General features: G+C 36.6%; 2 protein-coding genes across 4 annotated transcripts; both read left to right on the top strand.

Moving 5' to 3' along the window:
- The first annotated feature begins 9,555 nt into the window (after positions 1-9,555).
- Positions 9,556-18,277, top strand: LOC140151354 (josephin-2-like). Of its 3 annotated transcripts, none has more exons than XM_072173664.1 (4): positions 9,556-9,672; positions 11,215-11,696; positions 16,502-16,627; positions 17,518-18,277. In XM_072173664.1, the coding sequence occupies exons 2-4, from the start codon at positions 11,581-11,583 to the stop codon at positions 17,867-17,869; spliced, it is 594 nt and encodes a 197-aa protein (XP_072029765.1). In that variant the 5' UTR covers positions 9,556-9,672; positions 11,215-11,580; the 3' UTR covers positions 17,870-18,277. The 3 variants fall into 3 exon arrangements, with proteins under 3 accessions (XP_072029765.1, XP_072029766.1, XP_072029768.1); XM_072173665.1 differs by having other exon boundaries at positions 9,572-9,725; XM_072173667.1 differs by having other exon boundaries at positions 9,574-9,606.
- A 6,734-nt stretch (positions 18,278-25,011) lies between these two features.
- Positions 25,012-66,563, top strand: LOC140151353 (4-aminobutyrate aminotransferase, mitochondrial-like). Its single transcript, XM_072173663.1, has 16 exons — positions 25,012-25,070; positions 31,345-31,441; positions 39,658-39,752; positions 43,263-43,295; positions 47,737-47,854; positions 51,747-51,796; positions 52,263-52,343; positions 52,820-52,912; positions 53,123-53,182; positions 54,636-54,699; positions 55,869-56,017; positions 56,392-56,529; positions 58,297-58,464; positions 59,870-60,016; positions 64,633-64,744; positions 66,166-66,563. The coding sequence occupies exons 2-16, from the start codon at positions 31,372-31,374 to the stop codon at positions 66,282-66,284; spliced, it is 1,497 nt and encodes a 498-aa protein (XP_072029764.1). The 5' UTR covers positions 25,012-25,070; positions 31,345-31,371; the 3' UTR covers positions 66,285-66,563.
- Positions 66,564-71,224: the final 4,661 nt, after the last annotated feature.

Here is a 71,224-nt window from a genome sequence, read left to right as displayed (position 1 = left end):
AAGTATGTAATTTTTCGCCATTTTCTGCTATTCCTTTTCTCCGATCGGCAACAGATAAATTGGCTTTCCTTTTACCCGCTATTTAACCTGTGTAAACCAATCAAGGATCGTAATTGACAGTGACATCAGACGCGATAAATTCTTTTTATCTTTGTCTTTCATTATAAGGTATTCAAGTCTGAGGGTCGCAGGGCTTGAGATGCTACCAGGAGCAACTTAAATCACATGAGTAGCAATCTCAAAACTTAATGCCCTAATGATCATTATTTGTCAGGTTTTGATACCTCTACAAACACAATTTCAAAATTTAGCATGAGGCAGCCATTCCACATTATGACTCTCTTGTACTCACATGATGATTTATTTTCTACTGCAGAATCTTGGCACTTTGTTTTAGTTAAACATGCTAAAAAAAAATCCATTAAAGTTAAAACAACTCTTTATGCAACTCTAATTTAATACTAATTTTGAACTCAAGAATAGTGACATGCCCAAGCTTTAGCAGTCGTATCTTTGACTATACATTGTTATATTTGGTCAGTATACAGCATGATATTTTAAGCGTTATGTTATCCTTGCAGAACTTTATTTCATTAATTTACCTATAGATATATATCACATTATACATGGTATTATACCATCTGTATTATTAATAGTTCTACTGTTTTTCAACTCGTATATTGGACAATCAAATCACCTCTTGTTACTCAACCGTATGTATTTCATCATGTGTGCAATGTATTTCTTAGTTCTGTCTTTTTGTATATAGTTATATATTATGTTAAGATACGTTTATATTATGGTCTATTCCAGTTGAATCCATTCACCTCCATGGAAGATATGACTGTAATTTCCCACACCAGGGGGTATAGATTTCAAATGGAGTCACCCATTCAGGTACGTAACTCCATTTGAAACTCACACCCTGTATGTGCGAGATTAAAGTCATGTCTTCCATAGGGGGTGTATCATGGATTTCAACTGTAATAGTCCCATGCTTGCAATATTTGATGGTGGCTACATATATCCTGCTCTGATATACTACTGGTGAATATATATACTATATATTGTATTATATCTGTCACTGAAAAGTGGATGCTTCTGTTAAATCGGTATATACATTGTATGCTTCTTTTTTGTGTGCTAATTTGGTGTATGTGATTGTAAATATCATTATGTATTCCTTATTATATTGTATTATTTCTGTCACTGAAAAGTGTATGTTATTTTTTTATATGTTAAACCAGTATATATGCTTCTTTTTGTGCTAATTTGGTGTTTTGTGCTTTAAAATATCCTCATCTTTCTGTATTCGTTTATTTATTTAGACTATGAGGGGATAGGGAGCTTTTTAAAAGATGTTTATTTCTTCTATTCTGTTTAGTAAATGCCCCAGCAAGTTTAGTAAATGGACAAGAGGCAGCCGAACTTATCATTTGTAAATTATTCGGACCAAGGGTACATTATTCATCCACCCAGAGAATTCTATGACCTTTATATTTCTAACGGGGGGAGGGGGTACAACATGCCTCGGGCACCACCCTTAGGGGACGCCAAATTGACCAACTTCAGCATCGATTCTTCGTGTGCATTTCAGCACAAAATCAATTGATAGAACATTTTCAGACCGATATTCAACTTCTAGTAACCAAAATTAATTAGTGGTAGGCCTTATTTGCCCAAAATTTCACGCACTATCCGGCTGGGGGTGCTGTTATGTATCCTTAGCCCTGGGTGCCCAACCCCTAGTTACGCCACTGCCTGCGTCCAAGATATTCTCAGGTGGGGGTGGGGGTAGGGGCGCCAATTTGTTTTTTGCCCCAGGCGCTACCAACCCTAGTTTTCACAGCGTAAGTGATGACACCTATCATAGAATTTTGAGCTAGTCCACTTAAAAACCACACCTGTCTTGAGGGAGGTTTTGGACTTCCAACCAATTACAACAGTTTGGCCCTTCAAGATCAATTGTCATTTAAACCTCAATGGAAAAGGTATGGCAATGTTTGGAATTCTCTCCCTCCTACTCTCTCCATTTTTCTCTATTTCTCTCTGGTTCTGTCTCTATAGTGTATTTACCCTCTTCATCCTCTTTAAATATGTTTTATATAATTATGCAGTGTTATTGTTTGTGTATATGCATGTGTCTTACTTTTCGATATCAAAATGTATATCAACTATGTCAGTTTATCCCAACAGGGTTTGTTGAAATGAATATTTGTTTCAATTTCTATGTTTTGCTTTGCTATGTAATACATCATATTGCTTTCTGATACCATATATAATTTATTTATCTCAATAGTGTTTGCTTTGTCATGTAAAGAATTTATTAATCTGAATTATTTTGTTCTTGTTATATATTATCAGCATTGTATAAAATAACTAAGCAGCTGATCTTGGTTGAGTCTATTGAACTAGAAACAAACTTGATGCTTTTTAGCAATATATCCACTACATTTCATAGGGACACAACTCAAGCAGAGAAGATATCTTACACTTCCCACAATGCATTTCTTCCATTTCAATTTTCTGTACTGATTCGCTATCCAGTGCAACATGGCTTTTTAGTGTCAAAAAGTACCTTAATAAACAGCACATCCAGATCTTGCAAAATATGTTTATTTTATGACTATCGTCCCATGTTTAGGCAGGCTATTTGCATCATGAATACAAAAGGAACCTGTACAAAGTAATAAGATTGTTTGTTGCTATAAAATGGGTGATGTATCATGTTGCAAAGGATTGTGGGAAGGGTAGACATTTACTTAAGTTCCTTCTGCATCAGCATGACTGAAAGTCAAATTTGATTTACAAATGAATGGTGGTGTTCTTGTATTCTACCTCATATTGAGACCCCATCTCCCAAACATTGTTATCCCTAGTTAATTTGCCAATTTGCCCTGTGAGCAATTTGGATTATAAAATAAAAATGTTTATCCCAGTGGCCCATAAAACAGTACATTCAATTTAATTTAAGATAAGAAAGCATCTTCTCTGATACCACGTATATGAAACATATTTCGGGCCTCAAATTACACCTGAGTTACAAGAAAAATATGATACCCAAATTGTGATGGCGTAAAGTAGGGGGATGAGGTTGTCATTTGGGTCACTTAAAAAATTAATGAATGTAGCTGTTTTTTTCCTTATTTCCTGCACATTTTAATTTTTCTGTTCCTTTATATTATATAGTCATTTATATGCTAGTATTATTCTGAAATTGGTCATTTCATTTGTTACTGATAAAATACACCAGGTTTATCTTGCATGATATTATTTCCGAGGCTGATTTTATCTGAATGATTTGTTATATAAAATTATATCCAGTAACACATGTTGCTTTATCTACTGGGTAATATCTGCAACAAAAATCTTTGACTTAATCTCAACTATATCTCTAACTCAAAATTTTGTCTTTTTATTTCTGTTCTCTATCTTGTTTGAAGTGTGAATAATTCAACATGTATGCACCACAATCTGATCCAATCTGACCAGAGTCGGCAATTATGGAATTGAGATATGTAACAATAAGGAGCAAAAAAAGAATTAAAAATTTAAAATGCACAAGAAAAGTTGCATAACTTTGCAACCAAGTATGCTGTGACATTGGGATTTACACGTCAGCATTCTTAATGTAATGATAATGTACCGAGTTAGTGATGATATTAAATAATACAATTTCCTACTTTGGTGTGAGTGGATCAGGTCATGCTACCATAGATTCTATGTGATGTCACATGCTCATTTGGATCATGTAACATATTGCTCTACTGTGGTTTAGAATATATCACATGCATTGCATCTTTTAAGGATGTCTTTACCATTAAAGGTGTATTTTTTTAGATCACTGTCATGATCATGAGTGGACATGTTACAGACCAAGATAATCCTTTAAATATACACCAATATCACTTTCCTTATTCTAATTGTAAGAGGTTTGAGAAAGATGATTGTTTTGTAACTTCTTTAAAAAAACTGATTAATATATTAAAACAATTCTTGCATTTCACAATATGATGCGCCGCCAACGGTTGCTCTTGGCAGTCCAATTTTTGACCTTCATAGTCGACATCGTCGTTCTAGCTGCCATTGGATGTGTGATAATAAAGATGTTGAAAACATCTCCACGAAGGATGCTGTGTCATCAACAGATAGTAAATGGATCTACTATAATTTTAAAATTGCTGTTTTAGTGTGTATTCGCATGTAACATCATAATAACATTTTAAACCAACAATGGCATATGTTCCTGTGTTGTATTTGCGAAATTACGAGCGAGTGCTTGGTGATATCTACTTCTGAGTCTGGCTTGTTGACCAATTTCCCACAATTCAACGCACTATGACGACTGTCGCAATTAAACCAAATGGGGGCGCTATGACGACTGTCGCATTTAAACCGAATGGGGGCACATAGATTGCGAAATGTGAGAATTAAAACAATTTCACTCCTCTGAATGTGGCAGATGTGAAAGAGTATTATGTTGTAGTATTAAGTCATTTTGCGTATTTGTAAATAAGAATTTTGTCATGGATCCAAAGTGAAATTGACTAGTTTAATTGTACATAATATAAAGATTATAATTATACATTCCAATTCATAAGATAGAAGTTTTTTAATACATTGTTATGCAAATGAGCTTGTAGAGAGCATAGATTATAGTTTTAGATATGAGAGTTACTTGGGGTATTAATGCACTAAAGTAATTATTTTTTTGTACAAAAACTTCAGCCGCACAGATAAACCTTTGAAATTACTGGTATTTGTGTAGAAGTGGCTTTAAGCCAGGCTTGGTAAAACTCTCTTATAAACTTTGCTATGGAAATGAGAAAACCACAAATGGCAGAATCATACTGCATTTTAAGGTGAATTTTGTGATCCACAGCTTCACCCCCACTTTTCTTTTAAAGAAAATGAGATTTTTATACCAATGGAAACTTCCTGCTATGTAATGTTTGTGTATAAAAAATACTTGTATGTCTTTCGTTTGGCAAAAATATTGTGTTGTATTTTCGTTCTCTTAACAGAACAAAATTACAACACACTGGCCAATGGAGCAATGCAATGCACAAAATCATGCATAACTCACAAACTCAACATCAGAATCAAATGAAAATTTTAGGAATAAGCTTTTTTCATGGATATCTACTGAAACATGCCATAACTAGACAATACTAGAATCACAAAATACTCCTTTAAATGGGTGGGCAGTTAAGTTTTCTAAAATGCAGCTACTTTTACTACTAGAGCATGTAAAAGCAAAAGTCTAAAATAGGTATTTATATGAGGTGTAATAATAGGTATTATTAATTGTATATTGAAATCAAGCACAGTCAGGTTTAACTCTAATGATGTGCTCAATTTGAGATAGCATAAATTGTATGCAAAACTTGTATGGGAGAATTAAATATAATAAGAGTTATTGTAAACATGTTTTAACTACTTTGTAACTAGAAGAAAATATCTGTTTGATTTTAAGAACAAAATCTTTGTTGAATAAAATGAATTTCAAAGTGTTTTCATAAATGTTTGCATCTAGAAGGAAGTTTTCTTTTGTGTGTGGTTGCATATCTTTGTAGTTTTTTTTTTATTCTTGGTAAGTGAACCCTTTGACCAAATGACTGAATATGATCATTTTGCTGTATAAATGATTTCCACACTTGGACTGCACCCTGTCTTCTCTCCCAACCCCACCCATAGCATAACCCTGTCAGGGATAGAACTCAGTTACAAGAATGTTTTTACAAGGACATTTGCCCCTTCATAATTTTCATAATTTTCAAACTGTGTGGGACGTTTTGCAATTGCCAGTTTGGTAGTAAAGGGAACAAACTTGTTAGAAAGCAGTCACCCCTCACTGGCCTAAAACAAAAAATGTGCAAATGTATAGCACTTTTGGTTTACCCCCACCCCTAGCAAACTAGTTACACACAGTGGAAACTCGTTATAACGAAGTTGTCAGGGACAGAGAATTTTATAACAGGTTTTTTCTTGTATCCGATTTCGTTATAATGAGGTTTTATAATGTTTATATGATTACATACTGATGTTGTCGATCTTTTGGTTCATTTCCTTGCTGTTACTTAGGAGGGGGAAGCACCCCCAATAATTTTGGTGCGGGCCCAAGTAACCCTGGCCTCCAATAATTTAAGGTAAGATTAATAATTTTAGGGTAAAATTAATAACTTTAGTGTAAAATTCATAATTTTAAGGGGAATTTCATAATTTCATGTAAAATGTATGCATTTTAAAATTGTGGCCCTCCCGTACCCACCCCCTCAGTATTTCGCACCTCGGAGAAGGCCTCACATTGACGTCCCCACATATTTTAATAAGATAATTATTCAAAAATAATTATCTTCAGTATAGAAATCCCTCATGTGTTGCTACGTGGTTTCTGTGCCCCCCCCCCCCACACTCAACACAAAAGTTGACAACCATGAGAATTACCAAAACTTTCAAAGGCCTCCTTTGCAATGATTTTTCATCAAATTTACCCCCCTTTTTCATGCAAAATCGAGGACAAAATTTGGCAAAAACAACCCTTTTTTTGTAGTTTTTAATGACCAGAAACACCCCTTTTCAATGATTAGAATTTCAAACAACCCTTATCAATGACACTAAATATTGACATAAAATTTCTGGATTTTCTCAAGTACCCCTTTTATCCAAATTTCGCGCACAGTGCAAAGTAAATACCCCTATTTTGCCGATTTCACTGAAATTTCACGGACAGTGCAAATTAAATACCCCCTATTTTGCCAATTTCGTGGTCCTTGCTACTGGTAAAAAAATAACCCCTTTTCTGCGCACTGGTAACTCTCATGGTTGTCAACTTTTGTATTGAGTTGGGGGCCGAGATATGCAAAATCGAGGACAAAATTTGGTAAAAACAACCCTTTTTTTGTAGTTTTTAATGACCAGAAACACCCCTTTTCAATGATTAGAATTTCAAACAACCCTTATCAATGACACTAAATATTGACATAAAATTTCTGGATTTTCTCAAGTACCCCTTTTATCCAAATTTCGCGCACAGTGCAAAGTAACTACCCCTATTTTTCCGATTTCACGGAAATTTCACGGACAGTGCAAATTAAATACCCCCTATTTTGCCAATTTCGTGGTCCTTGCTACTGGTAAAAAAATAACCCCTTTTCTGCGCACTGGTAACTCTCATGGTTGTCAACTTTTGTATTGAGTTGGGGGCCGAGATACAGTGTTCGTGGCATCTGAAAGGAAGTTTGGTTAGGCCTACTCCTTCATGTAATTATACACGAAGTTAGGGCTAGGGTTAGTTTAGGGTTAGGATTAGGGTTAGGGTTAGGATTAGCTTACACGAAATAGTTAATACATGATCGACCGGAAATTCACTAAAAGTGTCTCATAGAAGTAATTACTTGAACTTTTAATATTGCTCTAAGGGAGTGTTCAGAAATACCTTGGTGGGTGGAGGTGCTGGGAAAAATGAAGGTAAGGTCATAAAATTTATTTATGCAAATCTCATGCAAATCTCAGTGGATATCAGAACCAGTGAAGAGTCAATAGTTTTGATACCTCAGTAGATATAATATCAGAATCACTCACTCGTGCTATCTTCAGTAGATAGCAGCACCGATTTTTATTTTATGTTATCTTCAAAGGATAGTAGCTCATAAATTCATTACTTTCTTCAGTAAATGTTGCCGCCTTCATTTTATTCATAGAGTTGTTCCATTTGATTCCAAACAAACACGATTATGATTCATGGATTCTATATAGCAGAGTTTGATTCATCCATACAGGCGTTCAGTTTTTGAGCTTAGTAAATTCAATAGCTTCCAATCATACCGCCCATGCAGGGCCATGACACTCTATTCACGTGGTTTCTTTTCCAACGCTAAAAGATTACGAATTTTGGTGGTTTGTAAATGAAAAGTGTCCGCACTATCGATTGATTACGTAACTGTTATGAATAATTTATTAGTTTTTCAATGCAATCGCCTCGACCCATTAATACATATTATCTGTATTTATCAAAGTACTTGGAATAGCAATCTGGTGAGTTCACTGAACTACGCCCAAATACTGATGGAGTTTTAATGGCGCTAATCCTCTCCATACACAGATGAACAAATACAATAGGAGAAGGTCAACACATATGACCTGCTATATGACATGTTATATGAGATGTACAACAACCTGAATATCATAAAGATCAGTGTTCGTTTGTGCATATGAACTGCATATATTTACAATACTAAATATTACTCGTTATATATTATGTCAAATATTGGTATTATGACAACACGGTATATACATTGTATATAAAACGACTAATAGATCCTACTATCATGGCGTCAGGTCATTGGTTCATCATATCCCGTATGTTTCTTAAAATTCATTCATATTTGAGACAAATTTCTGTACCCATTTTATAGGCGTATAGGTGGATCCGGGTTTTTTTGTCATTTTCATTTCTTTTTGATGAAAGAATTAAGGTTTTCCACTGCACGGAGGCCACTATGTGATACTAATTTAATGCTATTTGTAAATGAATGCGGATTCCCGGTTGTTGTTTTTCCACAGTGTGACAACTGTCCACCCATCCAGACAACATCATCACATAATAAAACGTCTGTATTTGTACGATGAGTAAATATTAAACTGAACTTTGCCTTGGAACATTGTGTAAGACGGTGTAAGATTTTGTGGGCGCCCTCAACATTATTATCCTCTTTGTATCCGTAAATGACATGGCATAGACTGTGTGAATTCTATGAAGACTACTTATACATGGGGTCATATCCATGGACACAAGTAACGATAATTGACAACACGATACGCGACTGTATTTAGGGAGGCTAACCACTAATAATTAATAATGCCGGGTAGGGCCTACTCCTGGGCGACTCGTGTGGGCAAGGACGCTTAGGACGGTGACCAAATGAGTCTTAAATGTCACCGGGGAAGGGGGAGGGGCACTCGATCAAGTATGATAATGTAGGCCTATACGCATGTGTGGCCAACTTTTTTAAACACCCCCCTAAAACGAGTTTTACCCTACCAGAAAATGAGAAAACGGACATTTTGATGAGAAACGGCCAAAATGGTGAGAATTTAAATTTTCTCATTCTTTTGGATGAGAAACTTCCTGGTGTGTGTGTCAATCATTATTGTCTTATTAAAATCCGGGACTTTGGTTGACCTGTGCTAGACTCCAGCACATGTTAATGACGCAAAGACAGTTGTGGTAACACCATGGTCGCAGACCTGCAAAAAAGCTCAAAACAGATAGTAATGAAACCAGTTTTTATTTTCCTTGCTCTAGCGAGTTCACAGAGAAGGTGTTTCTAGTACAATGCAGCGTCGGACTCTAGCTGAGAGCGTAGCCTGAGTCCAAACGGACTCCAAGAAGGGCTCTCCATACACAAATGAACAAACACAAAGGAAAGTAGTCTCCTCCGTGACCAGCTTGATTTCGATGGAGCGAAACCAAATTGGCTGCAGAGGAGACGGGTAATTTTGCCATGCAAATGAGGTGAGTGCCCTCTCAAGAATAACTACTCTCTGCCGCCCATGCCTACAAAAATTGATTGACACGGCAAGACGGACGCGGATGTAAACAAGGTTGGATTTCGATGTTCGCGGTGTTTCCTTTTAACATTTTAACAGAGTTTATCGGGATATTTGTCGGTAATGTACCCATGCAAATATAAGATAACATTATTCTTTACATGATAAGTACGGTGGGTATGCTTTAAAGAGATGTCTTGTTTTGTAAAATTGAAGAATATGTAGTATGTTTTGCTGCCAAATTCGTCACCCATAATTACCAATTTTATACATGATTATTACATGACATCCAGTGCAGGGATTCTCATTAGTCATTCCTTTGACATTCCATTCATACTAAAGATGTTTTTAACATGTAAAATAAGATTTCAAGTCATATCTATATCTTACTTCTTATTAGTCTCGGTTCCAGCCGGCTTTCCTTTTCTCAAGCGCTCCTTCGAGGCTTCGTCACACTATATTTTTATAAAAACCGTGTCATGCCATGTCCGATTCACTCGGTCGGACATCCGGGAACATTGTCCCCTTCATCCCCTTTGCACAAGCGCGCGCATAGCAACCAGCTCGAGAAAGGGGAACTGCACATGCGCACACTGGTTTTACAAGGCTATTTCCCCTTTGTGATGTCAGCTCGACCAAGAGAATGCATGTCATTGCGTGCAAAAATTGGCATTTTTACACTATTTCATACCCAAATTAAAGGTGTTTACCAAATGTGCACATATTAAAACAGAACTAAGAACAAAGAATATATTTTCCTTTGAGTTGTGTGGGGGCCAAGAAAGAATAAAGGAAATAATAGGAAGCCAACTATTAAATCAGCAGGGACTAAATAATTTAATAGTCCCTGCTGATTTAATACCAAAAATCAAGGTATAATAATGAAGATTGCCTGTATTTTTACAGTTGGTCCTGCTTCATGAGTTGGGACCCCTTTCGGTACCTTAACACATGGAAATTTTTTTTGTTGCAATTTCGGGTACCCGGTTACCCGCCCGAAAAATGTGCCGGGTACCCGGGCACAAAATTACCCGAAAATCAGACCCCTAATCCCAACTCATGGCGCAGGACCAGTTAGCCTACTTGGACCAAAGAAATATTTGCCAGAGCATGGGGGACATTTGATATTGTGTACCCCATCCCAAAATGTGGAGGGGACATGTCCCCCCTGTCCCCCCGAGATTGACACCCATGATGCCAGAGAACCTACTGTGCAGCACATTGTCTGGATTTGTCAATCAACTGAAGCCCAGTAGTTGACTGACATCTGATTTTTACCAAGCAGGGCTGGGCAAGCAGAATAGCCAGTTTTACTTGTTTTTAAAAAGTTGTTTTAGCCTTGTTTTTTTTAACCCTAATTTCCTTCATTTATCGAAGCCCTGCCCTCCTTCAAATACATTAAACCTTGACTTCAAAGTGTTTGGCGATGTCTGTTTAACTTTTAAGTAATAATTTAGTCCCTATATAGCGAGGGTGGTCTAAAGGAAAAGATCTCCTGACAAGATAATCTGTCTGTATACAATTACTATAAACACGCTCTCTTGAGTACAAATGCTTTACGATGTTCATTGATGACTTTTTACCACATATAATTTCCAAACAAGAAATCAATTGCTGACTTATAATATCAATATTTGATTGATTGTTTGTATTTTCTTTCAGATTGATTTTAACTGAAAAGAAAACCGAGAACTACAAATTACGCTTCGGTGATGGTCTAAAATCTGCAAACCAATACCACCTGAATCAATATGTGTTGAAGGGACTATTGCTGACAAAAAACAGGCTCTGTAATTGAAGTATATATTGTGTATAAAGTTTGAACACAAAATGAGACAAATGTGGAAAGAATGAGTGGTAGCCACTGAATTCTCAATTTCTTCTCATTTTCAGTTGTGATGGTTATAGGTACCTGGTACAAAAAAAACCCTGAGCCTGTTTTAGTTTTGTTTTTACCCTCTTTGAGGTGTATGTAAATTGTGTTCATTGTTCAAACTGTACTTGTGAGCAGAAAAAAATCTGGTCATCATGCCAATTTACCATGAGAAACAGAAGTGGGAATTATGTGCTCTGCATGCCCTCAACAATGTATTTCAGGATTCACAAGCTTTCAGCAAACCTCAGCTAGATGAACTTTGTCAGAGGTTAGTAGTAATGATGTTATAAAGGTTTGTGGCCCAATTGCATCACACAATGTTTTCTACCTCGCATTGCAGCTCATCACTCAAACTTCTTATTCCAAGTTAAGAGTTAAACTGCTCTATCAATTTGGATTCTAGAAGCAAAAAACTTATCATATGTCACATAGAACAATGTACATGTATGACTTAGAGGGTGTTACTGTATACAGTAACCAGGGTTGTCACCAGTGTTTACTCTCTCTGGAAATTGGGTGCACCAAATGAAACATTTTCTTCCCAATTTGGCCCCATTTTGGCTCAGTAATTCCCCAAATTGACTAATTGTAATACAACATTATAAATTTGTGTGCGCCAAAAATAATTTTCACTGGGCCAAAATTGAGACATACGGCCTCTGAGTAAACACTGGTTGTCACTATGCCGGACGGCGCTGGACGGGCCCGTCCGGCACTCACAAAAATATTTTACATTTCCGGAAGTGGATGATGATACCGTAAAACCTTGTCTACAAGCATATAGAGTGCTTCTGATGAAAGCTAATTTAATCCAGGCGCCATTATGGAGTTTGAGCAAATAAATTACAGAATCAAGCACATACAAACTTGTAAGTCCAGTCTATTGTATTGGCATATTCACACTTGTTTCGTATTAACTTAGCTTTTATCAAAAACCCTATATATATGCTTGTAGACGAGGTTTTACGGTATTTCATCATAAAAAGAGCAAGAAATTTTTTTTAGGGGGGTGGTAGGCCTCAAAGCCTATTCCCTGATCCCTAGCGTTCCCTAAAAAGATAGTGTGAGGGCTTCGATCGCAAAGCTTCGCCTTCAATATTTTAACCAGTACTTTTTTGGTCCTGGTGACAACCCTGACAGTAACACCCTCTAAGTCATACATTGTTCTGTTGCCACCACACTTACCAAACAAAACATATTTCAGGCCAGAAATTGTTATGTTTATTTGATACCAACATTTTGATGGAGTAAAGTGTGAAATAAGCTGTCAATCAGATCAACCTTTAAATTGAAATACAATGCATAATAAGCATGTCCAGGGATGTGCCTCAACACTAGCCAGACAGCCAATGGCTGAATGGCTGACAACTTTGTTGTACATGTGAGGCTGGTCAATTTACAAAAGCAACAACTGAAGTGATTGCTAGGAATTGAGCCTGTATGGGCTATTCCAATTATAATCCATAAACCCCCTATGGAAGATGGGGTGTAAGAGTTCAAATGGAGTCACCCATTCAGGTAACTCCGTTGTAACTTCACACTCCCTGTGTGGAAGATCAAGATCATGTCTTCCATAGGGGGTGTATGGATTTCAACTGGAATAGCCTAATGATACTCATATGTATGTGATGCAGGTGACAGTTCATGTTAGGTTTGTACTTTTATTGTTTACTTGCCCATTCAATGCTGTTAAACAGATGAGATTATTAACACAGATGAGATTATTAACACTGTTACAGATCATGTGTAATCAATGGCTAGGGATTTCACTTCCACATGCAAATCATGTTTAAACCTGGGAACCAAGGGAGAAAGCCAGTGCATTGATTGGTCACCCCAGGTTAAATAAATAAATAAAATAAACAAACAAACAAACAAACAAACAAACAAACAAACAAACACACTAACCAACCAACCAACCAACCAAACAAACAAACAAAGTAACTGGTCCTTCTTTCTGATGGCAGCTGCTAAGCCAAATAACTGGTCCTTCTTTCTGATGACAGCTGCTGCTTCTTCTTCCTAAAGTTTAAGTGGGTGTAGTTAAAAGCTTGGTTGCGTGCTGTCTAGGTGAGGCTGCCCTTCAATGCCGCTTTGAAGGCATTGAGGGATGGCAGTTGTGCAGAGAATTCCAGTCTCTTGAAGTTCTTGGAAAGAAAGATGACAGGAAGACTTGTGAGCTGCAGTGATGCATCTGGAAGCGGCTACTATGACCTCGGGTGCGAAATGTAGACTGCACTAGGTAGTTTGCCCAGTTGATGTTGACGAGGCCGAAGCGGATCTGGAAGAGCATGGATAGTCTGGTCTGAGATCGTCTACTTTGCAAGGTTGGCCATTGAAGATCTTTTATCATGCTTGTAACGCTTGCTTTACGATGCTTCTTGTGTATACATATTGCTGCTGGACTGGCCTATATTTCTCAATCCCGATGCACCTTCCACATCTTTGCGCCATTGACCATCCTCGAAGGACCTGTCTGTCAACTCAGTATCAGCGAAACCAGGTGGACTGTACTGATAATGTTGAGGAAGGTTTTTGGTGCAGTTGAAGTTGCGGAGCTAATAATGATAGGCAGATGGTAGTCTTAACATACAACTCAATATTCTTTGTATCCGCTATCATTGGTTTTTGGAATATCTGCCAATGGGTGTAATAGTGATAACATACAGCTCAACGTTCTTGTATCCACTATCATTGGTTTATAGAATATCCACCAATGGGTGGATCAGATGCCAAACTCATTTCCTATTATGCGTCTTGCTCTGCACAGTCGGTAGTTGTAAATGGACATCTGCAAATGATCGTCACCTTTTAGATTGCAACCAGGAAATGGTCTCATCAGATACAATTTGAGAGGAAAGGCCTTGTCTCCAATGAAGACAGTGCATGTGACCACTGGGAAGTCCTTCAATTATGGATGGTGGTGGTAAATCTAAGGACCCTTTCTCAAGTGCTATTACCATATGGGAGTGCTGCAAGATGCCGGCATCCCTGTTTCTTCCTTGAGCCCCAATGTCTACCAATAGTTAGTGGTACTTTCCATCACTTGCAGCCATTAGAACTATATTGTGTTGGTGTATGTAGTTGAAATAAAACAAGCCCAATAAAATAGGTGCTTGGATGACAATATGTTTGCTGTCAATGGCTCCCAAACAGTGCAGAAAGTTCCTTCGAGTTGGAAATGATTAGCAATTGATAGCCAGTGCAGTTGTTCTGGCGGTAAGGTGTCCAATATGGCTTGGCAAATTTCCCTGATGATGAAGCTGAAAGTGTAGTGTCCAATTTGAAAGTTGGCCAGATGAATTTGCTCTGTCCCCATTGCTGGGAATCTGGTGATTGAAATATATACAAAACATGTTACAATATATACAATGTTTATTCATATGTACTGGTGAATAGATAAATAATTAAACAGGTTAACTTCAACATTACACTATTTTTCACTCACCTGGAACATTTTTGCTAGGCCGACAAGAGTCCTCAAATATGATCTATGCAGGTGGTAGTCTTAACATACAACTCAACATTCTTTGTATCCACTATTATTGGTATTTTGAATATTTCTATTATGCGTCTCGCTCTGCACAATCAGTAATTGTAAATGGACATCCATAAATTATCATCACGTTTCAGATTGCAAGCAGGAAATTGTCTCATCAGATACGATTTGAAAGGAAAAGCCTCGTCTCCAATGAAGACATAGGGCATGGAACCACAGGGAAGTCCTTCAATTATGGATGGTGGTGGTAAATCTAAGGACCCTTTCTCAAGTGCTATTACCATAGGGGAGTGCAGCAAAATGCTGGCATTGCTGTTTCTTCCTGGGCGCCAATGTCTACCACTTGATGTAAGCGGTACTTTCCATCGCACATAGCCATTAGCATGCTGTGTTGGTGTATGTACAAATGAAGTTAAAAATAAGATGAGCCTGATAAAATGGATGACAATATGTTTGCTGTCAGTGGCTTCCAAACATTGCGGAAAGTTCCTTTGAGTATGGAGAAGTTATTAACAATTGATAGCCAATGTCGTTTTCTGGCACCTTCAGAACCTCTGGCTCTAAGGTGTCCCATATGGCTTGGTAAGTTTCCCTGATGATGAAGCCAAAGGTGGAGTGTCCAATTCGAAAATCTTTGGCCAGATGAACTTGGTCTGTCCCCGTTGCTGGGAATCTGATAATTGAAATAAATACAAAACAAGTTACAATAATATATACAACTGGACATTCATTCATAGTAATAGTTATTTATAGAGTTTAACTTTAACACTACAAGTGCTACTCTTTACTCACCTGGAACATTTTTGCTAGGTTGACTAGCATCTTCATGACTTCGGCAGATGATGGTCCTGTGATGATATGATATAGTCCTTTTTGATGGTTTGGTGTGATGGGATTTATGGTCAAAAATTTGTTGTTCAGGTACCATGATCCAGTAGTTGCCAAGCTCCTGTCGCTTTGTAAGAAGGTTCCTTATGTACATTGAGTGCGACTTAAACGGTGTCTTCTTGTATGTCTGTGCAATCAAAAGAGTAAATATGATCACATTTTGTATCACCATGGCAATCAACCTCGCTCTGGGTGGGGCCATGATTTCAAAATGAATAGGCCTACCAACTTCAGGGTACGTGTTTTTAAAAACATGGAAGTGATGAAATGTTCTGATTGAGGTAGGAATAATATACTGTCAGTGCAACTGCATAATGTTTTCATTGTGACATCATAGTAATTTGTAATATAAATAACCTTTTCAACAATTGCAGTACTTCGGGTGGTTATCATTGCATGTAAAGAAATAAGAGTTTTAATACTGAATGATGTCAAAGACTTGTTAACTTACCATGTCTTAAAAATTAGGCAAATCTGTATTAAAAGCAACACCCATGCCCGGGCATCCATGACAGTAACAAAATCACAAACGCATGTTTTCTTGGAATATACTTTTTATTTGACGTGGAATAATAACGAAAAGTTTTCAACATGAAATATTCTACGGACATATGGAGTCTGTAGCAGCCTTAACTCTGAGTACCGTATATAACATGTACTAATAATACACCATTGTTTCTTTACAGTTTGTCACCAGGTTCAGTTTTGAATCCGCACAAGAGCATGCTAGGTCTTGGTAACTATGATGTCAATGTCATCATGGCTGCACTACAGAATAAAGAATGTGACGCCGTATGGTGGGACAAAAGAAGGTAATAATCTTTATACAAATCGCACACTAGAACATTGTAACATTACAATACTATGTAAAAATAACATGCATTTAGGCAGATAAGCCCAGAGAAAAAATTCGGACATAGGATATTGCGACGTAACCACATCAGACCTTTGGAAGATGAGCCTGATGGTATGCAAGCTAATGTGTAGATGTATTAAATGTCTCAATATTTCAATATTCGGAAAGTCCAGTTGAAATCTACACACCCCCTATGGAAGACATGATATTAATCTTCCACACAGGGGTGTATATTTCAAATGGACTCACCCATTCAGGTACATGTAACCCATTTTGAAATTCACACTCCCTGTGTGGAAGATTAAGGTCATGTCTTCCATAGGGTGTGTATGGATTTCAACTGTAATAGCTCACTCCAGTGTTTGATGCTTTTGCCTCTTACTACGTTTAGCAACCAATTAGTACTATGTTTTATGTGCTATAAGTAAAAATTTCATTTGAATGAACACAGCTGCCACCAGTGTACGAGATCCGACCGCGATCGTATGTTGCATATTTCAAAAATTCAACATGAATACATGACCTTGGATACAAAAATGAGAAAACTAACCAATCATGAGTAAGTTGTCATGGTTGGATTCACTTCCTACGTTACCCACACGTGGGCTCGCAGACGTTCATCACAGTGTATGTAGACAATTGGCACGCTGGCTGTCAGAAACAGTTTGAACAAGTTTTAAGCACAAAATTGTATAAATACCTGTATATTTTGGCTGTAAATTACAACCCTCTTCAGAAGTTACTGACGTTTGTCATGGAAGCATTTTCTTTTACCTGTTCACTGTCGATATGATTAAAATAATTAATTTAATGTCTTCTTATTTCTATACATCATTTTTTTTGCAGAAATCTGCAGCAACTACAACTAGACAGCATAATTGGTGTCATCATGAATATGCCGTCACCCATCCAACTAGGTTTTGTTAGTGTGCCTATCCGTAGGAAGCACTGGATCACAATCAGACAAATAGACAACATATACTATAACCTGGACTCGAAACTTAACAAGCCACAAACTATCGGAGACACTGAAGCTGTACGCAAATATTTACAAACACAGCTTAAGGTCAAAGGTTGTGAACTCTTGTTGGTGGTGGAGAAAGAGGTCGCGGATAATCGTAAGTGGTTAAGGGAGGAAGGGGCACAGGTGGAAGAACGGATGAGTGAACTACAAGATTCAGCAAGTGCTGCCAGTTAGTGGAAGTTTGGACGTAGCTCAATGAGTCAAGTGTCGGACATTGCAATACCTGCCTTTATTTTGTTAACATGTTTACTATTAACTAACAAAACTTACCTCCATAATAATGTCATTTGGTAGTTTCTTGTGCCCGGGGTGGGTGGGTACTCAAGTTTGGTTTTGGTAGGGACGTGCCGCTGAGAATTTGAAAGTGGACCCATAAATATACCAATTTTGCAAGAAATTTGGACCCATTGATATACCAAAATTCAAAATTTTCGGCCAAATTTAACCCAAATTGTCTTAGTTTTTACAAATTTTCCCAAAATTTTTAACAATTTTGGCTAGATTAAGGAAAAATTGGGCTATTTCCCAAAAAAAATTGAGAAAATTTTGAAAAAAGGACCCATTCATATACCAAAATAGGCTTTGAAAAAGGAGTCATTGATATACCAGAAGGCTGAAAATGGTACCCATATTTATGCACGTCCCGTATGGTCATTTGTACTGAGTACCCCCCGGGTTCTTGTGTTTCACACGTTTTAGTTTGACACATGTAAGTTTTGTAACCAGGGACCGGTTAGTATTTATACTGAGGGGGAGGAATTTTCACAATTTTTCAAGTACTAAAATTTGTGTCGCCCATTGCGTTTGTTAAATAATGTGGCATTCCCCACACTGATTTCTTATATTTGTTAATGTCAAATTGTACGTTTTCCTTTTTGCCTGGAAAAATGGTATGTCCCTCATTTTCTTGGAAAAAAACTGTGTCCTTCCCTAATTCCTTTGCCAATGTAAGTATTGACCGGTCCCTGAAAACAGTTTGTGAACTGTGCTATTTGATGTACCGTACTTTGTATTAAGTTGTATGTAACTTATAATAATAATAAACAATATGAGTATAGTTATAAAAACAAGACATAAGATTAAACATTATATAAAGGACTCCTGAATAATACGATTAATTAACTATAGATTGGTAATCCTATTCTTCCTGACTTGAATTTAAGTAACTAATTGTGATCCTGACTATATAAGTATAACCATCGCCTCTTGATTTTTAGAAGCAACCTAGAAGTATTTTTAAAAATGTGTAGCTCCGCATCAAACTGTTCCAACATGAGAAAATGTCTGCGAGTTGGGGTCGCACGACGCACATAAGTTTGCAACATTTTGAGGGTTCTGGACCAGAAGACCATATCTGCAATAGCTGCCAGGTGTCATATTTGTAATTGGTATGAACATAGGGCAGCTATTACAGATAGGGCCTACTATAGGTAAAATAATAGTTTCTCGATCATGAGAGTATGAATGTACTGCGTGCACTGCGTAATGTCGCAAGTTTAGTGGAATGACACGATAGCGCGATCGATTGTGCATGCACAGGAAATGCAGCGTTACCCAAAGCGTGTGTGTTAGGTGTTGTACGCCAACGCAATTGTCATTGCGTGCCTATTGAGCTCTCATGATCGAGAAACTATTTAGCTATAGCTCTAATCCTTTGATTTAGCAGTAAGCTCTGCATGGTTTTGTTACTTCAGTAGGCCTGCAGTAAAATATTTCGAGATGCGATTGTGAAACCTAGCATTGAATCTGTTACTTCTCAGTTACCATTGCATCACTGACAATTCAGCTCATTAACTTGCTTAAAACCTGGCTAGAATAATTGGCTTCAAGCATGCTACTATAGCATATCATCATCAATCTACACCAGGAACGGGCCCAGAGCCAGGAGTATTTTTTGTGGGTGGATAAAAATGGACCTTATTGAAAAATAAAGTTTGACAAATGGCCAATTCAACATTTTTACGGGGGAAAGTAAACAAGACCAGTTTTGAATTGGCCTTTTTTTTGGGGGGGGGAGGGGTGCTGCACCCCTGCACCCCCTGGCTATGGGCCCGATGGGGAACAAATTCTAGAAGGTCAATTGCTTATCTTGTTTATCAAATCGAATTTGTTGTTGAAACATGGAATTATGTGCGGAGCATGACATTATCCTTTGTGTAACCAACCTTGTCAATTAAAGTATGAAACTCAATGAGCACACATTATTTATCCCTATATCATGAGTTTCCTTGTGGATTTAAAGCCCTTGGACATCTTTTTACAAGTAATTTGACACTCCACTTTTAGGCCGACAGAGCAATTCGCAAGTATTCTAATTTTTGAAGCTTTTAGTGCCTTGAACTTCCTGATCACGAAAATTGGGAGGAAAAATCTATATTGAGTGGGTGATATATATTGACATTTTTAAAACCCTGACAATGATGATGTATGTCACATTTGAAACCCATATATTATGCTCCTTAAGTCAGGAAATGGACTGGTTTACATTCTTAAAATGGTCCTACTTCAGGGGCAATCTGCTTTTAAACCACTCCACCAGGGCACTGCCCCTAGACCTTATGGAGCATTTTCATACTCTTTTTAATTGTTAGTGTTACCCATTCTCACACCTGTAAATGGTAGGCCTCAGAGTGCAGCTAATAATTTTGTGAGATTAGGCTACGAAGAAAACCCAACCCTGTTTTACAGTAGTCTTAAAGTGAACTATCAATGGAGTTTTAATCAGGGATGATGTTTTGAAAGAAAGGCGATATAACTAAGTTATAGCCCTTAAATTGGTAAGGCGGGCTGTAACTATAATAGTTGGTGTTTAGTTGTTTCCCATTTGCTAAAAGTACTTCTCTTTGCTTGTATCATGATTTGTACATGTACCATGTAGTACCAATTAGTTAGCAATTTTACTTTGTGTTTATTTGCTTATCATTGTATACTATGAGCAGCTTGAATATCTTTTTGTTACAGCTTTCTGCATGCGTCAGTAAAGTCCCAAATATGCGGGATTGCGGATGCATGCATCAGTCATGCAATGTTATAATGTAAAGGAAAGTTCATGTAGGTGGAACGCACAGCTGTGTCTACGCCATTCTTTATCAATCCACAATGTCATGCGTCCCGCCTATTACGAGCTGATCAGAATATAGTTGAAAAAGTTTTTTTGCTTCATATTTCAACATAACAACTTACACCTAGGTGTTATATACATATAGGCTATAGGAACAAATAACTAGGCTTTGGGCAGGATATCATTTAGTATGGAAATGCTGTATAGTATATTACTAGTGCGATTGTTGACATCTTAAGTTAGGCTGTGATATTTGGGCAGGCTATTGGGTACCTGCCCATCCCTATGGTACCTGAGTCTATATTTCTGGTGCGATGGTAGTTCAATGGCACCAATGAGTTGATAAACTTGGTTCCTAGCCACAAAATCCAATTACAAGAGGCCAAGGTTCAATGTCAAACCAAAAAACAAAGGTGTTGTTTCAACTTGTTTACATGCAATATTTGCAGGTATATATTTACAATAAATATTATTGTTAAAATCGTTATAGGTAGTGGGTACCTGGGGCCCAGGTACAAATTTACCTGATACATCTCAGCCTTAGTTTATATTGAATACATCTTAGTTCTGTTCTTAATCATGAGCTACAAAATGTGGTTGAAAAGCTGCTTCAAAATAGAATGACTTAAAAATAAACATAAATCTACAATTTCAAGATTTAAAAAAAAGTAGTACCTTACTACCTTTTATGCATTATAACTAAACCCTGATCCATTCATTAAAGGCCCATTCAGTGATTTGCTCATCCAGACGATCGTAAAAATCATCAAAATTCAGATTTTGGTACCTTTGTCATTGTCATAGATGTGCTAACATAGCCTGTGAGTTGTTCAGTGGAAAGCCGTGTATTTAAGACAAAATAAGACATTTTACACGAATCTGTAATTTAGATACTGAAGCTACATGTATTTGAATGGGGCTTCAACTTTGTCAATACTGCTGTTTTCTTCGTTTTTTGTGCCAAATTTGTAATTTCAAAAATACCAAATGACAATTTGAATGACTTGTCCTTCACTTTTAAGCAATTTATATATTTTTTTTTACACTTGCGCTGGGATCACTGAATGGGTCTTTAACTTCCTTGGAATCCATGCTGTAAACCAGTAACTAAACTAATCACTAACTAAACTCTATTATGTAAACTATATATTATACATAAAATTACTTTCAATTTAATATTTATATTGTATTTCATTTACACCATGTTAAGTGTTAGAGTAAAGTTGTGTTTTGTAGTGTTATTTATTTTCTAAAATGTTTAATGTTTGAAACAATTCATTTACATGGTTCTTGAATTTTCATTGGGTTCCTATGCTTGTATGAAAAGGAGCTTAAATTTGAATAATCTAGCAGTAAAATGAATTACCGATGGGGTGTAAACATACCTTTTATTAAACATCCTGGAAAAGGTACAGACTAAATCACAATGCAGAGGAAAGTTACCAAACTGTTTAATTTGTTACTCTGTAAATTTTTGGCATGTTGCATGGGTGTGGGAACCCAACCAAGATCCAAGGCCCTTTGTCTAAACCATACACATTTTACCACAAACACAAGTTGCATTTGGTCTGTATAGTTTATTGTTTATAGTGTATTGTGCATCTTTACTTTAAAACAAAATTGTGCAAAAACATCCAACATGTTTCATATTAAATGTATTTACAAACTTAATATAAGAGTTTATATGTATTGGCTACTGTTGTAAATAGAGTCAAAAGATGCCTCATGACTTCAATAAAATATATAAACATGACAATAATTGTATTCTTTTTGTCATGATTTTGGTTTTCTGTTGCAATAATACAGATTGTTGGCATATTTACAGCCTGCTAGTGGCGTAGCCAGGACTTTTTTTGGGGGGCGGCAAGGCAAATTTCCAGGGGGCAAACTTTGATGAAAATGGTCAAAATGGGCTAAGAATGATAAAAAGGGCCTCCAAGGGGAGGGGGTTGCGGAGACTTCTCACAGAGGGCAGATTCCCCCCATGCCACTACAGCCTGCATAATTATGTTAATTACCTGCAAGGTAGGTGGACCTACATTTGCATACACCCCCTGCAACCACTGACACACTTTTGCTGCTACGTTTGTGGGGTTCATGACCAGGCCAGACGTCTGGGGGTGCCCCCCCAAATTTGGAAAAGTATGTAAAAAGTCCCAAAATTTCAGAATTTGCGAGCGTAGCGAGGAAAAAAATCAGGGTTTTTACGCTTTTTTGGACCAAAAAGGTCCAAATTTTGTCCACTTTTCACAAAATCGCCCCCCCCCTTGAAAAAAGGTCCACTTTTTCAAAATCAGCACTCCCCCAAATGAAATCCTGCGTACGGGCCTGTTCATGACCAGTCACGGTTGGATAGGAAGTTGTTGGTGTGTGTGGGATAGGTCCATGGTGTGTCGGGGGGAATTTGTGTATGAGGGTGTCCTCAGCTAGATAGGAACAAATCATATGCATGCAGAATGAGGTCCTCGTTTGCAGGTATTTACAAACAGGGGTGTGTGCGTGTATTGGGGGGGGTAATTACACCTCAAGCATGTCAACAGGGCTGTCAACTCTCACACATTGGCCGTGAGTCTCACGCATTGGGTCACTTTCTCACGGTCTCACGCCAAGGTAGTATAATCTCACGACTAGGTAGTAAATCTCACGCAAAAACCTGGAAAATGAGTAAAATCTCACGCATCACCATGAATAATTTCTTGCTCCTACCCCCCCCACCCCCGCTTTTCACATTCTCGACAGCCCTGATGTCAAGGGGGAGGAACCGAGGAAGCGATTTTTGGCACATATTTTTGAGTCACTTCAACATTATGCCATGGGTCCCGGGCTCCTGTTTTAATAATTCCTTCCCAACGTGTTGGGCTCAGTAGTGTGGGAGAAATAATTGTACTGTTTCCCACTACATTCAGTGGTATAGCCAAGGGGCAGGGGCCAGAGCCCTAGACAATTTTCAGGGATAAAATGGGGACGGCAAAGATTAAAGTCAACTCTCCTTAATGACTGAATATGGCCCAACAAAAAATGACAAATGGGGAGAACATGGTTGTGCCCCCTCACCACAAAAATCCTGGCTACGCTACTGACCAGTGTTTACTCAGAAGCGGCGTATGTCTCAATTTTGGCCCAGTGAAAATTATTTTTGGCGCACACAAATTTGCAAAGCTGTATTACAATTGGTTAATTTGGGGAATTACTGAGCCAAAATTGGACCAAATTGGGGAAAAAAAGTTACATTTCATTTGGCGCACCCAATTTCCAGAGAGAGTAAACACTGCTACTGACTACACCCCTGGCCCCACACACAAAATAAGAACAAAAAAATAAAAACAAAACCGGGTAAAAGGCTGTGCAATAATTATGTGTACCCGGGGTGGTGAATTCTCAAAATGGGCAGTACCAAAAATTGCTTGCCCCCCCCCCCCTGTGGCTGTGCAAAAAAATCTTTGTCCCACTTTTTGACATGCCAAAAAACCTTTGCTCTCCCCTTTTGACATGCCAAAAAATCTTTTCATATGTAAGGTTTTGGGGAACCCGACTGAATTTAAAACCTAATTGTAGCGCAGCAGAAATTTATAATTATTTGAACGTGTTCGGTGTTCCTAATATTTTCCTACACCTTTTTAGGGCGTAATTATAGAAACAGTGGAAAAAGTATCTGTGCCAAAAGGGGCCAAATATCACTTGCCCCGTCCCTTTCGATCGTGTCAAAATTGCTTCCCCCCCGTTCGACCTGCCAAAAATGCTTCCCCCCCCCCTTGGCTTTCCCAAAAAATCTTTGCCCCCCTACAATTCACCACCCTTGGGGTACACATAATTATTGCACCACCCCTATAAACATGATGACATTGAGAGTGTTTTCTTTCCTTCCCTGTTTTCCTCCCGGTTTTCCTTCTTCATTTGATTGAATTGAACACATTTCTTGTCCAATGCTGCCTGGGTGAATGGAGGCGTGATTTGTTTTGACGTCCCTGGACTCGTGACCTTAAATGACCTTAATTTGGTCGGTGTTTAATCTTGAAACTAAAATAAATTCCAAAAATGTTACGGTGACTTGCTTTAATAATTAATACTGACAACGGGTCACTTGTATCTAACAATTACAGATGATTCGTAGCCAAAGCAATCACAGAGATGTTAAATAAAAGAACATTTTGTAATGATATGGATATTCTATGACTGATTTCTAGAAACACATCAATCAGCTGATTGGCGACTGACAGGTGGAATCTGGTCGCATCAATTTGTGCAGCAGTGTAGTGCATTGGATTCCAGTTATTGTATTACTATCAACTTACCTGTTGTGTTGTCGTTGTAGTGGTAAGTCATAGCTACAGCTTTTAGTTTCACATGTATTCAGCAATCCTCGGGTTTAGGTACCTATTGATAATAATATTCTAAACTCAGTTCAGTTCTCATGTATCAACTTGATCAAGCGCAAAACATGATCTGCTGTCATACTCATGGCTGTGTGGGCTGGTGGTGTATCATTTAATATCATATGCATGATATAATATTGTAATATTGTAGTATGTCACTGCACACTATCTAGCTCCCGGTGCTAGCTTGCTTTGTAATGTACAGTCACTGAGTCAGTGTACACTAATACACATGTCACTTGTATGACCCACCCTAGGACCCCCGGGGGGATGTGCGTCATGGTTGGGTCATTTACCAACCAATTAGTGACGCAGGGTACGGTCATTTACTCAATATGTGCGGCACAACATACCCCGAGGGGTGCGTCAGTGTCAGTCACTTTACCTAGGTGCATCAATGGTTAGGTGCATCAGTGTCAGTCAAAATATACCTAAATGGTGAGTCAAATTTGCGTCATGAGGACAGTCATAATCCTTAACATGTGCGTCACAATTTTGACAAGGGGCTCAGTCATTGTCGGCAAATGTCCGTCATTGTTTAGACGCACATGTGGGTCATGGTATAGTTAAATCCGACGCACCTTTGTAAAGTGACTCACCACCCCCGGGGGTCATGGGGTGGGTCATACAAGTGACATGTGTATAATACACTTACACTTAAGGTGGCTGTGTACTCTCAGACATGCATGTAGTAAAAGTGCAATAACTTTGTAATTATTCACGCAAGACATATAAAAGTATACATTTTTATAAAGGCAAGACATCAATAAATCTTAATATAAATACAGATTTGGGGTAAAAACAACAATTATGAAGAAAATCACAAAAAGTGAGTTTTTGGCAATATTTGTTAGGTACATCATAACAAAAAACACTCTTTCCAAAATATTTTATTTTGTTTTTCAATCTTGAGGCTCCATTCCAAAAACGGTTTTTTTATTTTTTTGATATTGGCCTTAGTTTTTGAGATATTGACCATATAAGGCATCAAAATGAACTTTTAAAATTCACAAACGCCTATTTGCACAAAATGATGCCTAAAATCGAAATAGACCAAAATATAAAAAATGAGAAAACCGTTTCTTGAGTCGATCATGCTTTTTACGATGATCATATTTGCTTACCTATAGATGCTGTATTTATTGAGTTATCGTGTACCTAAATCGTCATTTTACCGAGAAAATGAACATTGAAATAATGGCCGTTGAAGTTTAAAGTGGTCACATTTTGCCCTTTCATCGAATCTCACAGGAGAATCGGCAGTTTTCGCTTTTTCTACCTTATATTACGTGAACATCGGGTAAATCCACAGCCCGTTGAGAAGTTTGAGCGAAATCCATTCATAACTTGATATTCAAATCGAGGGAGAGAACTTGAAAAAACCCACATTTTATCAGCTAAAACAGAGCCATTTGACCACTTGAAATTAGTGTTTCCAAAGGATGCGCCACGCATGCAGATAAGCGTCCACGTATGCGTAGCGTATCTGTGCGTTAACAAATTGCGCGATCATGGCGCGATGCGTTGTTGCGCAAGGTACCTCGCTGATACAACAAAGATTTTCTCTCTTTTAAAATTGCAAACACGAATGAAATAGTGAAATAAAATCCATAAAATAGCGCAGTTGGAGTTTATAAATCTGGATTTTCTTTCCTTGTATTTATAAAAAACATAACAAAGTAACAAATATCAAAAAATCTCAATTTTGCGAAAGAAACAACGTCTTGAGTACACAGCCGCGTTAAGGTATGATAGGAATAGCATCAGCCTTTTTGACCCTTCCATTTTCGCTCTAAATACCAAAACTTATCAAGCTGAGACGAACTGGTTGTCTTAGCCTCTACCACTATTTCTAGGAGGTAGTTCTAGACTCGCTCGCCAGTCCTTCGATACATACCGTACCTAAGGCTTAGGACTGGCTCACACCATTTTGTCTGTCTATGGAAAATACACACTTTGCGCAGGTCAGATATTCGAAAAATTTCTTCAAAATTTCATCAAAGGGATATAAAATTGGTACCCACCTTATTGTGCTTCCTAAATCAAGACTCGGTTGAAACAAAATTAAGGATCAAATGCATTTTAGTGTCCAAAAAGGCAAAATTATCGTCAAAGTTCTGCCGAATTCTCCACCCTTGCGAAGAGTGCAGAATTGGAATCGAATAAAATATCCGATCTTTGCGATCAAAAACACAAAATTACAACTTTGAATAGAACATTTTATGTCAACTTGTCAATATATTGAAGAAATGTGCTCCCTAAACTTGTGGCGAGTAGGCAAAAGAATTCCCATTCAAACACATGGGAAACTGAAAGTGCATAACACCGACTAGGTTGTTCCACTCTGAAATTTATCGGACTGAGAAGAAATTCTTCCTGCAGTTGAGGCCCTTCTTCAGTGCTGACTTGTACAACTGCAACTTGTAGTTGTGTCCTCTACCTATGCCTGTGGGTATTCACCTGTATTCACCTGTATTCACCTGTCTTCACGGGCTCTTGGTAAGACTAAAGTCTTATTTTTGCCCACCCACACTTATCACAAAAAACCACACTGCATGGTCCTAAAAAAATTTGCCGAGGCCCTAGGGCCTTTCAAGATCACAAATCACTCTTGGTGCCAAACTTCACTTCACCACAAAGTATCCCTTGCGCTGTCCAATTGATGAAAGTACACTATTTTGCAACACAAACTTCATGGATGGCCATCATTCCCAATACTGTGTACACAACTGTTGGTTGACTACCACCACTCACATGCCTGTATGGCTACATGCACAATAATAATCATCGTTTGCCCATCACTTCCAATGCCATCCTTGCAGTAATTGGTGGATGACCAACATTCTATGTGTGTCCCTTGCACAGTTGGCTGGCTATTAGACTCATCACCAATGCTTGCAATGCCTTATAATATTCTTTTTACTTGCATATCTTGTACACAGAATGATGGTTGCATACAATACTTTCTGCACACTTGTGCCCAATTGCACTTGCTCTGTTGATTGACTATCTCTCTTGTTACCATCACTTACGGTACTTAATGGATGAATCTCATTCTCTTCACTGCTTCCGACTCTTACTACTAACTTTTGGATGACCACCACTAGTTACCATCACTCTCATTTCAAACTCTTCTATTGACTAAAAAAGTCACTATGCTAATAGCAGAATTTGTTCATCTTCTTAGATAGGTATGCATCCACTTCTGTCTTGAAACTATTTATGGTAGGTGCGCTTACTGCAGATGATGGGAGCTTATTCCAGGTATCTACCACTCTGTATTAAACTCTGTATATATTTTCGGCTATCTAGACGTGCAAATTTCTTGTGTATTCAAGATTATGGCCTCTTAACTCTTTATCAACCTCCTTCATCTCAAACAATGTACTCTTGGACATGTCATTTATGCCATGCATAACCTTACTTCTTGTGTCCCTTGCACTATCTGTAGGTTGACCATCACTGTTGCTACCATCACTTGTTGACTGATGACCATCATTCACCTTACTTCTTGTGTCCCTTGCACTATCTGTAAGTTGACCATCACTGTTGCTACCATCACTTGTTGACTGATGACCATCATTCACCTTACTTCTTGTGTCCCTTGCACTATCTGTAAGTTGACCATCACTGTTGCTACCATCACTTGTTAACGGATGACCATCATTCACCTTACTTCTTGTGTCCCTTGCACTATCTGTAAGTTGACCATCACTGTTGTTACCATCACTTGTTAACGGATGACCATCATTCACCTTACTTCTTGTGTCCCTTGCACTATCTGTAAGTTGACCATCACTGTTGTTACCATCACTTGTTGACGGATGACCATCATTCAGGGTGAATATCTTCGTTGCTGCAATCCCTTCCAGACCTTTCATGATCTTGAATGTTTCAAATAGATCTCCTCTTAATCTCCTTTGCTCCAAACTGTACAGCTTCATCTCTTGTAGTCTTTCTGGATAGCTCAGATGTCTAATGCTAGGGATGAGTTTTGTGGCTCTCCTTTGAACTTTCTCCATCATAAATTATAATGATATTCTTCTTGAGGTTTGGACACCATGGACTGAGTACTCGAGGTGAGGATGGATGTACATTGTATCATGTATGTTTTGTACAACATTGTGGGGGGCCCTGTTCTTGTCGAAGTGCTTGAAGGTGCGCTTTATTATTCGTAAGCTGTTCATCGCCTTATTCGCCGCCGCTGCACACTGCTTCCTCGTCTTTCCATCTTCTGTAATTATCACTCGAAGATGTGGGATTACCTCATCACCAAGCTTATATTCGGTGCCTTGGTTTGTACTACCCATTATGTGCATTCTTTTGCCCTTACATGCATTGAATCTGAGCAGCCATGTATCAGACCATGTTTGAAGAGCTTCTAGGTCTTTCTGCATGCTGTTACTGTCCTCTTCACCAACCATATGCCTGTACACCTTGGTGTCATCGGCAAACATCTTGACTTCTGATTCAACATTCTCCGGCAGGTTGTTGATGTAAATCACGAACAAGATTGGTCCCAGGACCGACCCCTGTGGTACACCACTGATAACATCTGTCCAGTCTGACTCTGCATCTCCTACTGCCACCTTCTGCTTTCTGCCAGTCAGGAAGTCGTTTATCCAAGCATGAACCTTCCCTTGAATTCCGTATGCCTGTAACTTTGCCAGCAGCCTCTTGTATGGAACTGAATCAGATGCTTTTGAATAGTCCAGGTAAATCATGTCAACTCCCCCTCCATCATCAAGCATGCTTGTCACATCTTCAAGTGTTTCCAGAAGATTGGTAAAGGCATGATCGCCCTTTCATAAATCCGTGCTGGTACTTGGATAGTAACTCGTTGGCCTCAACATGCTCTAAAATCCTCTCTCTGATGATGGACTCCAAAATTTTGCATGGTACAGATGTAAGGCTCAACAGGTCTGTTATTCGCTGATGACTTCTTTGCTCCCTTCTTGTAAATCGGCACTACTCTCGCAGTCTTCCAGTCTTTGGGCAAACATTCTTCATCCACTGACTTCCTGAAGATGATAAACAATGGCTCTGCCAATTCCTCAGCACAACTTGCCAGCACTTGTGGATGTATGTTGTCTAGCCCTGGTGACTTATCTGGTTTTAACCCTTTGAGTTTCTTGGTGACATCTTTTATCGTAAATGACAGTCCATCAAAACATCTACAAAAGTTTGTATGTCCAGGTGTGGTATCTCCCCTTCTGGTTCTTTGGTAAACATGGTCTCAAAAAAGCCATTCAAAACATTTGCTGCTTGCTCCTCGTTCTCGTTGGCTTGTCTTTGAATTCTCTCATAGTCTCATTATCTTCTTCTCATACTCAGCTTTTGCCTTGATAACATCTTTCTTGGTTTTGTTCCTTTGCTTTAAAACCTACTTGATATATAATCTTTATATCTCTGTGTACTCCTGTATTTCATATACAACTTATGCTTCTTCTTCACAGACTTCTTATCTCTGGCTTTCATCCAGAGTGGCTTAATCTTAGTCCTACTTCTCCTCTTGGGTACATGATCATCTACAGCTTGGTTGTATTCAAATTTGAACACTTGCCATGCATCTTCACATTTCATGTCACCCATCTTTGACTCCCAATCTACATTGGCAAATCTTTGCTTCATTGCATTGTAGTGAATTGTGTCAGCTCTACAAATGTAAGTCCATATGAGGCAGTCATGGTCACTTTTGCCATGCATGCTCAATCTCTTCGATTGAATTTTCATCACTTGTAAACACCAGATCTAACAGGGATGGTTTCTGTCCTTCTGTATGTCTGGTCATCTTTGTAACATGCTACACTAGCAGAAGGTAGATGTAGTGCAAAGAACTAATACTTGTTGTCCTCAAAGACCATCGCACCGAATAGACAGTTATATACGATCAGTGTTACATGGGAAGTACACTGTTGTTGTTGTTGTTGTTATTGTTTGTGTTTCATTACTGAAAACTAAATGCATCTGTATATAATAAATGAAAGACAAAAATGTTGTTTAATTTGGAAACTAGTAGAGCTCACTCCACTTCTACTTCTAATTCTGTACTCTGTAGGATCCACATGTGGATGTATAGCCGAGGGACTTCTTTGTCATATGAGTGGTGCAAGAGTGAGTGTGCCCGGTTTTAAAAATCAATAGGGAAATGATCTGTATTTGGCCTAGAATTCAAGAATTATTAGTGTACTTTTCTTGCTCACAATTCTTTACAGATTTGTTTGGTTTGATGAGAAGTTAATATGGCATCTTCAAGCAAGCAGCTGTTCCAAATTTGTGGTAGAGCAGTGCTCAACTCTTATTCAAAGGCTGGTAAGTACATGTATGTGTCTCTGTTATGGTCATGGGTGTCAATCCCAGGGGGAAAGGGAAGACATGTCCCGTCCACATTTTGGGATGGGGTACACAATATCAAATGCCCCCCACGTTTCGGCAAATACTACCCCGATCTAAGTAGGCTTACTATAAATATTCAGGCAATATTCTGTATTATTCGGATTATACCTTGATTTTTGGCTAAAATATGGTATTAAATTTGAAAATTTTCTGGTGCTCCGTGCGTACTTCATCTAATTCAAATTCACATTCACCTTGATTTAGACCAAAATAGTACTATCAAGTTTTGTTTGAACAATACGCGCAGTTGTCCCCATAAACTTGACCAATTAAAAGTTTTGCCTACCCTGATGATGTCTTACCCCTTGTATCTGGTAAGCACAGAAAGGGAAAATAGGGCATTTAGGAGACTGAGGAAAAATACGGAAGTAGAAGGATTGAAGAAAGTGAACAGGACGCAGATTCACATGACAAAGCTGACTAAATATTAATTCACCTCACCTCACCTCACCAGGCTGTGTTCGACCATTGTTGGACGTAGCCCTCTTCATGATTCTTCCACTGTTCTCTGTCTCTTGCATTTCTTGTCCATGTAGGTCCCATGTAGGCAGTAATGTCATCACGCCACCTCCTCTTCTGTCTTCCTCTTGATCTTTTCCCTGTTCTTGGTTGCCCTTCTGTAAGCCGTTTAGTCCATCTGTTATCTTCCCTTCGTGCAAGGTGACCTGCCCATCTCCATTTCGCTTCTTTGAGTTTCACCATAATGTCTTTGACTTGAGTTTGACGTCTTATTTCAGTGTTCTTAATTTTATCCCTTAAGGTAATGTGATTATGTGAAGCATCTTCCTTTCCATTGCTCTTTGGGCTGTTTGTAATTTCTGTTCCAGGTACTTGGTTGTTGTCCATGTTTCTGCCCCATATGTCATTGTTGGCAATACACACTGGTTGAACATTCTACTTCTCAGATACATTGGTAACTTTTTGTCACATATTAATTCAGCAGGGACTAAATATTTCCTTCTTAAAGTTCTTTCTTTGACCCCACTCAATGAGAGAAAAAAGAAAGAAAAAGAAATGTTCCCTGTTCTTAGTTCTGTTTAAATAGGCACATATTCAGTGAATCTAATGTGTATATTTGTTTGTTCCATCTGCATCATTATATGTAATTTTTAAGTTGTATCGTAAAATAATTTATATAATCTACATGTATGTATTTATATGTAATTTTAAATTTGTTTTAACTGTATAAGAATGTTGTACTTTTTGATGCAGGGCCTCCTTGGAAATCAGTGTTTTAGCATTGAAGGGGCTACCCTGCCTAAAGAAAGAATAAATAAAATAATAAAATAATAAAATATCAACTTTCGCTTCAAATAGTATGAAATCAGAATAATACTCTACTGGCCATTTGTTTCTTTGCCCCCCCCAACAAAAAGTAATCGGCAAGCCACTGGAAATGAACTGCAAAACTTTAATTGAGCCTTCATATTGAACATTTGAAATTTTTCCAACTATCATTTTTGCTGAACCATGAAATGGTCTCAGCCTATATTAGCCTTTGTTACTTCCTTTGTTACTTCCTTACTCAGCAGCCGTTTGGACTTAAACGGACATATTTCAAAATGCCAAGAAGGTTTGACCCCCAGAGTGGTGTCACTTTTATGATATGAAAGAGAAAAAAGTAAAGAATAAAATAAAAATATTTCTCCACCCGGGGGTGACACTCATCATGAAACCCCGGGTCATTATTTCTTTTGACTCCTTTTCAGGCACTGTTCATAAGAACCGGGTCAATATTCCTATTTTAGGTCCTTTTCATCTAGAAATCCCAAGAAGGTATGAAGCCCCCCCCCTCCCGGTGACAGTGATATTCCACAATATACTGCCGAAGCATCATGGTTCAGCTACAATTGTATGGTGCGGTAGTGTCCACCAAATGCCTTCATTTGGCACTCATTTTGTAATTTTACAATGACTCAGGGGGGATATCTCCCCTCAGACACCCGCCTGCGTCAAGCAAGCGTGACGCGATCCCCGATTCCCAGTCATATTCCCCAAACATAATTTGTGCCCCCAACAATTAACTTTGGATTGATGCCCTTGGTTATGGTGTGAGTATGGGGGAGGGTGCTCAATGCATGCATTCTTGTGGGGCACTGTGAGTAAGTTGCAGCAATAGCTTGTGCGGTACAATTTCTTTGTGTGGGGTATAAATCATGGGTCCCACAAAAAAACCAACTTATATTACCCCATAAGGCCTAAAACACTATGAAGAAATGCTATTTTTAGAGGTACCTCATGATGGGGGGAGTAAGGTGTAGGTGAGTGTATGTGAAAAAAAGTTCCCCACAAACTATTGGTGGTATGATTTTTGTACCCCACAAGAATGGTGTGATAAGAAATATACCCCAGAAAGAACCACAGACATACAGATGCTGGACCCCCCACACGAAAACTAGTGTAAAAGTGGGATTATGTTTATGTGCGCATTTGTAAACACCTTTAGACGATGAGAGGACATGTGTGCCCCCCTATGGATTGCAAGATTTGCCCCCAAATCAGACCCAGTGCCCCCCAATCAAGGTCGGTACCCCCAACCCACGCTACACCACTGTGTTTTGTGTAAGAACAGTAGTGTTTTTTGTCTACCCATGCGCTCTCTTTATCTTCTGCAGGAGATATTTAAAAGCTTGTTATTAACTATACATCATTTAGGGTAGCACTTTTGTGTGAGAGTAAACCCTCTCGTCCCAATTCCTGGATGTGTTTCTAGGTCACACACACAAAAATCATTAAACTTTAATGCTTTAAGTTAAAGACCTACTCAGTGATCCCAGCAACAAAAAGTTTAAACAAATTTAAATTGTTTATAAGTTGTTTTAAGTGAAGAATAAGTCATTCAAATTGGTATTTTTGAAATGCAAAATTCAGTGGCGCATGCAAAGGGGGGGGGCAGGGGCCATTGCCCCCCAATTTTGTTGGTAATTGGGAAAAACGTTAAAACGTCAAAATTTGCTCCTAATCAGACTCCATTCAGGGGAACTGAACAACCTGCCCCCCCCCCACTTTCAATGTGCTGCGCACACCACTGGCAAAATTCAGCAACAAAAGAAACACTATTGTCTCAATAAACATTGATGGATTTCTACTTGTTTCTTTACTTGATCTCAGCCAAGTGATATGTACTCTTTAGCATTCATTGCCTCAGTATTTGTTAATTAGACACAAAGTTGAAGCCCCATTCAAATACATAGCTAATTTATATACTGTCAGTATATAAATTACAGATTCATGTAAAATACCTTATTTTGTCTTATATACACAGCTTTTGGCAGAACCACTAGCCCTAACCAACAAATCAATTTTCATTATCTAAATCAATATATTGAAAAATAACACTTTGATGATTTGCGAAAGTTCATTCTACAAATCATATACTTTGAAAACTTGCTTGATTTATTGTTGTTTTAAAATGAGTTCTCATGTACATTTGACAAAAGTGTTGTTGGAATACCTCTCTTTACAACATAACTCAAGAACAACAGGACCTGCAAAAGTATATGTGATATTTAAATTCTTCTACACGCTCGTTATGAAATAATCAATGCAATTTTTGCCAAAGCTCACTACTATTCGCAAGATGTGGTGGACTACCAAATCGCAAAATTTTAAAATATTTGCTAACCTTAACAATGAGACCAGTCCATTCCATAGTAATTCAACTACTTAAACTGCAGTTGTACAGTGATGTATTGCTGTGTTGACAAGGGTGGGGGGGGAGGGGGGAAGTGGAACAGTCTCCCCTTTTTGAGATGCTGGCTAGTGGTCACCATGATATTTTGAGATTTTTATGCCCCCCATTTTTGACCATTTTAAACTGTTTTTTTATCAAATTTTGCACCCCCGTGAAAGTCCCCTTGACACAGCAAGGGATCATTCAAAGTCATTTTTCAAATATGATCAAAAATGCTTACACCATAAATAATTTCTTTTGTCAGATGAGATTTTTTTTAGCACTAAGGTAATAAACAAACAAAAAACAAACACGGTCCCGACCAACCCAGATATAGCTGTAATCATGCAAATAAAAGCTGCTGTTTTTGGCCAAAGTAGTTCGACTTTGACGAATGTATATTGTGAAAAATGTAGACATGCACATTATGAAATATGTTTGCCAAATTTTATTTTTTTTAGCTTTCTGTGATTTTTTTGGGTCAATAAAGCCTCTTTCAGAAAAAAAGAATCCTGAAAGTCTGACTGCCTGTAGAACATTTTTTTCCTGTCACCTATAACCCAATTTTTATGTTATCAGCTATATGCTTCAGAATTCAGACATGTACATGTATTTGATATTGTGGGAAAAGCACTGCTGTGCTTTGAAGTAGCACACACACAACCAAATTAACCCTAGTAAAATGGTCAGACTTGTGTATTGAAGTGGATTTTAGTGCCAGGTACAATTTCAATAAGAGTTCTATGAACTTCTCTGCTGACGTGAGAGTGTATGCAAGGAACTGCCTACAGGGGAGATTTGTTGAGAATTTACTGGGCTATAGTGCAGACTTGTAAAAAAACATATTCCCATTCCATCTCAATTATATAAGCACACATATTGGGGATCTGTAATGGAGGAAACTATAGCATCTTGCGTATCTTCTTCCCGTCTGAATTCATATTAATGTGAATTAAATTTTTCAATTCCCTGATGACATTTGCGTTAATAGGAAATTTGAATTAAGGTTTTACCGTCGTCAGCCGAGTCGACTTGACTATTGCGCCTGTTTTCATATGCGCGTGACGCCAAGCGTCGTGTTCGGCGTTATGTTGCAGACATCGCAGAGAACGATGCGTGTTGTGCGTGTCAATGCTATTTTTTGCGCACCGCGATACCTAGGGCCAAAAATAAAGAAAACAATGTTTGCTGAGCGCAAAAAAAAAAAGTGGTCGCTTCTAATATATTAAATACATGTACAAACCAAATCTTGCCAGCGTGCTTCCAGTAATAACGGACCTCAAAGTAGGCACGGCAGTAGGGTCCAATAGATGGTATGAAGTTATAGGCCTACCAAACAAACACAGAATCAGGTTTTTTTTAACATTAGGCCTAAACGAGTGTTGGTTAAATTGGTTAATTCGCTTTTAATAGTATTTTGGCCTAAATGTTGGGTAAGCATTACGGTATATTACAGGCCTATTGAAGGATATAAGTTTGTAGAACGTTTCATAATGAAACACACTACAACAAAATTAAAAACATGTGAAAATGTTATTGTAGACATATATTATTTTGGCAACATTGTTCCAACTAAGAATATGTTTTGCAGCAAGTGTTCAATGTTTTTGATTGTTATTTTAAAATGTTTTAAAAGTTTATAATCCACCATTTAAATGTTTAAAGCATTTTGTGTTATTGGGTAAAGACCTACTACGTGCACTGAATTCATAATGCATGCGATATAGGCAACACCATCAAAACTATTCGGTTTAAAAAAATGTGTCATACATTTACAAAAATAATATCATAATTGGCCAAACGTTTTTCTACAGCTATAGGCAACCCAGCGTTTAACTTTGCTTTAATTGAACTGCAACAATTGATGAATGAATCCACCTCGAGATAATTCCGTAGGCCTATAGTTTTTGTGACCAAAAAGTTTTCCTCTCGGTAAACGGCACTAAGGATGCTAAGTAGGCCTATGCCTATAATAATTGTAGGCCTATTATAGTCAAAAAACTTCCGCCCATGGTGTCAAACGCTTCGCTTTAACATCTTTAATAAATCCTCTTTTGGTCATTCGAGTCAGGTGAACATAAAGCTGAAAATAACTCACTTTGTGTAACTTGATAACTCTTTGGCCCAATATCTTAGCAGAATGGGAGACATTCTAACACCCGTTTGTGACCAAAATACATCAAATGATATTTAAAAAAAAATAATATTCTTAGCCTTAATTATAATAGTCGACATCATTATAATTGTTCCTAATTATGGACACTTCTTAGCCTAAGTATCTTTTTTTTTACCTATAGGTAACTTTTTTTTTACAGTGAAAAATTCCCTGCGTAAACAGACAATTCCTTTTTTGTGGCCATATGCGTAAATGAACGCTGATCCGCATCAGATCGCTTCATACCAGCGCTGCTTGCACGCACTAAAATATCCACGTACGCAATTAACTACGCATGGTGTCGCAGAAAAAATGCATTTTGACCTATTTTGGTCAATTTACTGCGAAAACTAGGTCCGTACCCCCAATTTTTTTTTTATGCGATTTTATAGAGCTTTTTCTTTTTCATAACATATATAAAATTAAAAAATTTTGTCTCGACAATTTTTTTAATACAACGCAAAAGGTGATATATTTTGGGCAAATTGCTGATTTTGCCATTGAAGTGTACAGAGATTTTTTGGAAATGTACACCTCTTTTAAAACGGCTGTAGCTCAAAAGTTAGGTCTTTTTTTTTCTGTTTTTTTTACAGATTTATTATCTACACATATCAATGTACAAAATATGTCAATTTAAAAAATTTGGTCGATAGGTTTAGTAACGACGGTAAAACCTTAAAAGCATGATATCTTCACGGCTTTAAATTTTCGGCATTTTGGAAAGAACATATGTTTCTGCAATGGGACATTTTTGTGAATTTGTACATTTCCTTTTAAGGGGTATAGTCCATACAAGATCCCGTCCAACAATTTTTTCTTAAATATCGTACCAGCTAAATTTCATCGATATACATCGAATATCTAAAATAAAGAAGAGGGGTCACCGAGCTAGTTTTTGAGAAATAACCATTTTAAAAAGGCAAATTTTATTGCATGTGATATCATTTCATGCTTGACAGTAAATAATTAATGCATTATCATGAGGGTTCCATCAGCATAAAAATGTGATGAAATTAAGGGGGTACTACACCCCTGGTCAATTTTGTTCCTATTTTTGCATTTTTCTCAAAAATTAAAGTACATTGGTGACAAGTAAGATATGTATATTACAGGGCAAGGACTACAACTACTGCACTGGAAATTTTATTTCAGCACAGACAACAGTTGTGGAGTTACAGTCAAAAATAAGGAAAACCAATATTTGATCAATAAATCATTAACTACTTGCCTTGAGTTGCTGAATTTTCAGTGCAGTAGTTGTAGTCCTTGCCCCTATAATATACATATCTTACTTGTCACCAATGCGCTATAATTTTTGAGAAAAATGCAAAAATAGGCACAAAATTGGCCAGGGGTGTAGTACCCCTTAAATGAAATACAATGAATGTAAAAATGCTTGCACACGTAGGGGAGGTATCACATTAAGCAAAATGCTATACATTTTGTATGACTTCCTATACATGTACATACAAATCTATGCAATTATAATCATATTCATAGTTATTGCTTTTATGTACTAGATCTATATTTCAAATGAAAGTCATGGATTGTATGACTGAGAAATAGTATGCCCTGATGGACTCATCAATATTTTGGCCCTGTTATTTTCTTCTTGCTAAAGAACTATTATTACTATTTATAACAGGTTTAAAAGACATTGAACATTACAATATATGTTAAAGAGCATATGACACATCTTCTCTAAAATCAGTGGCAGTGCCACCAAATGCCCCCTAGTCAGAACTCTTGCCCACCCCTGTTGTCCCCCAGTAAAAACCCAAAATTACAAAATTTCTACTTTTTGCAGCCATCTTGCGCAAAATTGGTTAATTTTGCCCCCCCCTGAAATTCACTTTTCCCCATGCCCCCCCAAAAAAAAAAAAAAAAATTCCTGGGCCATGTCGCAATACAGTGATTTTTAGTATAGTATTCTTCACTGACTGTAATTTTTGGAAATGTTGCAGAAAAACATTACTGGATATTTGATTCTTGTATTTGTTTGCAAATTTTGTTCTCAATTATGTTTTTAACGATGTTGGCTACTTTCATTATAGAAAAGGAACAATAACCAACCCTAATTCTTGTTACATATAAGCAGCAAACAAATAATAATTTTAGATCTTTATGAATGTGCACAAGTGACCAGAGACACCTGTTTTTGTCTTACATGTCCTTTATAATTTAGTTCAGGATTTTTAGGGTTAGGATTAAAATTAAAATATGATAATTTATTATTTGATATTTAGTATTAAGTGTAATTAGGATTAGGTTGCTGTAAAGTTTTACCTATTTTGCATTTTAAAGGTTTTCACTGTTCCCCAGTAGCTGTACAAAAACTCGTACCAAATGAGTGTGAGGGACCATCCATGAAAACAGAAGTACCAGGACCAAAATCAAAGGTGAGTTTCCTAAAATGATAGAAATAGCTTATTGCTTCTAAGTTTTAAAATCTATTTTTGCCAGAAAAAACTCCAATTTTCACCCAAAGACCTTCTTTCAAGGGTGCCCGCATGCAGCAGAATAGAGTTTGGTGGGAAGCTTTATTTTCAATATATCTGTGTAACAAAAACAAATGTAAAAGTATGCATTTTTGAAAACAAAATGTTGAATGGAATCCAAAATCTTCAAAATTTGGAAAAAATAACCCATTTTTGAAAAAGGTTCAAAAACAACTTCTAAATAATAGAATTTGCATACATTATTGTTTTCCTCCAATATGCTTTTGGAAACTACCAAAACTACTAGTACAATGCTAATTTTACATGAAGAAGAAAAAACACCTAGCTCCCTCCTTCATCAATTCATAAAAATCCATTTGACAAGAACCAAAAAATTAATTTGTTGTGGCTTTACTACACATGTAGCCAGCATAAACCCCATGCAGTTTTCACATTTCAAATACAAATCAACATTGATCTTGCTTATGAAGAAATCCCTATAGATGTAAGTTTAGCATGTAAGGTGTCATAAGTGTTTGCTTCAAGTACTATAGAGGAGTACGACAAGAGGAGTGAATATGATGATTACTACACCCAAAGGGGAATTGTGGGGAAAGATTGCTGTGTCAGTGAGAAAATTGATAGCATATTGTTTGTATTAAAAGCTCCCCCTCTAATAATCCCCTCCAATTTTTCAATGATTGATAAGGGACAAAAATGCAAAAATTGCCATGCCATAACCCGGAAATAGGTGATTCTTCCCAAGTTCAGAGATGATTTTGAAATTCGCTTTTGATAAACACCCCATCCCCCAGGGAGTTTAATACAAACAATACGGTACTATGGCTGCCTTGAAGCTTAGGAAAATTAAAGGGACAAATAATGCGAAAATATGTTGGGTCAAATTAAAACACATTTTGTGTCAAATTAAAACACATTTTGTAGATACCGGTATATAGTTTTATTGTCCTTGCATCAGCTTTTCAGGAGTTCCCAGCCAGATGGACACAGCCAACTTTAAATGTCATCTGGAAAAGGAAATAAAATTTTGAGGCAACAATCATGTTTCTTCAACACATCCTCATAATTATTATGATGTCTCTTTCTATAATACTGTACATTATGAAATTTTGATGCCGTTAATATTTAGAGAATTTTGTCTTGCGCCGGCATCCACTACGATAAAAATATTGGCCAGCCCATCCATTATGACACGATATTGGATAGGCAAAAGACAAAATCCTATTTTTATTCTCATTCTTATTCAGTTTTAATGTAATTTTTATGAGAAAAAATGCCTTTTTCAGAAAAAATAAAGTTACATTTGTTAGGACATCCCCGTTGTTTGAAATGAACGAAACCATTACGAACATCTAAGCCGCCGAATAGCGTTCTTAGTTCTCGCACGTGTATTACGCGAACGCATTATCGCGCGATCATTGAGGAGCAACAAGCGTGCCATTGCTATGCGTGTGCTCGCTACCTGACTAATATCACTATCAATTATTGTGAGATATTACATGTATACACCAGAAAACCAATCAAATTATGTGAATTCTTTACAAGACGCACCCATTGAATAAGAATACACACTAAATGCACTGTTTTGCTTTTTTTTACTTCCATGCAAGTTTAGTTTAAAGCCACTGCAAAAGTTCAAGTAGACCGATAGAATGCATAATTATTGAAAGAGGTAGAAAGCTTATAATACCAATTGATGTGAACTGTTTTCATGCCTTTAGGTTGGAATAATATAATTCCCTCCAGAAGGCTTTGATATGCTGCTTTTTGACTTTGCTCAAATATATGCCAATATAAGATGATTATGCATTTGCATAAATTTTTGTATATGTTACGACGTATTTGGTTAAGGGAATTGGAAACTGGAGTGTGATTAATTTAAATACACATGCAGATATAAACACAAATAAGTTGTTTCCTTTGCTTCATTAAACATTTAATATTCTCATAGTATGGCAATATCAATTAAACCAAAGAGAAAATGGCTGTTTATCAGACTAATGGAAAATTTGTATAAGAAAACTTTAGAAATTGAAAAGCTTCATTTCTCAGAGAGGAGACCACAAATGTAGGAATCAATGTATGTTGCATTTGCAACAGGTCGTACAAAATTGGACAAAATCTTTTTATGAAAATTTGTAGGGATTTCTTGTTCATGAAAGTATCTGTATAGTAGTAAAGTAAATTTACACTCATGAAAGAATTATCGTGTGTTGGCTTAAGGCCAGAGTAATGGAAGACACATTCGTCCACGACCGAATTTGAGATTTTTTGATATTTATCAACACTAAGATGTATTCTTTCACTTGAAACTGATAAAATCCAACTTGCTAATATTTATTCGTATTTTTGCTTGATTTATTTCACTCTTTTCAACTCTAAAAAGTCACATGGCTCAAGACAGCTTAGTAAATTGGCGGAAATAATGAGTCAGAAATGCGCGAATCGCGAAATATTGTGATTACGCTGCGTGATTCGCGTCGGTGACGCGGCGCAACTCTGCGCTGTATGTCCAACGCAGTCAAGGCGCATTCGGTATGTTGTTCACGCCAGCAAATGTGGTGTAAACAAAACAAAAATTTGCAGTCAAAATGCCACTTAGATTTTGAATTAGGGGGCCTATTATGAATTTTGGCGCACTGAAATCAGACATTATAGATTCATTGGTGCAAAAAGATGCATATTTAGACCATGCACCAGATACAGCTTTTACAAGTGTGAAAGTCTTACCGCTTTAAAATTTAAGGACGTTTTGTGCATAATTTTGACATTTTTTACTAAAACGTCGATTTCTCTGAGTTCACTTTTGACAATATTATGCGATTTTTGTGACAAGATAACTCAAAAATATGCAAGCAAAGGGTAAACTTTTTGCACTATCCTTTGGAGTACATCAAAGTCTAGGGAAGGTTTTTCATTTTTCAAAATATTTGTTTTAAACAAAAATATACACCATTATGTGCAATTTTTAGCTTAATAGAGTGACAAAATGGCTTTTTTCACATGTTTTTTTCAATATTTCAAAAAGAGACGAATTTCAAAAAATAAAAAACCTTCCCTAAGTTCATGTCTCTTCTTCATGAAAAGCTAACTGAATTTTTTTTACTCGAACGGATTTTTTTCTAAGTTGTCACAAAAAAATTTGGGTAAAAAAGTGAATTTTTGTGATTTTTTCAAAAACTTGAGATTTTTGAACAAATCTGATGTCACCATGGGGTTCCTTGACTCATTTCCTTTCCAAAAATGTATAGTTTTATATACTTTGGACATACAATTCAGAAATAATGAAGCCCGAAAAGGTCCACGTTCTCTCCCATTACTCTGCCCTTAAGATGGATTACCATGCAAAGTTCAAAGTAACAAAAATATTGTGTCTGGGTGAAATGTTTATAATCTTTGTACACCATCCTACATTGATTTATTATAGTTCTTATATATTTCTTCTTTCAGGAATTACTGAAGCGTTTGGATGAGGTCACTAAGGTAAGTCAATAGTGAACTCATAGATTGACATGATTGAGGTACATCAATGGCTTATTCCATTTAAAACCTACACTACCCTTGTGGAAGATTTGGGAGATATCTTCCACAGGGGAATTTCAAATGGAATGAACACATGCAGCTCCATTTGAAACTCGCCCTCCCTCTATGGAAAATTCAGGTTGAATCTTTCTCAGATGGTGTATGAAATTCAAATGGAGCTGCCTAATGTGTTCATTCCATTTCAAAGGTATTTCCCAAATCTTCCACAGGGGTAGTGTGCATTTTAAGTTAGCCATATTTTGAATAAAAATTTAAAAATTACCATTAGAAATGATGTTGGGTTTTGAAGCTTGAGCAGAGCAGCACACCAGTCAAAATATAACTCCAGTACACCACAGGGCAACTGTAGTGCAACAAAAGTGGAAATAGATTATGTCCAATATTAAAGACTTATTTGGCTTGATGTCATGGCATTTAGAGGGGACCAGATTCATGCTACATTTATTGTGTGAAGTGGTGTGCTTGTCTGATGCTAAAAGCGGTTTTACAACTCATTTAATGCATTGTCATGCACCTTCTCTGTCATAAATCCCTCTCTTAGTTGTTGTACCTTATGTTACGTTAAAATGTCACAGATAGAAATTGAAATTAAGGTGACATAGAATATATATGGGACCCAGGGATGTACTTGGCTACAATATTTAGGTGAATTTTTGTCTTGAACAGCTGTAAGGAAGATACAATTCACAAAATGGTCAGGTTTGTTAAATTGTCTGCAATAAGTATTTCATGAATTTTTAATAAAGTGCAGACTACATGTATCAAGAAATCTGGCATCGCTTGACATTTCACGTGCTCAATATTTCTACATTGGAAGAATTAACTACTCTATTTAATTGTGAAAATTATGAAAATATTAATTAAGAAATAAAGTCAGGAAAAATAATTTGGGTAAATAAATAATTTGATTAGCTGGGGCTGGAGTGAATTTTATAAATGCAACATTCCATCATATAAATAATGCTTTGCCCATGAACCCTCCCATGTTTGCAGTTCAATAACTGGTTGAGTTCCTGCATAGGGTACTCATTATTGACATAGACAGCAGCTGATATTGATATTCATCGTCAATTCAATCAATTCGGCAGGAGAAATTGGCCGTGAAAATTCTGTCACAGGAGAGAAAATGATGATGAGGAGTTGGTGTGAATGGGTTTGTGTATAGGGTGTGTAGAAATTAAATTGCCATAGTGAGGCTGAGACTTTCAGTTGGGCATTTGTACATGTATACTTCTTTGGCATCAGGTCAAGAAAAGGTACAACTGTACAGGGGTAGTTATCCAAAGGGGGTGGGGGTGGGGAGGGCATAATGGATAACTGAATTAACCTCAAAGGCTTTGGTAACCACCCTTCCATATGGCAATTCTTAATAGTATTTTGAGAGATCAGTATACCATACCTGCCAACTGTCCCTATTTTTACTGAAACAAAAAGCATAAAAGAGAGCGATTTTACCACGTGTCCCTATTTTTGCCAGAATATGACTGTAGTAATGTATAGGAGATTCAGGAATGTCCCTATTTTCAGATTTTTGTCTCCCTTTTGTCCCTATATGTGAGGTTTTAGGGTTGGCAGGTATGGTATACAGTTTAGATACTTTGATGCAAAGTAAAACCGATGTACTCCCCATGCACACAAACACACAAAATGGTGAAAATAAATGGGTTACAGGTTTTTTCAGATCTGCTACTTGTCTTCTGTAGCCCTTTGATAACAAAAATCACAATGCCAGGGTACACTTTTTGTCCTGAAACAACTCATCAAGTCTTTATTAAGAGACCCAGGAAATAGGATGGTAGTTCAGTTTCGTTATGTATGATAAGGCCAAAGCTCATGAGTGGTTTGAAAACAAATGCATGCAATTTTTTTTTATTCCCGATTTTTTAAAAGGTATTTTGAGAAAAAAATCTTGATTTTTGCCGAATTTTCCCTGAAAAACTTAAAAAAATAAAAAAAAATTCCGCATTTCTTTTTTTCCAAATCTCGCGATTTTACAAATGCGCGCGCGAACTTTGAGACAAACCTTTGAGACAAGCCTAAATATATTGTAAAACCCAATCCATATTGTATTGTTTATGGATGAAGTCTGAGTTTGTTGTCCTCAATTTATTGTCCTATATAAATCTAAATATCTGCACTCTTTTTTGCATGTTAGCTGCTCTGGGAAATGAAGTAAAGCTCCACTTAGCTTATTCATTTATAGAGCCATAAGGACTCAATTTGAAGAAGTCTGCAAACACATATTTTATTCATAGAGCTAGTACTGTAAATGTGGAAATATTTGAGTGACATTTATTTTTGTACTTTTCACATTCCAACCAGCTGCTACGAAAATAACAATGCATAAATGTATTCCTTTTGTATATAGTTCAATGGATGGAAGCTTAGAATAGTAAATTTAAAAACAATTGAAACTGTTAAAAATTGGCAAAGCGCAACAAATTAAGCGCACAAAAATTCCCATTTTTACAGTAGTGCAGCAGGTGTAGTGATATGTCATTAGCATAAACTCATCATCAAAGAGCAAGTTCAGTGTCCTATGGAGATTTTCAAGATGTTACCTCAGGGCTTTGTTTCTACTATCTTTATAATAGAATAATTTAAGCATGTGCAAAGCAGCAAATTATTAAAAAAATTAAATACAATGTAAAAATATATAAATTTCCAATCCTTTCTTAAAATTAAATCTCTCTGCTGCGTAAGTCTATTAAGTAGAAAAATCGTATCAAAAAAAAATGCTGGCATAAGAATTATCCTGCCTAAGCAGGAATTCCTGCTTTTTTATTGTCCAAATGTCCACATTTTTATTTATTTTTATTAATTTATTTTTAGCTCGTTTTGGAGAATGTTTGCCACATTTGCTACATATGAAGCACTTTTTCAGAATTTTCCTGTTTTGTCATGCCTGAAAATGTAAACATGTTTTGGTTTAAAAGTTTTTATAACATTTAAATGTCAGGTTATGAAAAAGTCATAAAAATGTTTTTCAAACATTTTATATGAAAAAGCGCTACAATAACATTTTAAAAAATGTTTAAATATTATTATACAAACATTGGCAAACATTGCAAAATATTTTGTCAACACTTGAAATAAAATTATGTTAAATTGTTTTGCAGTTAATTTGTTTTCGTACTCTTTGTATAATGTTATATACTCATTATATATTCTGACATTTAAACGTTTTCTGTAAAGCATTTTGTGTTTGCCGGGATAGAACATACAATGTTGCAAGAAAAAATTTTAAAAGAATATTTTTTAAAAGAATTATGAATGCATATTATATAATTTCATGTCGTATACAGGAGAATCAAAGAAGAAAAAGTAATTCTCTCTCTGCTGCCATAATATATTTAATTGGTTAGTACTACAAATAACCAAGTAAGGTTTCAGCTGAAATATGCAGCTGGCTTGGAAACGGATGTCATAAACGCAGTGATTTCAAATGGTTACACTATAAGCAATAAATAATTATTTCTATAAGCACTGATATTTTATGATTTTTAAAAACAGTGGTTTATCAGCTATATGTACCATATAAATAAAGAACCATACCCTTCTCTCTGAGAAAGATTGTAGAACTTAATCCAAACAGTCGCCACAAAAGGCTTTATAGCTTAAGAGTCATACACATCTGCTACATACCATTTAGACATATTGTTAGGGGCTATGCAATAATTAAGAGCCCCCCGGGGGTAAAATTTCCAAACGGCTCGCCAAAAATCACTTGCCCCCTCGGCCCGCCAAATATCGCTTGCCTCCCCCCCCCCTCTCGGCCCGCCAAAGAATCTTTGCCCCCCCCCCCTTGCACATGCCAATTTTTTGGGATCCCAATTTGCAAACTTTAAATGGTCTATATACATGTTGCGAGCGCTTTAGTTAAAAGGCGCCCGAAGAATGTATGCCAAAAATCGCTTGCCCCCCCTCTCGGCTTGCCAAAAAAATTGCTTGCCCCCCAATTTTACCCTCCCCAGGGCTCATAATTATTGCACAGCCCCTTAGAATGTTTTGCAACAAGTTTTCAAAAAAATGTTTCTGAATGTTATCAAAACATTTTACACCACACCATTTATTGGTATTTGTGAATATTAATGACCTTATTTGCATATTGCATATTATTTACAAATCTTTGTTATTTGCACACCTTTGTGTGGGGCCACCTTAATTATGACCTACGTAATTCTAGTGTAATCCAACATTTAAATGTTTTCTGTCAAATGTTTTATGTTAGATGGGAATACATCCTTTTGGAGCGGCTAAGCTGAATAGTTCTCGAACATCTCCCTTGAAATTGTCCAGCTACGCAGAGTGAGACATGTAGAATAAATTATAACTAATCATGTAATGTCTATTTACCATTTTGTTGCATGTATGCTTTCAGAATGTTGGTGCAGTGCAGTACTTTGTAGATTTTGAAAAGAGCCTTGGTAATTACCTTGTAGATGCAGATGGCAATGTCTTACTTGATGCCTTTACACACATAGCGTCCATACCCATAGGTGAGTTGGCAATAGAAGTAGCTGGGCTATTCCATCTGAAATCTATACACCCCCTGTGGAAGACATAACCTTAATGGCACACACAGGGAGTGTGAATTTTAAATGGGGTTACCTGAATAGGTGACTCCATTTGAAATCTACACCTTCTTTGTGGGAGATTAAGGTCATGCCTTCCACAGGGGTGTATGGATTTCACCTGGAATAGCACAATTCAAACCTATTAAGTGTCCAATGTTGAGAAAATGATGCACCATTATGCTCACAGCAAATATTTTTTGGCAAGTAAGCGATCGCAATATGTACTCTCATCAAATTGTATTTATTGTATATGCTTTGAACATGTACACCAGGCACAAAAAGAAACTTGTCAGTTATATTCATCCTTGCTGTTCAATAACTTGATAATTTTGGATTATTCTGAAATATACATTTTATTCATTGGACTTTGCTTTCTCATTTGACACCCTATTTGTGAAAAACAAACAAGAATTGACCAAGATATTCGCATACCTGCCAACTACTCCGATTTTCGCGGAGTTACTCCGATTTCCCGAGTTTTAAACCCCCGAAAATCGGAGTACTCCGATTTTCTGAGAAAAAAAAATTTAAAAAAACTTCTTTTCCAAAGTTTTCGGCGACTTTGGAGAACCACTGGACCTATTCTGAAGTGCTAGGATCATTCACAGTTAATTTGGAAAATGGAAAAAAATTACAAAAAAAATTAGTTTGTTATCCTTAATATGCAAACCACTAACTAATGTTTACCTCTTCATCTAGCACATATTATAAAATGCATGGAAAACCAATGCATGTATAATATTGTGATAGATGAAGAGGTAAACATTAGTTAGTGGTTTCCATATTAAAGATAACAAACTGTAATTTTTTTGTAATGTTTTCCATTTTTTTTTCAAATCATCTGTAAATGATCCTAGCACTTCAGAATACGTCTAGTGTTTCTCCAAAGTCAACAAAAACTTTGACATGTTTTTTGTTAAATGTTTTTTTTTTTTGAATTTTTAACTTTTTATTGTGCATCATATCAGTGTCCTATCAGTCACGTAGGCCCTGTTATAAAGCCAAAAATCACTTCAACGAATGATCGTTATGTACAAAAGTATAGGAAACTGCATTTTTAAAAGCACATTTTCTATGTGAAGGAAGCATATTTTTCAAACTTGTAAAAACAAGTCCCAGAATGTTTTTTTCACATTTTTTTCAAAGGTTGCAGTCATCAAATATGTGTTGAAATTGTTGCCAGATATGGAGTATAAATCCTCCTCAAATGCAACCTTCAGAATAGGTCTAGAGGTTCTCAAGTTGCCAAAAACTTTGAAAAATTAAGAAAAATGTTTTTTTTTTTTTTTAAATTTTCACCTTTGTATTGTGCATCATATCAATGTCCTATCAGTCACGTAGGCCTTGTTATAAAGCCAAAAAATCGCTTCAACGAATGATCGTTATGTACAAAAGTATAGGAAACTGCATTTTTAAAAGCACATTTTCTGTGTGAAGGAAGCATATTTTTCAAACTTATAAAAACAGGTCCCAGAATGTTTTTCACATTTTTTCAAAGGTTGTAGTCATCAAATATGTGTTGAAATTGTTGCTAGATATGGAGTATAAATCCTCCTCAAAGTGTATAAAAAGCCTAGGGCTTCATTTTCACCTTGTTGTTTTTCTATAAAATGTGCCTAATGTGAAGGGGCTTATAAGGGTTTTTACAGTGTAGAAACCACAGTGTAGAAACCCTCTAGCTTTGGGGGGGCTCTGCCCCCTCAACCCCCACCGGGGCTTTGCCCCTGGACCCCACCAAGGGCCCTTAAGCGGCCCCTGGACCCCCAGCCAGAGGCGATACTACTGCCAGCTTTCATGCGCCTCGTTCGCCATGTACTCTGTTTTCCAGGTTTTCAATGTTGGCAGGTATGTATTCGCCTTCAAAGCCTCAAACCCCAAAATCAAAAGTTGCATTTTCAATGGGAACACATTGTTGTATTGCACACAAGCACCAGGGGCCAATCAATAAAGCACACAGTGTAACAGGCACAATTGAATCGTTAAAATTGCAACTTTTCATTTTGGGGTTTGAGAGTTTGGAGGCGCATATCTTGGTCAATTCTTACTCAATGTTCACGAACAGGGTGTCAAATGAGAAAGAAAAGTCCAATTAACAAAATGTATATTTCAGAATAATCCAAAATTATTAAGTTATTGAACAGCAAGGATGAATATAACTGACGAGTTTCTTTTTGTGCCTGGTGTATTACAATTATTTATCATATTTATTTCTTCATTAATAATTGCACTTTCCGGAAGCTCTTGCTTTGTGGAGCAATATTTATTGAAGCCTTATTGTATAAACTGCATCTTCAGAATTTTTTTAATGGCTGTGAATTTGTTTTCAAATTGTGTCACATTAATTGAATCAAATTGCCGATTTTTGTCTTCTTGCTATTTCGGTGATATATATTTCCTATATTTTTATTTCTCTTGCTGTCTCTCCCTCCTATTTCTTTCACACACTCTTGGTTTCTTTTTTCTTTCTTTTCCTCACTCGAGCACTCTCTCTCTCTTTCTTGCTCTGTGTCATGTAATGTCCATACTTCTTTCTGTTTTGTGTATGCTGTCACCACCAACAAGAAAATACCAAACCTTTCTAAATCCATCATTGGCAAAGAATAAGATTGATTTCTCAAAGACTTTGTCACGTTGTTGGTGACATTAAATTGCAGACTTGTTTGTCTGTCTCTGTTACCCCTAATGTCTGGGTTTGTGTGTGTTTTAAACACACTGAATCAGTGATGCACACATGACATAAATGCCATGTATATCAGGGGATACACAAAAACAGTGGACAGTTGCAGAATGTTCAGAATTGGTTAGAATTTTTTATCATTGGCAGTGAATTGTTTTCAAATTGTGTCACGTTAATTGAATCAAATTGCCGATTCTCTATCTCCTTGCTCTTTCCGTGATCTATCTTTGGTATGTTTCTGATTTCTCTTGCTGTCTCTCCCTTAGGGATTCAATCATGTTTCACCGTTGTTCCTCACCGTTTAACAACGATGCGTCCACATCGTCTGTGTGGTTTACCACCGGATGCGCCGGATGCACCGTCTAATTCGTCTAGTTCACATGATTCTTTCATTCGAAATGTTCGTTTGTCATTGCCACTCATCCTTACAAGAAGATAGGTGATTTTTCTGTTGATATCAGCAATAAAACTAAAGAATAAGGTGGTAATGATTTAGCTGCTGCCTCCAACATGAAAGAGTGTTTTCTCATAAGTTCCAGGCATGACAAGTTTTACACGATCACGTGCATCGCGTATGCGTAACCTTGCTCATGTATACGCTACCAGACTGTAGATTCTTCATGGATTATCAAGCTCCTGTACAAAGGTATAGGAAGAGTTGTTGAATCCCATTTCTTTCATAAACTCTCTCTTTCTTTCTCTCATTACCTATCTCTCACACTTTTCCTATGCCTCCTATTATGTCCATGCTTCTATCTGCTTTTGTGTATGACTCTCAAGAGATTGCAACATGTTATCACCACAGCAGGAACCAACATGCAGAAAAATCCATCATTGCAAAATTTCTCTAAGGTTACTTATGTTATTGGTGGCATTAATTGCATTAATTGCAGGCTCTTTTGAATGTCTTTCTTACCCCTAATTAGATGTGACTGTGTGCTCATTATTAAATCCCAACAATCCGACACACAAAAATTAAATGATGTACGAAGTAATTTCTTGTTCTCTCAATTTTAGCACTTTGAATAGTCTGTGCAGAATTACACCAGTCAATGCTTGGTCCCATCATGGCCAAATAATATAGGGGTTTCTGTATTTAAAATATTTAGTCTAATTTTTGATTTGTGTTTTATGTAGGCTACAACCATCCAGCAATCCTTGATGTTGTCAAAGATCCGGCTAACTTGGTATGTATGTGATCTCAATGTTGTTACACTGATACCAATATTCAACATAGAAGCTACTTTTCTGACCCATGTGTGGCCAAAAAAACTGGCCAACCAGCTTTTACCTTTTTGCTTAGAGCTCTAGAACGGTATCTCGCATACTACTAGATGCTGGTTCAAACCCTGCTAATGTTCCCTTGCAGTGAGTTCTACACTTAATCAAGATTAAAAATACCTGTAGTAACAATAATTCTAAATTGACTTCAACCTCAGTAACATTTTTCATGTTGGAGAAGACATTCTTTAGTTTTGTTGATCCAAATTAAATATGGTTTATGAAAGTCAAGTGAAATTTAACTCTCAAAGATATATGCCTTCTATCTCGATAGACGGAGGACTTCATTGCAATTGTTCATCTGTAGAAACTGTCACATGTATATGAGTCTAATTAATGTTTTGTTTTATTTTTGGTGATTTCCATTACCAGGCTATATTTGCCAACAGACCAGCGCTTGGGATGAAACCTACAGGGGACTATCCTGATACATTAGACAGAGTACTTTTAACAGTAAGTCTGAAGCTGTCACTAGTAATGAAGGATTTGCCTCTGACCTTTGATCTGGAATATACATTCTTTTGTAAGCTATATGATTTGAAGTTAGTGGCTGTGTCATATTTTGCGATATCCGGTTACAGATCTGTCACTGTCAGAGATACATAGTAAGAAATGATTTAGGACATTAGTGGATATGTTTTTATACAGACATTTAGAATCTACTGAGGATAAGAGTAAATTTCTTCAATCTACTTAGAAATGCTTCTGCTGCTACTTTGTCTCACATTGACACGTGAGGTGGAAAAACATGCATTGTATTACAGTTGGTCGTGTAGGAAATTTAGAGAAAAATCCCTTCTGACAAGACAGCCATAGAAAGAAGATAACATCACCTCTATAGTCAGTATTATCCAAAGGATTGGTTTATAGTTTTCTGGTATTTGTCTGTATGGAAAAAAAATCACAATGATAACGTTTCTTTGTTACAGGTTGCTCCAAAAGGATTAAAGAGAGTTCAGACTATGATGTGTGGTGCCTGCTCCAATGAAAATGCCATGAAACAAGCATTCCTTTGGTATAGGGTAAGATAAAATAATTAAACCTTATAATTATTGTGATTTGGTGTGATTGTTAAAACGATAACAGGTAAATGGCAATGGAATTGTTGGAAAGTTACTTTAGAAATTATAGATTTAATTTTAGTGGGTGCAGTATTCAGACGATCATCATTTATGTTATGATGTTGAAACAGTTGGAGCATTATGAAATTTCATAACCTTGATATTTTACAGCAAAGAGAAAGAGGTGGGCCAGCAACAGCAGAAGACATAGAAACATGTATGTTAAATAAGGTAAATATATTGGTTTTTCTATTTGTAGGGAATCCATCTTTGTACTTAACATAATGATGGGTCATGCTTAACATAACAGTTTCATTTAGCGCTTTTACAGATAGCCAGGAAATGTTGGCAAACAAAAGAAACATGAACATAATATCAATAACATGAAGATATGGATCAAATGAATATACAGTAAATCAACATTTGAAAAGAGAGATGCCTTTAAGTCTGAATTAAAAATGTTGATGTTTGGTGAGTCTCTCATGAGGTGCAATTTTAGGAAATGCTTGATCACCAAATTTTGTGTAGATCCGACAAGAATCAGAGGATGATTTAAGGAAGCCCCATCATGCACTGTAAAAGTGTTATCACGCAAGTTTCAACTGCCACTTTACTTCTCAAATCCCATTGAAGTCTGTGCAAAAGATATTGTTTTAGAATTGCCCGTGTGTCATTATTACTTAGTCGATTTCAGATCTAAAGTGATGTATGCATGAAGGATAATTCACACCTTCTGTAGATAACATAAAATGTGAAATCGACCGACATTTTGAATGTGTTTTTATTGTAAATATATCAGTCCAAATTCAAATTTAACCATACACGTTTATGCAGTGGACCCGGGCAGTGGTGTCATGTTCACTCACACAGCTGCTAACCGCAAGTTGACCCCAGTGGAGTGCTGGGAAGTGCTTAAATCATCCTCTGGACAAGAATGATTGGTTGAAGAACAAGGGTTTGTGTTACAGATGATTGAGGTCTTTAGGTGTTTTTTCATAAAAGTTCTTTCAAATTTAGATACGTATAATTTGTATAACATCATATCAAGGCAAATGCAATGTTAGTATGTTACCAGTAACAAAGTAATGATACTACATGTACTGCACTTTGGTACAAACCAAATATCCACTGTCTTGAAAGTAAGAGGCTTAACCGCAAAGCAACTTCATGGAGCAATGCAGTTTTAGCAAATTTTGCAAGATAACTCAAAGTAGAAAATAAAATGTGAATAGCTTGTCTCTAAAGTTTGTTCGGATTATATAAGGCAAAACAATTAAGACCCATAACACTGTGTATTGATATAGAATGACATACACGCAGTTGAGCGCAGTAATCTATGCTAGTTGTGCGTTGTGTAATGCGTGACTGGTGCAGGCTTATGTGAATTTAGGACTTTATTGATGCGCGCAGTAACAAAAGCTGAATAAGCCTTATATAAGCTGAACAAAATTTACCACAGCTATAACCATGAATTCCCCAAAACACAGTATTTGATAGCATTGGAACTGCAGACTGCATGTATTGCACAATGATTTGCAATAGGGCTTTCATTCATATAATGTACAATTTTCAATGGCTTCTACAACAGACATGCACAGCATTATTGATAGGAATTATAGTGAGCCTTTTTGTTGATGGTTTAAAAACATGATTATGACCTTGCCACTGTATATTCATTGTACAGGAACCTGGCTGCCCTCCATACAGTGTCCTGTCATTTGATGGTGGATTTCATGGTCGGACAATGGGTGAGTAACAAAGAATACATAACAATATATTGTGTGAGGCAAATTGTGTAAGATTTCAAAATCAGCATTCAGGGATATTGTTTACAAATTTATTTTCCCAGTGTTTTGTGCTCCACAGATGGGTCAGTAAGCATTTCAATAAACACATGTAGTTCAATTTGATGATAGCAACTCAAGCTTTTTTGTTAAATATGTCAAGTAATTCCTTCTTCAAGTGTCCTTTGAAGCAATATTGTAAAATTTCCCCAAGAAATTGATTTTTTCTCTTCCAAAAAATGCTAGTTTTCACTGTCAGATATGTCCCTTTTTGAGCCAAACAAATGAAGGAAATTGAAAAAAGTTGCTATATAAGCGCCTATGCCGCCAATGCGGGTCGCTCCGTTATTGTGACCAAGGTTGATTATTTTGATGTGTTGTGACAAGCCCATACGGCATGTACCTAGAGTGTTATGAACATCGCATACATTTTCATCTAACATTTAGATATTTTGAATAAAATGACGGGTCACATCATTTTATTAAAAATCTCAGATTTTGCCATAAATATTTTTACAGGGTATGTTAGTTTATTAAGGAACCTTACAATCATGTTAAATTGAATTGAGGGCATCCGCCTCAGCAAATATTAACTATTGCTTCAAGTGTATTTTATTTAATTAATAAATTTATTTCATAAAAAATCATTACAAAGAACAGCAAAAGACATAAAAAATGGTTAATACAAAAAATAGACAAGCTAGTCAGCTAGCATGTTGAGCAGGGTTTTTCTAATTCTACCTCATGTCCTCCTGGGAAAAGAAATGACTAAGTTCTGTTATTTTTGTCCTGTGACACAAAAACACACATGTGCAAAAATAGCAATATACCGTAAAAACTTGATAGTTAGCATATGTGTGTACTATCAAGCGCTTTTGAAAACATGAAGTTGTACCATAGTGCGGCGCTTTTCCAACTGAGCTAATGCAAATTTGCAGGTTTACTTGTTGGTATATAGCTATGTGTATTGATGATTTGCTCAAAGCCCTTTACACTTTTGTGGATGGGGCTCTGCATGTTTGCATGTTTTAAAAGTGCTCGATAGTAAGCAAATATGCTAACTATCGTGTTTTTACGGTACTGAATATGTGAAATTGAAAACAATGAAATTGTAACTATATTTTCTTTTGCAGCTTGCCTCTCCCTGACACATTCCAAGTACATCCAAAGATTAGACTTGCCAACCATGGACTTCCCTATGGCACCATTCCCAATATTACGTTATCCACTGGACCAATTTACCAAAGAAAATAAGGCTGAGGAGGATAGGTGTCTAGAACAGGTATGGCTTCCCTTAAAACAATGTTTATCGTAATTGTGTTCCACCCATATATTAATACGAGAACAAAAGAGAAATGGTCTTGAAAATCACCTATTATTAACAAGTGCCAGTTGTTCTGTGATTTGAAGAGACAACATTGCTATACTCGTTCAACTTTTGTCACAGTATAGTTTCTTAAAGCATGCAGTTACAGATCAATATTCCAAAGGGTCATTAGTCCTCTGGTGTTTTATTATTTAGGGTGGGTGTTTTGCTGGCACAATATTCTTCCACAAATAGCGTATTTTATAAAACTACCTAATTTATTCGGTGATATTTTTAAACCACACTTTCAATAAGTGGACTTTGTTTGTATTCTATTTTATAATATTTAGGTGCTGCAGATCATTCAGGGAAGAAAAGCATCTGGTAAGCCTGTAGCAGCACTCATTGTTGAACCCATCCAGGGTGAAGGAGGTGATAATCATGCCTCTGTCAATTTCTTCAAGCAACTCCAGAAAATATGTAAAGAGGTAAGCTTAATGTACATGCTTCTTTCCAAACCTCTCAACTTTTAGTTTGCCCGTACGTATGTGTTTCTTTTCTGTATCTTTGGAATATTGTAAAATATACCTCCAGAATTGTAATACTGTGTACCCTTAGATTAAGGGCAGAGTAATGGGAGAGAATATGGACCTTTTCGAGCATCATTATTTCTGAATTGTATCTCCAAAGTATATAAAACTATACATTTTTGGTAAGGAGAAAAGGCAAAGAATCCGATGGTGACGGCAGATTTTAAAAAAAATCTTGAGTTTTTGATAAAATCACAAAAAAATCGCTTTTTACCCCAATTTTTTGTGACAACTTAAAAAAAAAATCAGTTCGAGTAAAAAAAAATCAGTTAGCTTTTAATGAAGAAGAGACATGAACTTAGGGAAGGTTTTTTATTTTTTGAAATTCGCCTCTTTTTTGAAATATTGAAAAAAACATGTGAAAAAAGCAATTTTGTCATTCTATTCAGCTAAAAATTGCACATAATGGTGTATATTTTTGTTTAAAACAAATATTTTGAAAAAATGATAAAACCTTCCCTAGACTTTGATGTACTCTAAACGATAGTGCAAAAAGTTTACCTTTTGCTTGCATATTTTTCGAGTTATCTTGTCACCTTCGTGCAATATTGTCAAAAGTGAACTATGAGAAATCGACGCTTTTAGTAAAAAATGTCAAAATTGTGCACAAAATGTCCTTATATTTTAAAACGGCAAGACTTTCACGCTTGTAAAAGCTGTACCTGGTGCATGGTCTTAATATGCATCTTTTTGCAACAATGAATTTATAATGTCTGCTTTTAGTCTGCCAAAATTCAACATAATTGAAAAATCTAAGTGGCATTTTGACTGCAAATTTGTGTTTTGTTTACACCGCATTTGCCGGCGTTAAAAACATACCGAATGCGCCTTGCCCGCGTTGGACATACGCGCCGAGTTGCGCCCGCGTCACGCTACCGCGAATCGCTGCGAATCACAATATTTTCGCATTCACATTTTCTGACTCATTATTTCCCGCCAATTTACTAAGCTGTCTTGAGCCATGTGACTTTTTAGAGTTATTAACAAGTTGTATTTTATCAGTTTCAAGTGAAAGAATACATCTTAGTGTTGATAAAAATCAAGAAATCTCAAATTCGGGCGTGGACGAATGTGTCTTCCATTACTCTGGCCTTAAGTGTTAAGGGTTTTTCAAATTTTGCGGCTTGAGAAATACATGACAAATCTGAATAAAAAACGTAAATCTTTGTCAATCTTGGCAGATGGTTAGAATACCTGACACAAATTGTTCACAGCATTTCACAAACTTTTACATTACTGTAGCATATCTTGGGGTCAGTATACAGTCTTGATGTTTCTTGTGTTTTTTGTTGTTGTTGTCGTTGTTGCATAAAATGCTGCATTTTCCATTCTGTGTTGAGATCTTGGTTCTCTGCTGAGATTTTCCATGTAGTTCACCTTTTTGCCAAATCCCATAAGCCTTTGCTACATGTAAATGTATGTATGTACATGTGGATTGATTAGCCATGTTTTGCAACTTTGTTCTTTTCCTTGACATTTTATTGCTACTGTGCAAATTTGCTTGAAGGGAAAATGGCCTATTTGTCTTAAGAGCGAAACGCGCAAAAAACATAGAAATATATGTTGGCCCTTATTTGAGAAATTATGCACACATATCAATATATTTTATGTAAGCTACATGATAATTTCTTAACTTAATGTCTTATTTTTTCTTGCTTTAATTAGACTGGCACAGCTTTCATTGTTGATGAGGTACAGACTGGTTGCTTAGCAACAGGGACATTCTGGGCTCATGAAGCATGGAACCTTGAGGAGCCACCAGATTTTGTGACATTCAGTAAGAAGATGTTGACAGGTGGATATTACTTCAAGGATGAGTTTGCACCTGATATGGTAGGTTAAATGTTTTTAAACATTTGTCTTAAAAGACAGAATTAAAAATACTAGTTTGCGTCTGAAGTCGGTGTCAACAACCGTGCTTGAGTTTGATTGACAGATGACGCCAGACACAAACTAGTCTTTTTAATTCTGTCTTTAATTATAGTCCTTGCTTGTGTGTGCTTGATGTCAAGTGTGTGCATTGTAGTCAAGTTAGCTCAATTAGTAAGGTGTTCAACTATAATAGTGCAAGAGGTTACAGGTTCGAACACTGGTGATGGTTAATACACTCTTGTGTAAAAATTGAGTTAGCTTAAAATTCCTCTGGACAAGGAACTTATGCTATAAATTGTCTTGTTGTAACACATACAAAACTTGGGGAGCTGATTCTGGCTGCCATGGTTTATTGTGGAATGTCTAGGGTGTGCGCTAGTGTGTTGTGGTTTGGTTTATGGAATGATATGGGCCGTAGTGGCCAGCAACAAATTGTAAAGTGTGCTGAAGCGTGTGGATCAACATCTAAGCGTTGTGGCTGTGCGTAGCACACTATTAATCTCTGCACTTCTTATAGGACCTTGTGCAAAAGAATATGTGCTGGACAGGTGATAGTATGCGTAATGTGTAAAAGGACTTTAGCAAAGCATTATACACATTGCACTGAAACTGGAAAAACATGTGAAAATGGTCAAACCGACCATGTATTAGTCCTAGTAGACTACACCTGTCCCTCCATTTCCATGGCAGATGAGAATTTTTTAGTTGCGAGTTTGAGGTGTCTCAGTATGTATTTGCTTGAAATAAGAAAATGGTTGAGAGTTTGGCATAGTGATTAGCATGGTTACAGTCTCCGGTGATTGAGATCCCAGCAGTGATGATTTGCTGGCTTATTGGCATGGAGAAAAAAGTCTGAATTTTGTTTGTAGCATCCCATAGATTAAATTCTCTCTCTCCTTCATGGTACATGTAGAATTGGGTATATGAATGATGATAGTACTCCATCCTTCAGATGGAGACATTAAGCTGTCAGTCCTCTGTGCAGTGTAAATACCGGTACAAATAAATGCAGTCAGATTTTTAAAAGCTGAGGGTGCATATGTGTACCCCTCAATGTCCCAATCTGGCCCTAGTTGTTTGATTATGGCGAGCCCTTGGGATTAATATTGGATAGCCATCTGCTGTAGCAGAAAAACTAAAATAAATATGTTTTTAGTTGCTCATGAGAGGGTGCAAGTAAGATCATATTTTGTCTTAACATAATGAAGCACTATACACTTAAAATAAACACACAACAATTACTAGCATTGTAATTGGCTAAAATATTTTTTTGGCCAAAAACATCGTGTAAAATGTTCTTGCCCCCATTAAAATGTCATAATTTTCAAATTTACATAACTAATTTTGAGTTTGGTTTTTTATACAGGGCAGCAGAGTATTCAATACTTGGATGGGTGATCCACCAAAATTACTACAATTAGAGGCTGTGATAAAGACTATCAAGAAAGATAATCTAGAAGCAACTGTAAGAGAAGCTAGCGATGTTCTGATAAAAGGATTGGAAGACCTGCAGGTAAATCTATAGTCATTATAGGTTCATCTTATAAAAATAAGAAGTGAAAAATAAAGCATTTAAAAAAAATAGAAAAACGAAAAAGTAGAACTTCAGGAAGAACTTGATTCATGTTTGTCAGAACAATAAAATACAAAGGAAGATGAATACTATGTCACAATATACATCTAGCCCTCTTCTTTTGTTCTATTATCCATTGTATTTCTTTTGTTCAAAGGCGATCGAACTATCAATTATTGGACCCCACATATATGCGGGGCTTATGTTATCATCCAGATGGTTGTTTGCCTTGCCTGTTTGTTTGTTTCTTTGTTTCTTTCTTCGTTTGTCTGGGCGGAAGCAAATTCATTAATCCACTCTTCAGCTTAAATGCAATCACCGATCAAGTTCAAACTTGGTACGGATGTAGGGTATGGTGGCCTCATGTGCTGTATAGTTTTGTGTTGCATTATTTGAATATTTATGAATATTAATGAGCTTATTAGCATATTTTGCCAAGATTGTCATTAATCCACTCTGCAGCACAAATGCAATCACCAGGAACATACAGCATTAGCAGAGGTTTCATCGATGAATTGCTGGAAGCTGTCCAATGTTGTAGTACCAAGATTGATGGAGTGGTGGACTAGACCTACTTCATTTGAAATGGCAAATGTATAATTACAGTTTCTTTCACCCTGGTTGTGGACAACCCTCAGGGCTGGTTGGCCTCTTGGGGCTCTTCTTGTAACTTCTCCTTGTCCAGAGATTGTACCCCCACTCATCAATGTAAATACAGTGGCCTAAAACTCCTTCTCTCAGAAACCACTGGGCATAATCAGCCCTCTGATGGATCACGCCGCTCGGCATTCCGACCTTCAGGGACATCTTCAGCTAGCTTCAGAGTTAGAAGCATACCATCCAGTGAACGAGCCAGTGTGCTGCGTGATATTACTGGTTTGTCAGGAAGTCGCCTTCTAAGTTCAGCGTTGATGGCGTCCAACGTCATCAATGGATTTTCATCCACGATCTGTTGAAGAGAGTTCTTCATGTTGTCGTCAACCTTTGGAGGACGATTCCCTCGTCTTGGTATGGCATCATGTTTGTCCTGAAGGACGTAGACAAACATGTTTTTGTTTTGGTTCAAACACAAAATATTTTTGGAAATTAATATTTCGTCACCTCATAGCATTTAATTAAGGGCTCAGATAGCAATATTTGCACAAGTATTTTTTCTGGGACATGAGAGCACATCAAACATATCGATTTAAATTCTGAATACAAGGGATGTTCTTAACCTGATATCAAATAATTTTGATTTTCAAAACCTTAACCTCTATACTTCCTTGCAAAATATTGCTTGCCATTGCTTTCTGTTGAATGCTAGTTTCCTTATAATCATCAACGGCATTACTGCCGTGGCCACTGTACTCTTTTATAATCTTGGAAGGAACGTTGGCTTGGTGCAATCTGGTTATTCCTGTGTGACAATGTGTGTGGCCACTGACGAAGCCTTTAACTCCAGCCTGGAGACCCATAGCTTGGTTACCTCTGACAGCGCCATTATTTTTGGCGTAAAACAACTCGGCTTCGCCAAGTTATATTTTGTGTTTGCTGGACCTAGATTGATATGAAAATACAAAAGAAAACTTACCATTTTGAGATGTATTTATGATGCACCTTTCTGGCTGCGATTCATTGGAGTCTGCGACAATGTTCTTTGGTTTCAGCTAACGGTGCTTGACTCCACCTTGATTGGTCTTGCTGTTAACGCTTTGGTGGTACCTCAATACATGATTATCCTCACTATCCGTGTCAAGTTGGACCTGGCCATATGTCATGGGTCATAATTCTGACCTCCATCTTACATAAACTGGAGGCCACAAGGATATCGCTCATTCTACAAAATCCGGTGCCAATCCACTAAAAAAATTGAAAAAATAAAAGTTGTTCAAAAAGACCTGCTTTTTGTGTTTTTTAAAAGTAAATGTATCACTACTTTCAGATGTAAAAATTGCCAACACCACTTGCATATTTTTCTTTCAGGAAGTCATGATGTTTTTAACACTAAAACTCAATGTAATGTGAGCTACGTTACCGACTATAAAATGGGCTGGTTTTACTCAATCCAAGGTCATAAAAAGCAAATTAAAGATCACTTGAGTGAAATGTAAAACAGATTTCACCATTTCATAGAAGTTTTGAAGATGCTTAAATGAGCGTAGCTCACAGTAACGTAGTTCACTGGTTTTTAATGTTTTTAATGTGATTTGCGAACGTTAGAACGTTATGTCGGTTAATTCTAATATAAATGGGGTTCACCACTGGTAGCTTTCACATATTATTAGGAAGTACATGTAATACAAGTGCATACTATAGAATCCTGGTAACGTAGCTCACCAATCTTAACATGGTCGGTCGAAATTTCAATGTTTACAACATTTCTATGCCAAAAATGCTACAGCATCACGATTTTTACTGTGATTTTTTTTTTTTTTTTAGTGTTTCCTTTCAAAAACCGCAAATTACATTGATACCTCTGTTTTACTTCTTTCCAATGACGTGTGTTAAAAAGGGGTAACGTAGCTCACAGCGTTTTGGTGGAAAGTGCAATTTATTTTAGAATTACACAAAGACATTTTAATCACTAAAAAATAATGTTGATAAACAATATGATGGTGCGTTATCTAATTAAAAAACAACAAACATGTAAAGAAATCGCATTTATTCAAAGAAAATATTCAGGGTTAGATGTGGCACTTGAGCTGTGGAAACGCATTTTTAGCGATTTTTGAGCCTTTGCAAGGGTTAATCAGGCTGAAGAAAGCATTTAAAGTATGGAAAACTATATATGTCCGTAGATCTCGCTGAGTTCTACCAGAAAAACAACATATTTGATGCCCTAAATGCTCGACAAAGTTTTTGTGGACCAAAGAATGGAAAAAAGGCTATTGGCACCGGATTTTGTAGAATGAGCGATATACCAATGTATTGTGCTGTTGCCTGGGGTTGTCTGATACCAGCATCCCATTCTCCCATAGATCTTCTTCTTTCTTGGCGGGTATTGGTTTGGGTGGTTTATTTACGCCATCTTGGGGCTTTCTCTTCATTTTGGTATCCAGTGTGAGCTGCAGTTCTTTAAAGGATGGGTCGCTTAGCAGTTTGTGATTTATGTTGTTGATCTTGAAATACTTCTGAATACTAGTGACCATCTGGTATGTTGTAGCCCCAGGATACTCCTTGCCATTTTGCTTTTTGGCCTCACATACAAATTGACTTAAAGAATAATTGATCTCATCCATAGTCATGGAAAGTAGAGATTGATTGATGAAACTCTTGTGTTCTTTGGCTGCTTTCTTATTTCTCCACTCGAGCCACTTCTCGAACTGGGGTAGGCCCAATCGCTTTAGTTTTGGTTGGTAACACTGACTTGTGGAGGTTTGTTAGTTCCTCATGGTCTGTTTTTTTCTACAAACTGTTTGTTTTCCTCAACAAAGTTGTCCTCCAAAATGGACTCTGCCGCCTGACTAGCTTGGATGAGATCTTCATCTGACTCAGCAGCCTGGCTAGCTCTTATCAAATCTTCATCATTAATTTGTATTCCCAATCAAACCTGGGTATGGGCCCAATGTTGTCGGACGCCATAATGCTAGTGTAGGCCAATGATGCTAGCATCTGAACACTGGTCAACTTTGCACTATTTACATACATACATACATATATAGATTTATATTGCGCCTATACAAGAGATGTGGTTTAAGAATGAATTCCAGATTGAAGGTAGAGTGGAGCTGTGTCATTGACACATTGATATATGATGGTGAGGATCTTGAAGTTGACACGCTCCCTGAAGGGTAACCAATGTAAGTCCTTGATGTATGGGGTTATGTGGTCACGACGTTTGAGGTCAGTAGATGAGACGCACCGCCCTATTTTGAATACGCTGCAGTTTGGATAAATTGATGTTGGTGGTGCCAGCAAGGAGAGAGTTACCATAGTCGAGGCGAGATAATATGAGTGCACGGATGATGTGAATTTTGATTTTACTTTTGAAAGATGTGAATTATTTAATTTACTTTTAAACTTAACCTATTACATGTTATTACGTAATAAAGGAAAACCATCAATTGTTCCTCTTTAGCATTTGAAATGAAACTTACATAGGCCTTTTATATTCAGTCATTGACTATGCTTTCCCAAGAACATGAACAGCTGCAACATTGTAAAAATTACATCACCAAAGGCCTAAATCCTTGCTCTATTAGGTAACTCAATCGTTTGTTTTGAGATGAGGTTAATCAAGATGCCTTGTAAAGAACACATGATATTTAATAATAAGAGTTTCCAAGGAAAGTATGCTTAATTATCCCTCTAATGCTATATAATTCAATCACTTTCTTTTGAAAGGAATCTGATGGGCACTTTTCCTATCTCTGATAATCTTGTTCAAAAGTACTGCTACGATGGAAATGAATTGTTTCCCACCATATTTAAAATGTATGGTGCTCAGACCTCGCCATGTTCACCGTATTCTTTGAATATAGCAATAGAATCAGATAATTTGTCAAATAATTTGACAGATCATTAAATATATGAGACTAGAGGGTCTAAATAATCGCTGTTTTCTTTTCTTATAGGCTAAGTATCCATCACATTTGGCCAGAGCTAGAGGGGCAGGTACTTTTATTGCCATTGATGGAACCTCACCAGCAACAGCTGCCAAAGTAGTCAATACTGCCAGAAATAAAGGTATGTCAGCCTCGTAGTTGAATGTTAGAACCATGACCATATTATTACATTTTTACAGATCTTTGCTTTATCACAAGGTCAAAAATACAGGTACTTAAAATGCTATTGATGCAGACTTGGTGTTAACAGCAGGTGAAGATAATGCCAGAAGCAAATGTGCAATTAAGATATGTGTATAGGGCTTGTAAATCATGAGTGTATATCACTATCTGTGATTTGCTTAATCAGTAAATCTAAAAAAAACAAAAAAACAAAAACAAAAAACATCAACACTCTGATATTTGCATTTTTGTAAGATGCAAAATTGTGCTAACATACTACTCTACAAGATCGATTCCTGATGGGGCTGCCTGCATATTTCTCCAACATAAGACAGGCAGACAATGCTAGACAATTATAATCTGTAATCAAAGATCTGGAACTAAGTATGATCAAGCCTAGCAACTGTCAATCAAACAAAATTAGAGAAGTCAGTTTCACTATAGTATGCAAGCATTGCTGTCCCTGCACATACATAAATTTTAGGCTAAAAGCTCTCCAAATGCCCCATGAAATGATGTTCACTTTTTAAGCTGGGATTGAATTCAAGTGTCATAACCCTGATAATATCAAAAGCAACCCAGTAAGGATATAAAACTGTGTAGACTCTCATTCATCTGGATATGTTGAAATTAAGATTTAATTTAAATCTGGTCAACCAGACATACCTATTTTTGACGGATGGACCGACGTTGCGACTGAAACCTTCCGTCTTCAGCTGGGTTGTCATCAATACCAGAAGTGTCCGGTACTCAAGGTCATTTGCATCACAACCCAGCTAGGTTTCAGTCGCAATGTCTGTTCGTCCATCAAATTAGGTATGTCTGGTTGACCAGATTTAAATTGAATCTTAATTTCAGTAAGGATATAATTTGATATTTTTAGTGAATGTTGGAGGTTCTTGTCCATACAGACACTTATAGCAATGCCCAATTGGATGGAGCTGCATATTTTTTTCAGCTCCATTCCTGTTCTCCCAATTTTTCATATGGAAAAATTACCCGATGAGATTATTTTACACTTACTCTTAGCAAAGCTATATTCCTATAATTTCAAATATATTCACATCATTATGGATATCACTATTATACATTCCACAACCGTTTGGAGTAACCTTCATTTTTGTGTAGGTATTAATATCAATTGACAGGCTCACTGACGCCACACTATGCTTTTAGGAAGAGATCATAATACTTAATTCTGTTACCTATTATGGACAATGGTCGAGGTCCAATGACCTTTAACCTTTTCCCAACATTACAATGTATTATGGAATCAATTATAATAGCCTTTAATTTTTGAAGTCACTTTGAAATCAGTTATGTATCCATTCAATCCTGACACATAATTGCCAATTCCATTTTGATATATTTTGATTACAGGTCTTCTGATTGGTTTATGTGGCAAGGAGACGATTCGATTCAGACCAGCTCTCATCTTCCAAAAGCAGCACTGCAACATAGCCCTTGATATTCTCAATAAAGTGATGGCGGAATTCTAAAGGTGGTGTACACATAACAGTGCCAGTTCAGCGGCATAATTTAAGATGGGTAGACTTGACATAAAACAGTAAACCTCAATATCAGTGGGGGTTGTCTAGCTTACAAACTCTAGCTAGACAACCCTGTGTCATTGTGGATGTGCCAATTATTTTGTAGGGGTGGGTTAGTTCCAATAGTGGCACTGAAAATATTGTGTACACACAAATTTCCCTCAAAATCTATATTTTCATAAAAAATTAAATAAGAATGACAATAAACGATAGGAATTTTTGTTTTATAATCCTCTATTATATAGGCGGGTCCAATAATTTATAATAGTATACTGGTTGCACCGGCAACCACTATGCAAAATACTGGACCTGCCAATCTTCACTAAAGAGAATAGAAAAAGCAAAAAAATTCCTATAATTTATTCTTTAAATGTAATCCACTGGGAGTGGATTATAGCTGCCATGATTCGGTATAATGCCCATATTATAATAGCAATCCCAGCATTCACCAAAAAATAACTAGTGATCAAGCACTGGTAGGATTTTAAAATGCTGTCGGTGGCTAGCGATTATGGCTAAAAAGTTGCTGTGAAGTCAACTGGTTGCGATTTGATGCTTGCTACTTCTGATCAATATGTAGGTGGTTGCTTTTCCGATCAAGCAATGAAAAAAAGCTACACTCATTACAATTGCCTAGTATGATACCGGCAGAAGCTTGGGACATCAATATAATTATGCTTTTCTATTTAACTACTTCATGAGATACATCATGTTATGTGATCCTGTGCATTTTCCACTGTAGAAATGCAGTGCGTGATTGGCAGTTGTATTGGAAAGCTTCAGAAACCTCTTGAGACACCTTACTGGTTACAAAATTATTTTTAAGCTCTTTTGGATACGCATGGTAAGCTAATTGCAGTACTTCAGATACGCAAGCAACTCTTATTTTGAGCTTAAGTAGAAACATGCCTGTTGATGGTCAATTTGATTGTGGGTTGACTGGTAGTGAGTAGTGACAAATGCAGAGTGGTATAGATACCCAGTACAATCATGCTGAATATGAAATCATAATCATTGTACTGGCTGTATCAAAATGATTGTTACCCATCTGTTTTTGGTGTGTTTTTTTTAATTCCACTTCCTCCAAACATGCTATTGGATCTACTTGAAATGTCTATAGTCTGTATACCTTCCTTGAGTCAGTAATTTACATATTGTTTTTTATTGTATCTCTAAATGTAATGATGAGAAGTATATAAAAGTATATATTTTCAGAAAGGACTCCAACTAGCATAACAGATTGATTTTACTTGACTGACTTGAGGAAGGTATACAGAGTATAGTAAGAGGTTTAGATATTTTGTTACATTAAACAACAAGTATAATATTAAATTTGGATATGGATGTCTTATCCATTATCACTTGGAACTGAAATGGGTAGCAACAATCTTTTTGGTACAGCCTGTATAAGATGCCACTCTTGACATGCTAATGTGTCTTTCAGTCTTAAACTACCATTGACCTGCTTTGTAAATTTGGAATTATCTTGCCAAGTTGTAGTAATTTGGATTATTTGGTCAAAATAGAATAAGCTTTCAGAATGGTTGTTATGTTTTTTGTTTGTTTTGTTTTTGTTTACTCCCTTTGCAACAATGGAGAACAGTGCTGTGCACTGATTGCTTGTCCCAGGTTAAATAAAATGAATATATAAAAATGTCCAAATGTGTAGTGAGATTGGTGCAAAAGCTGCATTTATTTGTAAAATATCAGCCATATGATCAACCTTTTGTATTTTATGAGATGAATTGATAATGGAATGACTTGAACCATTTGACTCCCTGTTGATGTAAATGTGTGTAATTGTATTTTGTATGCTCTGTGCCAGAAGTGGGCAAGTACAATATTTGCCATGTGTAGCTGCCATGTGTAGATGAGTACAATATACTGTGGTAAATAACCAAATGTTCACAGGGCAGCTATTGCACTTACCCACTTCTGGCACAGAGCAGTCAATTTCTTGTGATTGATATTCATCACTATTTTTATACTGAAATAAACGCTATACCAAATTGTAAGTGTTAGAATGTGTAGTGAAAAAAGGAAATAGATTATAATAAGTTACTATGAAACTTGAGAAAATCATTTTAGTGCAGATATCAGATAATATTGTAATAGTTATTTTTAACATTGTGTGTTAGCATGTCATAAAATATAACTGGATCACACGTCATGTTTATTCATGAGGCTATGAATATTAAAATATGATTTTTTGATACCTATATTATAAATGGGGTTTGTTAAAAAATGTGACAATAATGTCTATGTATAAACTTGTGTAAAGTTTTTAGATAAGGTTTTTGAAGCTACATTGTTGTATTTCTGTGAAGTGTAATCTAATCATATTTATACATGTAATTTTGTACCAATTAAGCATTTTATAAAATGTGAAAATATTGTAATAAATATGACCCAGCATAAGTAAATGGGGCACATTGAGGGAAATATCAAAACTGAGATATGCATATTTTTGTAATCTGCATTAATTAATAAACATATTGATACCAATATCAAAATACTAACAGCATTCCTCTCAAAAGTAGGGAATGGGAAAAAAAAATTTTGCTGCCAACATTTAATCAATTTTGACCTTGTTTCACATTTTGTGCTTTTATCAAAATGGTGTTTGCTGCAATGCACCTCATTTACGGAAATCATGTCACAAATGTGATGTGATCAAACAAAATCATGCAGATGTTGGAAATATTAATTTTGAGATATAGCCAAACAAAGGACGTATATTTTCTTTTCTTTCCTATTGACAATAGGATATGAGCAGTCAAAGAGTTTCCAAAACAATAGTATTGAACTGGTTGTCCAAATTCAATTGGGTTTTCTGCAAAATGTAGCTGTGCAAAAATGCTGTTTACAATCCCATTTGACTTCACAGACTGAATTTGCTTCATCACACCACAAATATGCTCAATAATAGAATTCAAATAGTAAATATTTTGAAAATTATAAGATTGATATGATGAATGTAATTATTACAATACTTTTTTGTTCTGTTTTTTTTTTTGTTTGCTTGCATTATGTAAAATATAAGCATCAATCATGGTAATTACGAATAGGTTAGACAATAGGAGCTTAACGCTGGGCATAACACAAGTAGGAAATCGGACATATTTTTGTATAATTATGGGGACCAACATTATATACTTCCATCACCTTGGCAAAGGCTTATACTATGATCAGCTCTTAATAGGCGGGAATTATTTGGTTTTTGTTAGTGCACGAGTCAATAAAGTTCCAACTTACGCGCGTGTTAATTCACAAAAGCATGCGTCGTTCCCGCAAAACGCAATTCGCGTAGGTTCTGCGCCTAGCTGTGTGTACGCCATTCTGTATCAATCCACAATGATATGAGTCCCACCTATTAAGAGCTGATCAGAGTATAAATAAAATGGTAGTTTGTGTCTTAAAGTCATACTATACAAGGAAAAATAAAAGAAACCCACTGGCTATTTTGGCCATTTAACATGAACTTCCAAGTGGGACTTAATGTCTTTGTAAGACATTATGTCAAAAGTGCTCTGTTGCCCTACAAACACAACACGTTTGGCTGATTCCATTTAAGTGTTGGGTGTTGGGACATGGGTAAAAATTATAAAAAAAATTAACCAAATTCATTTGAAAAAATCATATAATATGGCTTTAAAACAAAAGGTTTACGAAGTTTGCATAGCAGTTACAGCATTTGTTATTGCCATTGCCACAAAGCCAGTTTGCTGGGTGCATGGCAAAGTAACCATTTGCATCATGCAAATGTGGTAATCCAAGCTCTCCTGGTCTAACTTTTTTGGGTGATCCAATTGGCAATAATAAAGCACAGGAGTGTTTACGTAGCGGGGCCCAGAAAACTGTAGCCATGTGGTGATAATAGTTATCGCTTAAAGCATTTGTATGATTAGAAATGGTGCCCACCACAACTCGGCCATCTGGTTTAGTGGTTTGAGATTGTAATTGCAATACTGATATCCTTGGTTGGATTCTTAGTTGAAAACATTTTGTATTTCTTTTGTTTTTTGTTTATTCTGTTGTTTTTGTCATTTCATTTTAAGACTGATTGATCAAATGGGGCCATATATTAATTTGATTATATAGTTGTTCTATATTTGAAATATGTTTGTATTCGTAATATATTGTATATAATATTCAGCGCTTAGGGTTTAGAGGCTCTTGCATTTTGCGCTGTACAAATTTCTTAATATTATATTCCATTTTATTACAAGCTAATACAGGTAGACAAATGTTAAAGTAATAGCAGTGTCATATCAATTATATTGAATCATATATAATATATATACAGATTGTATTAAATTTGCCTATGTACATAAAGAAAAGCAGCACTTGAACAATCCCTCATTTCAAATATATAGTTTTGGTTTCTCTTTTGTTCAGAAACCAAAAATCAGGGGATTAAAAAGTAGAGCTGATCTGATCTGCAATCATAACACTATTATGCTGGGAGGACACAGTATAGGGTATATAACCAGAAGTATACAATAGCCTATTGTGCTAACATAATTATTATCATGATTGATATCGAAATCTATCCCATGGACGACAGTTGATGCTCTCTGTCGAAGGTAGGTGGCATATTACACTCACGAGTTCTAGGCCTAGAAATCATATACATGCGCTGTATACTGAAGGATGGGGTGCGGTGGGGGTATTTGTTTGTTTGTTTGTATGAAACATAAACGATGCATGGAGATGATTTGATTATGAATTAGTTTATTATCCCCGGAAGCACAACCCATACCTCTTTAAGAGGGGCTCCCTCCCTATATAACCACCTCTTTCCTAAATTACCCCTTTCCCCTCCTCCTCCCCTACATTCGATATCTTCATCTCGAGCTCTCCTCCCCTTCTCTTTCACTTCCAATGCT

The sequence above is a fragment of the Amphiura filiformis genome, chromosome 4 (genome assembly GCF_039555335.1).
Source record: "Amphiura filiformis chromosome 4, Afil_fr2py, whole genome shotgun sequence".
Taxonomy (NCBI): Eukaryota; Metazoa; Echinodermata; class Ophiuroidea; order Amphilepidida; family Amphiuridae; genus Amphiura; species Amphiura filiformis.
Note: the sequence above shows the minus strand (reverse complement) of the source record. Positions and strands in the feature narration are given on the sequence as shown.

Coding starts and splice junctions, on each gene's coding strand:
- LOC140151354 (XM_072173664.1), top strand. CDS start 11,581: ATGCCAATTTACCATGAGAAACAGAAGTGGGAATTATGTGCTCTGCAT. Junction 11,697..16,501: donor CTAGATGAACTTTGTCAGAG/GTTAGTAGTAAT, acceptor GTTTCTTTACAG/TTTGTCACCAGGTTCAGTTT. Junction 16,628..17,517: donor GTATGGTGGGACAAAAGAAG/GTAATAATCTTT, acceptor TTTTTTTTGCAG/AAATCTGCAGCAACTACAAC.
- LOC140151353 (XM_072173663.1), top strand. CDS start 31,372: ATGGCATCTTCAAGCAAGCAGCTGTTCCAAATTTGTGGTAGAGCAGTG. Junction 56,018..56,391: donor AGGATAGGTGTCTAGAACAG/GTATGGCTTCCC, acceptor TATAATATTTAG/GTGCTGCAGATCATTCAGGG. Junction 64,745..66,165: donor CAATACTGCCAGAAATAAAG/GTATGTCAGCCT, acceptor TTTTGATTACAG/GTCTTCTGATTGGTTTATGT.